Here is a 70,401-nt window from a genome sequence, read left to right on the forward strand (position 1 = left end):
ATAATACAGTAATACAGTAGTACAATAATACTATAATAATAATACAATAATACAGTAGTAATAATAATAATAATTGGCATTTGTTAAGCGCTTACTATGAGCAGAGCACTGTTCTAAGCGCTGCGGGGGGATACCAGGTGATCAAGTTGTCCCACATGGGGCTCACAGTCTTAATCCCCATTTTACAGACGAGGGAACTGCGGCTCAGAGAAGTTAAGTGACTTACCCAAGGTCACGCAGCAGACATGTGGCGGAGCCGGGATTCGAACCCATGACCCCCAACTCCAAAGCCCGTGCTCTTCTCCACTGAGCCACGCTGCTCCTCTAATAATACAGTAATACAGTAGTACAATAATACAATAATAATAATAATAATACAATACTACAGTAGTAATAATAATAATAATTGGCATTTGTTAAGCACTTACTATCAAGTTGTCCCACATGGGGCTCACAGTCTTAATCCCCATTTTACAGACGAGGGAACTGAGGCCCAGAGAAGTTAAGTGACTTGCCCAAGGTCACGCAGCAGACATGTGGCGGAGCCGGGATTCGAACCCATGACCTCTGACTCCAAAGCCCATGCTCTTCTCCACTGAGCCACGCTGCTCCTCCAATAATATAGTAATACAGTAGTACAATAATACAGTAGTAATAATAATAATAATTGGCATTTGTTAAGCACTTACTATCAAGTTGTCCCACATGGGGCTCACAGTCTTAATCCCCATTTTACAGACGAGGGAACTGAGGCCCAGAGAAGTTAAGTGACTTGCCCAAGGTCACGCAGCAGACATGTGGCGGAGCTGGGATAAATACGATTGATTGATTGGTAGAGCGTACTCTCCCAAGCGCTTACTAGTGCTCTGCACACAGTAAGCTCTCAATAAACATATGTTGCCAATTTGTACTTCCCAAGCGCTCAGTACAGTGCTCTGCACATAGTAAGCGCTCAATAAATACGATTGATGATGGTGATGATGAATAAATACGGTTGACTGATGGCTACTTTTGACCACGCAGGTCCTTCCCTAACCGCCATGTTAACTTCAACTCTTCCTCTTGTTTTCTCCAACGACCGTTCCCTCCCTCTGACGGCAGCTGTCACTTAGTTTTGGTTTCCATGGAGACGGAGAGAGAGTGTGAAAAAAAAAAGTAGTCGCTCTATTGCCTTTTCCTGATTGGTGGGTTGGCCGCTTTCTCCCCCCCCCTCCCCCGCCCCGCCCTCCTAATGGGGGCGCGCGGCTTTTCCTCGCGCTTATTGGCGGGCCTCGTGGCGCGAGGCGTGCCGGGGATGTCTGATTGGTCAGCGGAGCGCGCACTCGGGGAGGGGGGGAGGGGCGCGTGGGGTGGTGTCTCGCGCTCTATTGCCTTTTCCTGATTGGTGGGTTGGCCGCTTTCTCCCCCCCCCTCCCCCGCCCCGCCCCCCTACTGGGCGCGCGCGGCTCTTCCTCGCGCTTATTGGCGGGCCTCGTGGCGCGAGGCGTGCCGGGGATGTCTGATTGGTCAGCGGAGCGCGCGCTCGGGGAGGGGGGGAGGGGCGCGTGGGGTGGTGTCTCGCGCGGGCGCGAGCTGCGGAGACGTTCGGCGGCGGTGTCGCGCGCTGGAGGAAGACGGAGAAGAAGAAGAAGACCGGGTGGGCAGCGGCTGGTGTGTGAGGAGCCATGAAGCACTACGAGGTAAGGAGGCGGGATCCTGTATATATGTATATATGTTTGTACATATTTGTTACTCTATTTATTTATTTATTTTACTTGTACATATCTATTCTATTTTATTTTCAATCGTATTTATTGAGCGCTTACTATGTGCAGAGCACTGTACTAAGCGCTTGGGAAGTACAAATTGGCAACATATAGAGACAGTCCCTACCCAACAGTGGGCTCACAGTCTAAAAGGGGGAGACAGAGAACAAAACCAAACATACTAACAAAATAAAATAGAATAGATATGTAGAAATAAATTAAATAAATAAATAGAGTAAAAAAATATGTACAAACATTTACACATATATACAGGTGCTGTGGGGAAGGGAGGGAGGTAAGATGGGATGGAGAGGGGGACGAGGGGGAGAGGAAGGAAGGGGCTCAGTCTGGGAAGGCCTCTTGGAGGAGGTGAGCTCTCAGCAGGGCCTTGAAGGGAGGAAGAGAGCTAGCTTGGCGGAGGGGCAGAGGGAGGGCATTCCAGGCCCGGGGGAGGACGTGGGCCGGGGGTCGATGGCGGGACAGGCGAGAGCGAGGTACGGTGAGGAGATCAGCGGTGGAGGAGCGGAGGGTGCGGACTGGGCTGGAGAAGGAGAGAAGGGAGGTGAGGTTAGTATGTTTGGTTTTGTCTCCCCCTTTTAGACTGTTGGGTAGGGACTGTCTCTCTATGTTGCCAATTTGTACTTCCCAAGCGCTTAGTCCAGTGCTCTGCACACAGTAAGCGCTCAGTAAATACGATTGATGATGATGATGATCCGGTCGCACGGATCAGGGGAAGAAGATGGGGACTCCGTCCCGAACCACCTGGACTTGCTCTGGGAGAAGGCGACACCCGTCCGAGTCCCATGCCCTGAGGGGAGAAGTGTGCATGCGCTTTGAGCCGCCCCCTCCTCCTCCCCCCCCTTCTTTTTTTCCATTCGGGGCGTTTAGTACGCATGTCCTGGAAAGGAGCAGATGCACGTTTTGGGGAGAGAGAATGTTTCGGGGGTGGGTGCGCATTCATTCATTCAGTCGTATTTATTGAGCGCTTACTGGGTGCAGAGCACTGGACTAAGCGCTTGACTGGGGATTGTACTGTACTTCCCAATCTGTACTTCCCAAGCGCTTAGTCCAGTGCTCTGCACATAGTAAGCGCTCAATAAATACGATTGATGATGATGATTGCATCGGGCCAGGCGAGGCGGTTTGCATGCACCTTGCAATCCCCTCCGGCGACCGAGCTGGATTTCCTCACCTTTGGGTTTCGGGGTTGCAGGCACCTCGTGCCCCTCTCCTGATCGGGGGGCGATTTGTATAAATCTTGCAATTTGCAGCCCTTTCCAATGAACAGTTTGGCGTCGACCTTTCACCTGCACGGCGCATAAATCTTGCAATTTGCAGCCCTTTCCAATGAACAATTTGGCGTCGACCTTTCACCTGCACGGCCTTTGCATATCTTTTCCTGCCGTCGCTCCCCGGGCCAGGGAATATGTTTACACGATTAATTGTGATTTGCTGTCATCACCCTGCAACTCCCAGGTTAGGGTGGGTGGCATCAGGGGGTCAATCAGTCAACCGTATTTATTGAGCGCTTACTGTGTGTAGAGCACTGTAGTAAGTGCTTGGGAGAGTACACCCTGACAATACAACAGACACATTTCCTTTCCACAAAGAACTTGGAGCCCCAAAGCAGCGTGGCCTAGTGGATAGAGCACGGGCCTGGGAATCAGAAGGACCTTGGTCCTAACCTATGCTCCACCACTTATCTGCTTTGTGACCTTGGGCAAGTCACTTCACTTCTTTGTTTCAGTTACCTCATCTTGAAAATGGGGATTAAGACTGTGAGCCCCATGTGGGACAGGGACTATATCCAACCCAATTAGCTTGTATCTATCCCGGTGCTTAGAACAGTGCTTGACACATACAAAGCACTTAACAAATACCATCATTTATTCATTCAATCGTATTTATTGAGCACTTGCTGTGTGCAGAGCACTGTACTAAGCGCTTGGGAAGTACAAGTTGGCAACATGTAGAGACGGTCCCTGCCCAACAGCGGGCTCACAGTCTAGAAGACTTCATCTAGACTCATCGTCATCTTACTTCGACTGTGAGCCCCATGTTGGACCTGATTATCTTGTCTCTCCCAGTGCTTGGCACACAGTAACCTCTTGACAGATACTATTATTATTATTATTATTATTATTATTATTACAGCCTTCCTGAAAGAGGTTTTACGGTAGCTGTATAAACTGCAGAATTTTAAAGTCACCCATGATTTGCTATTTTCACCTTCAGGATCCTCAACTACTCTCAACTATTGAGAGTCCATTCGGAGCGGGATACTGTTTTAGATGTTAAAGTTCAGAAAAGATCCTTCAGTGTTTAGAGATATCAGAATGAGAGGTGGTTGAGAGGCCTTTCTCTTCCCCAATCACAGTGGCAGATGCAACGAGACTGGTGGATTTCCTTCCATCTCTTGTGTTAGATAGGGACAAATAAAACATGGCTGGGTCAGATGTACTTGAATCCTTGGGACTTAATCTGTCAGTCAATCGGTAGTATATATTGACCACCCACTGAGTGCAGAGCACTACATTAAGTGCTCAGGAGAGGACACCGAAAGCAAAGCTCCTTAAAGGAATTTACAGTGTTGAGGGGAAACAGGTAGCTAAAATCTCACTGACGGCTGGAGTAGGGGTGAGGGGAATCTTTGATCACCTTCCCTTGTCACAACTTTCAAATGAGCCTGCAATTATTATTACTACTATAAATAATAATAAAATAGAATAACTTTCTTTGATTTTTATTGATCTCAGCTTATTCCCATAAGGATAAAGATAATCAGCAGTAAAAACAGCTTGCTGTGTCTTGTTCAAAAAAAAAAAAAAAAGAAAGCCTGTAATCTTCTCCCATACTCCTGCACTCCAAATTTCTGGTCTCAGACAAGATCAATCCCTATTCTGTTCTCCAAATTACAGGTTACATTGCCCCATTAGGCAGCAGCATGAAGTTCTTATCCTATCTTAAGTAGTAGTTTAGAGTGTTTATTAAGCACCTACTGTGTGCAGAACACTGTACTAAGGGCTGGGAAAAGAATACACAGAAAAGAATTAGACTTGATTCCTGCAACTCAAGGGGCTCAGCAGTCTGTGAGAGATGAGTTCAAATTCAAATTTTCTGACACTGAGTAAAAATCAACTCTGTTGCCCTAGAGTTAGGAATGGAGCCTGCAGCACCTTAAGAAACCAACCCCCATGATAGCTTCCTCCTGTTCCCACCAGGTAGCCTCCTGTGTCTCCTACTCATTTTTTTATGATATTAAAGCGCTTACTATGGGCCAGGCACTCAGCTAAGCACTGGGGTAGATACAGGGTAATCAGGTTGGACACAGTCCCTGTCCCACATAGGGCTCACAGACTTAATCCCCATTTTATAAATGGGGCAACTGAGGCACAGTGAAGTGAAGAGACTTTGCCTAGGGTGTCACAGCAGACAAGTGGCAGGGCAGGGATCAAAACCCAGGTTCTTCTGACACCCAGGCCTGTGCACAGTATTCTGCACACAGTAAGCGCTCAATAAATATGATTGAATGAATAGGCCATGCTGCTTCTCGATGCTTACTAATGCACCATCTAGCCACTCACCTAGCGAAAGAAATAGACTCCAGTAGACTTCTCCAAAGGACTTGGGAAGAGTTCTTCTGAGGTAAACACTTCTTAGTACAGGGCTCAAGCGCTTAGTACAGTGCTCTGCACATAGTAAGCACTCAATAAATACGATTGATAATGGTAAAGATGCAGCATATTTTTTAAGGGAGGTTTTTTTGAAAAGCTTCCCTTTGAGGTGGAATGCAGCAGGTGCTGGTGGAAACAGCACAGGACTGGGAGCTTGGAAACATGGGTTCTAGTCCTCACTCTGGAACTTGCATGCTATGTGACTTTGGGTAAGTCATTTCACTCCTCTCTGTGCCCCAGTTTCCTCATCCGTAAAATGGCTCTCCCTATAGCCTGAGAGCCCTAGGTGGGACAGGGACTGTGTCCTACTTAATTATCTTGTATCCACCCCAGCGCCTAGCACAATGCTTGGACATAGTAAGCACTTAACAAGTACCACAATTATTAATGGTTTTGATGTGTTTGGACATACACTATAAACTAAATTCCAGTCCTGAAAGCAAATTTAGTAGAATCGACTGGAGCCTTTGATAATATAATGATAGTAATTATGGTACTTGTTAAGTGCTGGAGTTGATACAAGATAGATTGGACACAGTCCCTGTCCCACATGAGGCTCACAGTCTAAGTAGGAGGGAGAAGAGGTATCGAATCCCCATTTTACAAATGAGGAAACTGAGGCATAGAGACGTGAAACGATCTGCCCAGGGTCACAGAGCAGACAAGTGGCAGAGCCTGTGCTCTTTCCACTAGGTCCCCCAACTGCTTTTGCCCTGAAGCCCCTCGTTGAGCTCTTCCTCTTGATTTTATTCTGGGCCTTAGTGTGAGAATCCAGTCAGGGAATGCTAAACCAGATCCAGTAAGCCTGAGGTGGAAACTTTGATGTGATTTTGCTGAAGATGCTATAGTTATACTATCTTTTGTCTCCCAACTGAGGCACTTGGCAGTGGTGTCAAACTTTTCATCCTCTTTTCCTCACCTTCCCCTCCACTGCCATTGCACTTTCACACTGGGGCCAAATTGCCTTACCTGCCAACCCCTCACTTTCCTCCTTTATTCAAAATGCACGGGATGGGACAAGTAGGTAGAAATTTTCTCTGTGTTTTTAGGTCTTTAAACCCTACTGAAGGTAGGTTTGGAAGCTTTGCCACTTGATATTACCCCAAACTGCTTTACTAAATCCAGTGAGATCTAAATGTGGTAGGTTCAGATAATAATAATAATAATAATAATGATGGTATTTGTGAAGCGCTTCCTATGTACCAAGCACTGTTCTAAGTGCTGGGTTAGATACAAGGTAATCAGGAAGATGGGAGAGTAAAACCAGGCAGCTTGGTCCATTAGTTGGGACGTTGGGCTTTTTCAGGTCAGTCGTTCCTAGTGAGGGGATTTTGTTGACCTTGGTTACTTTAACTAGATTGCAAGCTCCTTGTGGGTGGGGAACCTGCCACTTGGTTATTCTATACTTCCCAAACATCTACTACAGTGCAGTGTACCAGTAGCACCTGGCACATGGTAAGCACTTAATGAAGACCATAAAAAAAAGCGGGCACTCAATAAATACCTACTGACAACCCTACTGTCTGTGCAAGCCTTTAGTCTAGCAGCTTTGTTGACTGCAAGTCTTCATCCACAACAGCCAGGCGCAGTCTTAATTCCCCTAGGGTTGTCCTGTTCTGATCCCGACATGCTTGGGTCTTTCCTAAAGATGAGAGGTGGCGAAATCCGTCTTTGTCAGTGGTGCCAGTGGGGTTATGTAATATTTCCCACCGGCATTGGATTCAGACAGAATAATGCAATTTGGTTCCAGTGTGAAAGTGCAAAGCTGGCAGAGACTGGATGAAAACCCATTTCCCTGAGACATAGGCAGGCCAAATAAGACCATTTTTCAGTTTCTCCAGGTCCGAGCTGGATCGGAGTCCGAAACCACAGAATTTGGATCTACTTCCATCCCCGAGGCCAGCCATCTCCATGTTTAAAAATCTTTATTCACATTGTGGCTGTGTGCCTGACGGGAATGTAGGGACGAGGGGGTGGGCTGGAGATTTCTGAAACGACACAGTTCTATCTGCACGGACAACTGCGTGACTCTCCCGGCCTCGATTGAGCTGGAAGATTCTCCCCGAGGGGTCCCTCCATTGGGCAATTCACTTAACTTCTCTGGGCCTCAGTTACCTCGTCTGTAAAGTGGGGATTAACACTGTGAGCCCCACGTGGGACAACTTGATTACCTTGTATCTACCCCAGCGCTTAGAACGGTGCTTGGCACATAGTAAGCGCTGAACAAACACCATCATTATTATCATTATTATTATTCCTTTTGGATCCTTTAGGAGTTATCAGCCCGCAGATAAGTTTCTGATCTGTGGTTTCTCCTTTGTTGACTTGACAGGTAGGTGATGGTGTTTCCCAACATACCCTTTCTTAACTTGGGGCTGAGGCCAAGGAAAGGGTGCTGGTGGCATTAAGGAGGGGACAGAAGAATGGTGGAGGCTGAAGGAGAACTTGTAGCTCATGAAACAAGGATTCCCATGTTGTCGGAAGGCCCCGAGTACAAAGATCAGAGCCGACATCAAGAGGCCCTTGCACCTGTCACTTAACCTGTAAACAGATCTTTGCAGGGATATTAATATTGGTTCTCCCTACTGCTGCCCCAGGGAGCTCAGGAGCATTTCCCAGTGTATAGAATCTTTAACTCTTACTAGGGCATCAGAGGGAGTCGAAAGGGTATTCGATAGTCAGAATAATAATAATGATGGCATTTTTTAAGTGCTTACTATGTGCAAAACACTGTTCTAAGCACTGGGGAGGTTACAAGGTGATCAGGTTGTCCCACGGGGGGTTCACAGTTTTAATCCCCATTTTACAGATAAGGTAACTGAGGCACAGAGAAGTTAAGTGACTTGCCCAAAGTCACACAGCTGACAGTTGGCGGAGGTGGGATTTGAATCCCCCGACCTCTGACTCCAAAGCCCATGCGCTTTCTACTGAGCCACGCTGCTTCTCATAAGCATGTTCTATATGCGTCTGAGATTTTTCAACTTGGGGAGCCCCCCACCCGCGACCGGTCTCTGGCCCACCCTATACTTCCCATACCAGCGGGGAGAGCAGGGCTGGTTACATCAGGAAAGGCTGTGAGCCTTTGGCGGGTTAGTTAAGTTCAGGCCTGGGCTTAGCACCCTCTCTTTCCGATATTGACAATGGCAGCTGAAGACTCGGGATCAGGCTATTTAACCTCGGAGCCTGCTTTCCTAGAGCAGGAGAGGCATATGGATACTCAAGGTGGATTATCTAACTGCATGGGGTTAGTTGTTAGGGTAAAAATAAAAAGACTTGCTAAGAAGTGTAGTCTTTCTCTGTTTATCGCTCTTTTGGCTGCTGTCTGGCAGCGTCGGAACGGGAAAGGCTGTATCTCTCCAGAGCCGATATGCAGGTCTAGATCTGGGAAACAGCATGGCGTAGTGGATAGAGCACGGTCTGGGGAGTCAGAAAGTCTTGGGTTCTAATCCCAGCTCTGCCACCTGTCTGCTGTGTGGCCTTGGGCAAGTACCTTCACTTCTCTGGGCCTCAGTTACTGCATCTGTAAAACGGGGATTAAGACTGGGAGCCCTATGTGGGACAGGGACTGTGTCCACTCCAATTTGCTTGTCTCCACCCCAGTGCTTAGTACAGTGCCTGGCACATAGTAGTCACTTAACAAATACTATAGTTATTATTATTATATGCGGAGGACTCAGCTCCCTTTTTATTGATTTGAATTGATTAAAAACATAGTGCAATCAGTTCTCCGATAATGCAGGTTTTCACTACACCTTTTGGGTAGAATGCTGTTGGAGAATTAATGAGGTTATTTAAATGCTTACTATGGGTCAAGCACTGTGCTAAGTGTGGGGGAAGATAATAGCTCAGACCCAGGCCCTGTTCCACAATCTAAATGAGAGGGAGAACAGGTTTCTTCTCCCCATTGTACAGATGAGAAAACTGAGGCACAGAGGAAGTGAAGTGACTTGCCCAAGTTCACATAGCGGGCAAGAGGCCGATCTGGGACAAGTACACGAAGCTCTTTTCACTAGGCCTTTCAACAATGCAGTGGGATAGGATGGGATTCAGTGCTAGAAGAAATGGTTCGTGTGTGCCATCAGTTCATTCTGTACTAGAGCGTGAGGTTCTTCGTGATCGTACCTCCTGGGTTAAGGAGAACGGACTGTAATTTTTCCGTTCACCTTTGAAAAGCCGCAGCTACATGGAGATAGTGATTTAACGGCTCACCAAAAACGAGTGGCAGAGTTGCTAATAGGATCCAGGGGCATTGCTCATGTCTCCACTTGAATCATACTGAAATCTTGCTGGCTGTTCAGGTATCACAGGAGGAGGAGGATTTTTCTTAGGTCTGAAGCTACTGATTTGTCTTCATCAATCAATGGAATTTATTGAGGGCTTACTGTGTGCAGAGCACTGTACTTAAGTGCTAGACTGTAAGCTCGTTGTGGGCAGGGAGTGTATCTGCTAACTCTGTTGTACTCTCCCAAGCCCTTAGTACAGTGCTCTACACACAGTAAGCACTCAATAAATACCATGGATTGATTGGGGGTGTACAGTACAACAGAGTTCAGCCAGTCAATTGTATTTATTGAGCGCTTACTGTGTGCAGAGCACTGTACTAAGCGCTTGGGAGAGTACAATACAACATTGTAACATTGTCTCTCCCCCTCTCCCCCTCGTCCCCCTCTGCATCCCCCCCATCTTACCTCCTTCCCTTCCCCACAGCACCTGTATATATGTATATATGTTTGTACAGATTTATTACTCTATTTATTTTACTTGTACATATCTATTCTATTTATTTTATTTTGTTAGTATTTTTGGTTTTGTTCTCTGTCTCCCCCTTTTAGACTGTGAGCCCACTGTTGGGTAGGGACTGTCTCTGTATGTTGCCAATTTGTACTTCCCAAGCGCTTAGTCCAGTGCTCTGCACATAGTAAGCGCTCAATAAATACGATTGATGATGATGATTGTAACAAATACGTTCCCTGTCCACAACGGGCTTACAGTCTAGAGGGCGAGCTTGGCCGCCCTACTGGGTTTTTTTTTCCACCCTTCTGCAGAGCTAAGCAGAAATAAATGACTTTTGTTCAGGCAAGAGTTCTTGGCCCAGGAAGTCTGGCCACCCTACGATCCTGTTGGCATTCAGGAGCAGGAACCTTCTGTACCAGGCTCTCTATTTGTTGCCCAGTCACCAGCCCACACATCCTGACCAGGCCATTTGATTCAGGCTTTTTGATCAGCTAACACTCGTATTTCTGGATGGAAACAATATGGTGGAACATTACAGTACCACAAAACACGTCCCACTTGGAGAGTCATCTAGGCAGATAGAAGGTCGAGGTAATTATTATGGCCATTCTGGCAAAAACTCCCTGAATTTTTTTTTTTTTACCTGAATTTTTGGGGTAATTGCTTCAGTCCTCTGTATTGCTAGACTTGGAGGGCTACAGCCCATCTCATGTGATAACAGCGTGGCTCAGTGGAATCAATCAATCGTATTTATTGAGCGCTTACTGTGTGCAGAGCACTGTACTAAGCGCTTGGGAAGTACAAGTTGGCAACATATAGAGACAGTCCCTACCCAACAGTGGGCTCACAGTCTAAAAGGAAAGAGCCTGGGCTTTGGAGTCAGAGGTCATGGGTTCAAGTGCCAACTGCGCCATTTGTCAGCTGTGTGACTTTGGGCAAGTGAGCCCACTGTTGGGTAGGGACTGTCTCTATATGTTGCCAACTTGTACTTCCCAAGCGCTTAGTACAGTGCTCTGCACACAGTAAGCGCTCAATAAATACGATTGGTTGATTGATTCTCTGTGCCTGTTACCTCATCTGAAAAATGGGGATGAAGACTGTGAGCCCCCCGTGGGACAACCTGATCACCTTGTAACCTCCCCAGCGTTTAGAATAGTGCTTTGCACATAGTGCTTAATAAATGCTATTATTATTATTATTATTATTATTATAAGCATTTCTGATTGGGACTTTTGAGTGTGGTTTAGTAGATTGGCTGAACATTTGGTATTTAAGTACTTACTGTATTTGATAGTCTACCGTAAAACTTGTACCTTTAATTCCATCAGAATATTTTTAAGAGTCTAGTTAGCTAAATCTGGGCCAATTGCTCTTTGCTCTGTTTTCAGATAACAGAGTGGTTTTAAAGTTAGCATTCCTCCCCCTCCACCACCTCCAATCCCCTGCACTAAAGTAAACTGAGCACTGGTTTCTAGTCTCAAGATATGACACACGGTAAACAGAGATCAAAAGAAACCAATAATACTTCACTCTTTAGGTCTTATAATTCGGAACACTTTGTAAAGTGTCTCCCTAACAATTGCATTGTACTTGTGTTATATTTGATGCCCGTAGTTGAATGTATACTTATATTTAAGATAAATATGCTCTATGCTCAAATACCCTTGAATGATAAATCCATTTGAGGCCTTCTGTTTGCTCTTGGCTTTCACAGCAGGACAAATAGAGGAGGCAGAATGGCCTAGTGGAAAGAGCAGAGGGCAGGAGCCCTGGGTTTTAATCCTGCTGTGTGACCTTGGACAAGCCCCTTAAATCTTTATGAGCCTCAGTTTCTGCATTTGTTAAATGGGGACAAGCTCCCACCTCTTCTCACCTCTTAGATTGGGAGCCCTATGCTGATCTGTACCCTAGCTCAGCACAGTGCAGTGGCTGGAGTGTAGGAAGCTGTTAACAAATGCCATAAGGATTGTTATTACACAGCTAATTTTTTGTCTCTTTCCTCCTTCCCTTTCTACTACCTGGGAAGAAAGTGTGGGAGAGGAGGTTGAGAAGTTTTGATTTCTAGTCTTCCTCTGCCACTTTGATTTGGAAGTTATTTTTTCCTTCCTCCTGTAATTTCCTCTTCAGTAAAATGTGCATGGAATGTTGATCTCTGTTTCCCACAAATGTGTGAGGTTAATAGTTTGCAGGAATTGGATGTATATTTTAGCAACAGATTGTGTGTGTGTGTGTGTGTGTGTGATGAACAACCATTTTTTAGTCTCCTGATCTCCAAATGCCGCTGCCGTTGTGCCACCTGACTCAGGTGAGAATTTTCTTTCTCTTCCTCCGTTTCACCGAAGAGAAGGTCATTGCTCAATAAATAACCCGGCCCTTTACAAAACCCTTGAGGGGTGGGGGGTGAGGTTATCAGTTGAGCCAAGCCCCTTGGTAAAAATTTTCAGGTCTCACTGAGACAGGCAGCTGGGAATTCCACATCTTGCTTTGAAAATAATTATGCACAAGTACAGGATTTACCTGTAATGAAATGTTCTTCTAAATTAAGGTGTACCCTTGCAGACCAACTGCTAGCAACCTGCAAAGCCCCGATTTGGGGATGTTTTTACAAGGTACCAATTTTTTTTTAATTGGTTTTGCTAAATGCTTACTATGTGCCAGGTACTGTACTAAGCACTGAGGTAGATACAAGCGAATCAGGTAGGACACAGTTCATGACCCATATGGGGCTCACAGTCTTAATCCCCATATTATAGATTAGGTCATTGAGGCACAGAGATGTTAAGTGATCTGCCAAAAATCACACAGCACACGTGGCAGAGTTGGGATTATAACCCAGGTCTTTCTGATTCCCAGGCCAGTGCTCTATTTACTAGGCCATGCTGCTTCTCTTATTTGTTCATTCGTCATTTGCTTCTCTTATTTGTTCATTCGTCGTTTGCTTCTCGTATTTTTTTGTTTATGGTATTTAAGTGTTTACTGTGTGCCAAGCACTGTAGTAAATGCTGGGGAGATACAAATTAATCAGGTTGTACAAATCCGTGTCCCTCATGGGGCTCATAATCTTAATCCTCATTTTACAGATGAGGTAATTGAGGCACAGAGAAGTTAAGTGGCTTGCCCAAGGTCACACAGCACACAAGTGGCAGAGCCAGGCTTAGAATTCAAGTCCTTCTGACTTCAAGGCCCGTGCTCTCTCCACTAGACCAATCTTCTTCCCATATTTGTTCATTGGGTTTGTCATTTATAAAGGTAAATGGAGTTTGCAGAAGAGAAAATAAATGTGCAAACTCTGATCCAATCATTTGCTACTTGTTCTCATGAGACATTCCCTTAAAGTTCAGGGAATGTTTGGGGGCAACAGTGAAGCAATGTTGCAAGGGAAGCAATGGGCTGGTGGAGGGACCCCGGGTTTGGGAATCAGAAGGACCTGGGTTCTAATCCTTGCTCCGCCACTTGTCTGCTGTGTGACCTCGAGCAAGTCACTTCTGTGCCTCAGTGACCTCATCTGTAAAATGGGGATTAAGACTGTGAGCCCCATGTGGGACAGGGACTGTGTCCAACCTGATTAACTTGGATCTGCCCCGGTGCTTAGTACAGTACCTGGCACATAGTAAGCGCTTAAATGAATACCACAAAAAAAAAAAATTAGCTTTATCTTGGCTCCACCACTCAGTATGCCTGGCATTCCCAGGAAACCCTCCATGTCCCATCCTTCATAGAGCTCAAACCCTGATCATTTAATGAGCACCCTAACTTGAACTGGGTTACTTGTGGACTTTTAAATATACTTGGAACAAGAGGGTTTTTATTCTTCTTCTTCTCCTTCTTCCTTCTTCTTCTTCATTGTGGCATTTGTTAAATGCTTTCTCTGTGCCAGGCACTGTACTAAGTGCTGGGGTGGATACAGGAGAATTGGGTTGGACACAGTTACCGTCCCACACGGGGCTAACCGTCTCAATTCTGGGGATTAACCTTGTGCCTACCCCAGTGCTTAGAACAGTGCTTGACAAATACCATTATTATTATTATTTTACAGATGAAGTAACCCTGGCATAGAGAAGTTAAGTGACTTGCTGAAGGTCACATAGACAAGTGGCGGAGCCCGGATTAGAACCCAGAACTTACTACTAGGCCTGTGTTCTATCCACTAGGCCATGCTGCTTCTCTGAGTTTCTCTAAGTGACTACTGAGCCAGCCAGTCACTTGGACCTAAATAGGAGCCCACTAACTCAGTTGGATTGTAGTCTCCCTAGTGATTAGTCAGTCAGTCAGTTGTACTTATTGAGTGCTTACTGTATGCAGAGCACTGTACTAAGTGCTTGGGAGGGTACAATATAACAGACACACTCCCTGCCCACAATGAGCTTACTGTCCAATGCTCTGCCCACAGTAAGTGCTTACTGTGTTACAAGTGTTGCCAACTTGTACTTCCCAAGCGCTTAGTACAGTGCTCTGCACACAGTAAGCACTCAATAAATACGATTGTTGTTGTTAATGGTTATCATTGACTGATTGATCTAAGGTTGGATCTCTAGACTGTAAACTTGTTGTGGGCAGGGAATGGGTCTACCAACTCTTTTATATTGTACACTCCCAGGCTGTTTGTACTGTGCTTGGCACACAGTAAGCACTCAGTAAATATGATTGATTCATTGATTGAGCATCTGGCAGGGTGGAAGTGAACTTGAGTGTGTCAGGGGCAAATGTGTATGTCGGGGATGGGGTTGACTGTGAGCCCACTGTTGGGTAGGGACTGTCTCTATATGTTGCCAACTTGTACTTCCCAAGTGCTTAGTACAGTGCTCTGCACACAGTAAGCACGCAATAAATACGATTGATTGATTGATTGACTTTTCTCCAATCAAGCGGTTGGGAAATGACAGTATAACAGAGTTGGTAGATACATTCCTTGCCCAGAACAAGCCCCTTTTTCTTTACAGCAATAATAATGATGGTATTTGTTAAGCATTTACTATATGCTGAGTCCTGTACTACGCGCTGGAGAGAATACAAGCAAATCGGGTTGGACACGGTCCCTGTCCCATGTGGGGCTCGCAGTCTCAATCCCCATTTTCCAGATGAGGTAACAGGCACAGAGAAGTGAAGTGCCTTGCCCAAGGTCACACAGCAGACATGTGGCAGAGCCAGGATTAGAACAAATGACCTTTGGATTTCCGGGCCCAGGCTCTATCCACTACGCCATGCTGCATAACCCTGGCACAGAGAAGTTAAGTGACTTCCCCGAGGTCACATAATAATAATAATAATGATGGCATTTGTTAAGCGCTTACTCTGTGCAAAGCACTGTTCTAAGTGCTGGGGGGACACAAGGTGATCAGGTTGTCCCACGCGGGGCTCACAGTTTTAATTCCCATTTTACAGATGAGGGAACTGAGGCCCAGAGAAGTGACGTGACTTGCCCAAAGTCACACAGCTGACAAGTGGCGGAGCCGGGATTAGAACCCACAACCTCTTGACTCCCAAGCCTGGGCTCTTTCCACTGAGCCACGCTGCCAGGATCAGAACCCAAGTCCTTCTGACTCCTCAGCCTGTGTTCTATCTCCTAGGCCTAATTATCTTGTATTTCTAATACTCCTGATTTGATTTATAAATATATATATATATATGGAAAGGAGAAACTACTGAGAAATTTCCTTTAAGTGTATTTTCTCTCTATTCACTAGACTGTATGCTCATCTCTAGACTGTAAGCTCGCTGTGGGTGGGGAATGTGTGTTACATTGTTATACTGGACTCTCCCAAGTGCTTAGTACAGTGCTCTGTGCACAGTGAGTGCTCAATAAACACTATTGATTGATCTATTCTGGGTGATTATTTTAAAAGAATTCTCAGAAGAGTTTTGGATATAACCACCACATTGCAGTGAAGTCATTGATGCTAAATCATTTGACCAGCAAAGTTCATCAATCAGGACTATGTTTCAGGCAGCTATTGTAGGTCATTCTGATAGTAAGTAATGATCATTCATTCATTCATTCAATCGTATTTATTGAGCGCTTACTGTGTACAGAGCACTGTACTAAGCGCTTGGGAAGTCCAAGTTGGCAACATATAGAGACGGTCCCTACCCAACAGCGGGCTCACAGTCTAGAAGGGGGAGACAGACAACAAAACAAAACATTAACAAAATTAAATAGAATAAATATGTACAAATGAAATAGAGTAATAAATATGTACAAATAAACTAGAGTAATAAATATGTACAAACATATATACACATATAACAGAAGTGGTTATATGTGTCTGCTGGCTACCTGTATTCCCCCCCACCTCAAAATCCCTTAAATAACACCCCCAGGGGTAATTTGACACCTCCCTTCAGGGATGGCTATGGTTTCCTTTACCCTAGAGTGGGGAAAGAAAAACAAATTAGCAATTCAAATACTAAAACTACTGGAGGCAATTGAAACAGAAACAGCAGTTGCCTCATGGCTAGAGCCTGGGTGTCCAAAGGACCTGAGTTCTAATCCCAGCTCTGCCACTTGTCTGCTGTGTGACCTTTGGCAAGTCACTTCTGTGCCTCAGTTCCCTCAACTATAAAATGGGGATCAGGACTGTGAGCCCCATGTGGGACATGGACTGCATCCATCCTGATTAGCTTGTATGTACCCCAGACAGTGCCTGGCACATAGTAAATGCTTAGCAGATACCATTAAAAAAAAAGTTAAAGAAGGAGCATGGAATAGTTTTGCCTCAATGGCATCTCTTTGATTGTAAATAAGCACAGTAGCTTCACCTCTTGGGAAAATTCCTCTTTGGGTGGAATTAAGTGGGTAGAATTTAACAACAAAAAACAATCCTCCCAAGTTAGGTACTGAGTGATACTCTTGTTCATGTCCTGCTTCTAGCCTGGAACTCCTTCCCCTTCATATCTGACAAATGATCACTCTCCCCACCTTCACAGCCATATTAAAATCATATCTTTTACAGTGAGGCAACTGAGGCACAGACAAGTTAAGTGGCTTACCCGGGGCTATGCAGCAAAGTGGTGGAGGTGGAATTAAAGCCCAGTAGGCTATGCTGCTTCTCCTGAGACCAAGATTAAGTCTGTGACCCCCATGTGGGGCAGAAACTGTATCCAACCCTAAAGGCTTGTATCTACCCTAGTGCTTAGAACAGTTCCTGGCACATAGTGAGCACTTAACAAATACCACAGTTGTGTGGTATGTGGTAATAAGCCCTCATCTCCCCTACTCCCTCTCCCTTCTGTGTCGCCTTGGCATTTGGATTTGTACCCTGTATTCACCCCACCCCCAGCCCCGCAGTATTTATGTGCTGTCACCAATCCTGTCAGTTCAGTCTTCACAACATTGCTAAAATCTACCTTTTCCTCTTCATCCAAACTGCTGCCACATTAATCCAAGCATTTATCCTATCCTTTCCTGGATTACTTCATCAGCCTCCTTGCTGACTTCCCTGCATCCTGTCTCTCCCCACTTCAGTCCATACTTCACTCTGCTGCCTGGATCATTTTTTTCTGCAAAACCATTCTGTCCATGTTTCCCCACTCCTCAAGAACCTCCAGTGGTTGCCCATCCACGTCCACATCAAACAGAAACTCCTTACCATCGTCGTTAAACCTTACCCCTTCCTACCATACTTCCCTGATTTCCTACTACAACTCAGCTGGCACATGTCACTCCTCTAATGCCAACCTACTCACTGTACCTCAGTCTCCTCTATCTCACCTGCTGACCCCTCTCCCACATCCTGCCTCTGGTCTGGAGCTTCCTCCCTCTTTATATCCCACAGATGATCACTCTCCCCACCTTCAAAGCCTTGTTAAAAGCACATCTCCCCCAAGAAGCCTTCCCCAACTAAGCCCTCATTTCCTCTTCTCCCACTCCCTTCTGCATCACTCTTGCTACTTGGATTTGTGCCCTTTATTCACCCCTCCCTCAGCCCCATAGCACTGAGGTACATACACATAATTTATTGATTAATGTCGGTCTCCCCCTCTAGACTGTAAGCTCAGTGGAGGAAGGGAACGTGTCTCCCAGCTCTGTTATATTGTACTTTCCCAAGCACTTAGTACAGTGCTCTGCACACAGTGAGTGCTCAATAACTGTGATTGATCAGGTATCATAGCTACTGTATATGGAGGGTAAAGATTGAAGGGCTTTAAATATGTGTACGAATGGAACAGTAACTCAGTTTTTAAAATTCAGGTAAAGTACAGTTTAAATTTCAAAACTGTTTTATTTTTACAAATCATGCCAAACACAATCTGCAAAGTGTTTTTTGGTAATATTATTCTTTTCCATTTTTTGCCATTGGCTAAGCAAAAACTCAGCATTGCTAGGTATACTCAAGGCAGCCCGTTCTCATGGCTTAATTTAGGTTATTGGACTCTAGCACCAATCCAAAACTCAATAATATTCAAATTTTGGTTTGGAGAGAAGGACTTAATATCAGAATGAAAAGAACAGTGGCAATCACTAGATAAGCAAAAAATAGACACAGGTACCAGTTACCCAAGAAAACTAAACTTCCCTAGGGGGGAAACTATTTGTGACATTTATAAAGTTCAAAACTCTACCAGTATCACATGACAAAATAACATGCTTATTCTGTTGATACAGTTGGAGACGTGGACAATTGTTACACAAATCTATTAAATGGATTTTGTCGACGGTGGCAGAATTAGGATGATTCATTAATTGAATTCATTTTTAAGACATTTATACCCAAATGAATTTAAGATTTTAAAAATGGAATCCAATTAAATTTAAAAACTAGTCTACAGGGGGAGACAGACATCCAAGTAGAGATGTTCTGAAGACTGGAGGAAATATGAGACTGCAGAGAAAGAGAGAGGTAGATTTGGGAATCATCCGCTTTGAAGTAGTTGAAGCCCTGGGAGCGGATGAGTTCTCCAAGGGAGTGGGTGTAAATGGAAAATAGAAGGGGATCCAGAACTGAGCTTTGACGGACTCCCACAGTTAGGGGGTGGGAGGCAGAGGAGGAGCCGGCAAAAGAGACTGAGATGGAGTGGCCAGATGGTTTCTCCTGAAAGTTATTTAAAGTCAGATGTGTTAAAACTTGTATTGAGACTTGATTTTATCCTACAACTGGTTCCCAAAGCACCATGGCTCAAAGATGCATTTCTGCAACTTTGGAAAGTAGTGTTGCCTAACCAATAAAGCCTGGGCGTGGGAGCCAGAGGACCTGGGTTCTAGTCCTTGCTCCGCCGCTTATCTGCTGTGTGATCTTGGGCAAGTCACCTAACTTCTCTAGGCCTCAGTTCCTCCAGCTGCAAAATGGGGAGTCAGTACTCATTCTCCCTCCCACTTGACTTGAGAAGCAGCGTGGCTCAGTGGAAAGAGCACGGGCTTTGGAGTCAGGTCGTGGGTTCGAATCCCGGCTCCACCACAAGTCTGCTGTGTGACCTTGGGCAAGTCACTTAACTACTCTGAACCTCAGTTCCCTCATCTGTAAAAATGGGGATTAAGACTGTGAGCCCCACGTGGGACAACTTGATCACATCGTATCCCCCCCAGCGCTTAGAACAGTGCTTTGCACATAGTAAGCGCTTAACAAATGCCATTATTATTATCATTATTATTATTATTATTGACTGTGAGCCCTGTCTGGAACAGGGACTGAATCCTGCCAGATTAACTTGTATCTACCCCAGGGCTCGAACAGTGCTTGACACATAGTAACAAATACTACCAAAAAAGGCAAAAAGAGGAATAGAATCATCCTAAAGGTTAATGACTTTTCATCTCCTGCAGCTGAAAGCCACAACAGATTCAGCAAACTAAACTCGAATTATGAAATAAATACCATTCATTGATACGCTGGGTTTGGGAGTATAGGTTAAAGACAAGAGTGGACATGTTCAAGGCCTGAGAATATGAGCGTCAGGTGTGGGAGTCTCTGCTCAACACCATGGTAACCCTCTTTTCCCAAGCACTGTAGATTTGCACATCTGTAATTCTGTGGCAACTGCATCTCTGGGCTGCGAGGAGAAATGAGGTTTTTCTGGGCGAGCAGGTGCTACTACTTATTAGCAAAGACCTTGATTTTATTGCTGGGAAAAACACTCTGGGCTGACACAAACTTTCTGGCAAATTCTTTCAGCTACAACCTTGATTTTAACTCGGGCTTGAAGTATGGAAGTGCTGGGTTGTTGTTTTTTTTCTTAAATGGGGATTTGGGGTTACCATTCTGGGAACTCCAGAACCTGGCCCCCAGTAGAGAAAATGGGCAAATGTTGTAGGTGCTGTGATAATCAAGTTTTAAGGTCGAATTATGGGGCCTCTGTTACTAAAACCCTCCACTCTGACAGCTTTCCCCCTGGCCTTTGGATTTCTGGAGGGAGTTGCAGGTAGGGGAAAGGGCGTGAGCTATCCTCCTGGATTCAGGAGAACTGAGAGCAAGGCCCAGTGAAAGGTGAGCTTGCTCGGGATGAACAGACAGTAGTGGACGACTTTGTAGGAAGGGGAGAGTCTCCAAGCTACTGGTCAGAAGGTTCTGCTCGGTGTGGAGGGAGACTGATAACCATCTGCTGTGCAACCTTGAGCAAGTCACTTCTCAGGGCTTCAGTTACCTCATCTATAAAATGGGAGTTAAGACTGTGAACCCCATGTGGGACATGGACTGTCTCCAACTTGATTATCTTGTATTTTGGCAGTGCCCGGCACATATTAAGCACTTGACAAATGCCTTTAAAAAAAAAAAAAAGTCGATTTTTTTATTTTGAGGAATGGATAGGTATGCTTTGGCAAGAAAATGGGAAGCCGTATGGCCTGGTGGAAAGAGCCTGGGCTGGGGAATCAGAGGACCTGGGTTCTAATTCCGACTCTGTAGCCTGCTGTGTGACCTTGGGTAAGTCACCTAACTTCTGTACCTGCTTCCTCAAGTGTCAAATGGGGATTCAGTTCCTGTTTTTTTTAATGGCATTTATTAAGCGCTTACTATGTGCAAAGCACTGTTCTAAGCGCTGGGGAGGTTACAAGGCGATCAGGCTGTCCCACAGGGGGCTCACAGTCTTCATCCCCATTTTACAGATGAGGTAACTGAGGCCCAGAGAAGTGTAGTGACTTGCCTAAAGTCACACAGCTGACAACTGGCAGAGCTGGGATTTGAACCCACGACCCCTGACTCCAAAGCCCGGGCTCTTTCCACTGAGCCATGTTATTGTGAGCCCCAGGTGGGACAAGGGACTCTGTCCAACTTGATTGATTTGTATCTATCCTAGTGCTTAGAACAGCGCTTGACAGATAGTAAGTGCTCCTGGACCCTTACAAATGGTGTTGGTATTTAAGTGCTTATTATGTGTCCAACACTGTGCTCAGCATTGGGATAGATACAAGATAATCAGGTTGGGCACAGTCCCTGCCCTCGCCTGTCCCGCCATCGACCCCCGGCCCACATCATCCCCCGGGCCTGGAATGCCCTCCCTCTGCCCATCCGCCAAGCTAGCTCTCTTCCTTCAAGGCCCTGCTGAGAGCTCACCTCCTCCAGGAGGCCTTCCCAGACTGAGCCCCTTCCTTCCTTTCCCCCTCGTCCCCCTCTCCATCCCCCCCATCTTACCTCCTTCCCTTCCCCACAGCACCTGTATATATGTACATATGTTTGTACATATTTATTACTCTATTTATTTTATTTGTACATATCTATTCTATTTTATTTTGTTAGTATGTTTGGTTTTGTTCTCTGTCTCCCCCTTTTAGACTGTGAGCCCACTGTCGGGTAGGGACTGTCTCTATATGTTGCCAATTTGTACTTCCCAAGTGCTTAGTACAGTGCTCTGCACATAGTAAGCGCTCAATAAATACGATTGATGACGATGATGACCTATGGTGTACAAAATGGTCGAGGGCTCAGTGGTGTGTGCCACCGATAAGGGCTCAGAAAGATTCTCTTCTCTCCCCTCTAGTCTGTAAGCTCATTGTGGGCTGGGAATGTGCCTACCGTCTCTGTCATATTACTATATTCTCTCCCAAGCACTTAATACAGTGCTCTGCGCACAGTAAGCGCCCGATAAATCCGATCGACTGACCGGCTGTCTTGCGAAGTGAGCCGCTGGGCACAGTGAGACCGGGTGAGAGAGTGTGAATGGCTCATTGCGAGCCATCTCCACTTCGACAAAACCAACTCAAGTGCCTTCTCCTGCTGGTGGTGAGACCTTCCTTTCCTCTCTTCACCCTTAGTGTCTGAGCAATGCTCACTGCAAATAGCGAGGGGACAGAAAAGGTGCGCTGCTGAATAATAATGATGGTATTTAAGTGCTTACTATGTGCCAAGCACTGTTCTAAGCACTGGGGTAGATACACGGTAATCAGGTTGTCCCACTTGGGGCTCACAGTCTTAATCCCCATTTTACCGATGAGGTAACTGAGGCATAGAGAAGTTAAGTGACTGGCCCAAAGTCACACAGCTAAGTGGCGGACCTGGAATTAGAACCCATGACCTCTGACTCCCAAGCCTGAGTGTGCAAGACCCTTACTAGCACTCATGGATGCAGTCTTGCTCTCAGTCCATCCATTGGTCAGTGGTATTTTTTGAGCAATTATTGTGTGCAGAGCATTGTACTGAATGTTTGGGCGAGGACAATGGAGTTGGTAGACCCAGTCCCTGCCCTCTTGGAGCATACAATCTTACATTAAAATGAATAGGGGAAGCATAAAAGTATAAAGAGAGGTACATAAATGTTGCAGGGGGGTTGCCATCCTACACCCAAAAGACAACTCATCTACTTCTACTCTTTAAAAAAAAAAAAAAGGAACCTCGACCCATCCTAATGATGTTGGTATTTGTTAGGCATTTATTTATTCTAGACTGTGAGCCCACTGTTGTGTAGGGACCGTCTCTCTATGTTGCCAACTTGTACTTCCCAAGCGCTTAGTACAGTGCTCTGCACACAGTAAGCGCTCAATAAATACGATTGAATGAATGAAATGAATGTGTTAGACATGGTTCTTGGCACTGGGATAGATACAAGTAAACAACGTGGCTTAGTGGCAGGAGGATGGGCTTGAGAGTCAGAGGTCCTGGGTTCTAATCGTGGCTCTGCCACTGATCAACTTTGTGACTTTGGGCAGGTCAGTTCACTTCTCTGTGCCTCAGTTACCTCATCTGTAAAATGGGGATTAAAACTGTGAGCCATAGTAAGTGTTTAATGAATGCTGTCAGGGTATTAATGATACCCAGTGCTTAAAACAGTGCTTGGCACATAGTAAGTGCTTAACAAATACCATCACCATTATCATTAAATCAAGTGTTTTTATTTTATCTTTGAATATATGTCTTCTAGACTGTGAGCCCACTGTTGGGTAGGGACCGTCTCTGTATGTTGCCAACTTGTACTTCCCAGGTGCTTAGTACAGTGCTCTGCACACAATAAGCGCTCAATAAATACGATCGATTGATAAGTGTAGTAGGAACGGTGGAAGTTGGGGTAGCAGGTTGAGAAAGGTGATGTGTGACAACTTGTATTCAGCTCCTCCTTCTTAACCCCAGGCATCCCTTACTGGTCACTGGCCTGTTAACCCTTGTGTCAGCGGCCTGGGTTATGTTGTGTTTTGATGGCATTCTCCCCCAGATTCAGGTGAGGATGTTGCAATTCCCCCTAAACCTCTGTAATTGGAGCCAGGTGCTCTACATTGGGTGCCAGAAGGTTCAATTAGACTGATTTGCTATACTGTGTTTAGTAACGAAGGTTTTCAGCCAATTTGGGTGTGCATTATGCATTGTTAAAAATGGTCTTTTTCCAATTAAAAAAAAGCTGCTTAGACTTAAAAGGCCAATTGGCTTTGGAGATTGTATGTGAGAAATTACTAGAGTTTTGTTTGGCGGGGGGCGTGTGTGTTGCGAAGCGGGGTGTGTAAGTATTTCAACTTGGTATTTCTGCTTTGAGCTATTGGCCTAGCATCACTTCACATTAGTTTGTATAAGGTAAATAGCCCATCAGGGAATGCAACTACCTTTTTTATTTTTTAGTCTGTTAATAATAATAATGGCATTTATTAAGCACTAACTGTGTGCAAAGCACTGTTCTAAGCGCAGGGGAAGTTACAAGGTGATCAGGTTGTCCCATGTGGGGCTCACACAGCTGACAAGTGGTGGAGATGGGATTTGAACCCAGGACCTCTGACTCCAAAGCCCTGAGCCATGCTGCTTCTCGTTCATTTATTGTGTCCACTGTGTGCATAGCACAGAACTAGATACTAAGGGGGTTAGTGAAGAACGGGTATTGGTGAAGAGCTTTAAAGGCACAAACTGTTCAGAATCTGAAATTGCATATAATAATCCCCTAGCAGATGCTTCTGGGGAAGGGAAATAATCAGATGTGTAAGTAAATTTAAAGCTTCAATAATAATCAAATACACCTAGGGAATTTTTCCATATCGAGGAGGCGAGGCAGACCTTTTTCTCATCATCCTTATAAGATAGAGTACTGTACGTTTGGGCTATGGGAGTTTACAGTCTCTAGACTGTCAGCTCCTTATGGGCAGGGAACGGATCCGCTAATTCTGTCGTACTCTCTCCCAAGTGCTCAGCACAGTGTTCTGCACATAGTAGGCGCTCAATAAATTCCACTGATTGGCTGATTATAATCGCCTTCAAATCCTGTTCTTAATTGTGTTGCTAGGGAAAACACCGGTAGTATTTAATGCCTCTAGGGACCCTACTAAAGCCCACCAAAAGGCGAGCCTGCCCAGCGGCTCTGCTTCCTGTCAGCCTGGGAACTGCTTTCCAAATGTGACTAGAGCCCGGGCCTGGGAATCAGAAGGCTGTGGATTCTAATCCCGGGTTCGCCACTTATCTGCTGTGTGACCTTTGGCAAGTCCCTTCACTTCGCCTCAGTTACCTCATCTGGAAAATGGGGATTGAGATTGGTTTATATTGCTTATACCAACCCAATTTGCTTATATCCACCCTAGTGCTTAGTACAGTGCCTGGCACACGGGAAGCGCTTAACAAATATTCTTATTATTCTTATTGTTATTGTCTGCTCCGTACGAGAAGCAGCGTGGTTCAGTGGAAAGAGCACGGGCTTTGGAGTCAGAGGTCGTGGGTTCGAATCCCGGCTCCACCACATGCCTGCTGTGTGACCTTTGGCAAGTCCCTTCATTTCGCCTCAGTTACCTCATCTGGAAAATGGGGATTGAGATTTGCTTATATTGCCTATACCAACCCAATTTGCTTATATCCACCCTAGTGCTTAGTACAGTGCCTGGCACACGGGAAGCGCTTAACAAATATAATTCTTATTATTCTTATTGTTATTGTCTGCTCCGTATGAGAAGCAGCGTGGCTCAGTGGAAAGAGCACGGGCTTTGGAGTCAGAGGTCGTGGGTTCGAATCCCGGCTCCACCACATGCCTGCTGTGTGACCTTTGGCAAGTCCCTTCACTTCGCCTCAGTTACCTCATCTGGAAAATGGGGATTGAGATTTGCTTATATTGCTTATACCCACCCAATTTGCTTATATCCACCCTAGTGCTTAGTACAGTGCCTGGCACACGGTAAGCGCTTAACAAATATCATAATTCTTATTATTCTTATTGTTATTGTCTGCTCCGTACGAGAAGCAGCGTGGCTCAGTGGAAAGAGCACGGGCTTTGGAGTCAGAGGTCGTGGGTTCGAATCCCGGCTCCACCACATGCCTGCTGTGTGACCTTCGGCAAGTCACTTCATTTCTCTGAGCTTGTTACCTCATCTGTAAAATGGGGATTAAGACTGTGAGCCCTGCGTGGGACAAGCTGATCACCTTGTATCCCCCAGCGCTTAGAACAGTGCTTTGCACATAGTAAGCGCTTAACAAATGCCATTATTATTATTATTATTATTATTATTATTATTATTATTAGAGAAGGGTTAAAAAAAATCCATCTTAATCTTAGAGAGGCCTGGGCAGTATACCAATCTGAACTGAGCTCAGAGGGAGAAGGGATGGACCCTACACTAAGTGACAACAGTTGAAGATAAGCTGATTTAGATCTGGGAGCCTAGATGCCAATTCTTCCTTTTTGTTTCAGTTTACTTTCATTGGATTTTATTTTCATTTCCCTCTAAACTGTAAGCTCATTGTGGGCAGGGAATGTGTGTTCTATTGTCGTGGTGTACTCTCCCGAGTGCTTAGTACAGTGCTCTGCACATAGTAAGCACTCAATAAATCTGGTTGATTTTTTTTTTTTGTGAGAATGTGGGGGGAAAATGGGGCCAGGTGTTCCCCACCCCGCTCTTTGAGTTCTGGGGAAGAAAGTTAACGGATCAGAAAGCCCCCATTTTGGGTCTTTTCAGTCCTAACTGGAAGCTCTCCAGCCTGGTCAGAGACCTGAAATGAGTGAGGGCTTGCAGCCCAAATGGCTCTGGGAGCCACGCTTCCCCCTCATCGTAGCAGAGTTGGCATCGCTGTCTGGGACGGATGTCGTTTTATACCACTTTATGGTATAGCGTGGCTCAGTGGAAAGAGCCCGGGCTTTGGAGTCAGAGGTCATGGGTTCAAATCCCCGCTCTGCCAATTGTCAGCTGGGTGACTTTGGGCAAGTCACTTAACTTCTCTGGGCCTCAGGTACCTCATCTGGAAAATGGGGATTAAGACTGTGAGCCTGATTACCTTGGAACCTCCCCAGCGCTTAGAACAGTGCTTTGCACATAGTAAGCGCTTAATAAATGCCATAATTATTATTATTATTATTATGGTATGGAGCAGGTTGGCTCCACGAATGCTTCTACGGGGTATGTCTGCGCTTCATCCTCCTCTTTTTTTGCCGTAAAGTTCTATCTCCGGGGCGACCTTCGGACCTGGCCACACGCCGTTTCTTTTTCAAGCCATCCAGAGAGAAAAGAGAAGGCAGAAGAGGGCAACCTACCCTTCCTTCCGGGCCTTCAAATTCCCTGCACCACTCTCCTGAAGAAAGGGGACCGCTTCAGCTGCGTCCTTTCTGTTTCCAAATTGTGATACAAAATGCAGAGCCCTGATGCTTTTATTTGAGTGTGTTTGTTTATTCGTCTTTGTCTATCCAAAGGGGAGATTGGACCAGTTGAAATTGAGAAGCAGCGTGGCCCAGTAGAAAGAGCCCCGGCTTGTGGGGTCAGAGGACCAGGGTTCTAATCCTGACTCTGCTATGTACCTGCTGTATGACCTTGGGCAAGTCACTTCTCTGTGCCTCATTTCTTTCATCTGTAAAATGCAAATTCAATACCTGTTCTCCCTCCTGCTTAGACTGTGAGCCCCATGTGGCATCTGATTGTCTTGTATCTACCCTACCACTTAGTACAGTGCTTGGCACACGGTACGCACTTTATTATTATTATTTATTATTACCACATCCAAAGTGGGAAGCTGTCTAGGTGCTGCAAAAAGGATTTTAGCACAGTCCTAAAGGAAACAAATGTCCTGGAACCCACAGTTTGCTGTCTTCATGACTGTAAATTGTGCTCAAGGGGTCTGCACTGTTCCCCCCCTAAACTCCAGTCCCCTACCCTGTGAATTAATAAAAATCTCAAACTAGTCTGATATAAACCCCATAAGAGACAGGGACTGTCTGATCTGATTTTATTGTATCTACCCAGCACTTAGTTCCATGCTTGGCTTAGAGTCAGAGATTAACAAAAATGATGATGATGATTATTCCCACCTCTCTTTGAAGTGGTGTTTTCTTTGGTCCTCATTCTAACCTGCCCCATTTTCATTGTAAATATCCAGCTGCCACACAGTTGGCCATCATAGGTGATATTTTAATTAATCATAATTATTGAGCACTTCGGGCAGAGCACTGTACTATATACATGGGACTGTGCAATAGAGTTAATGATAATGAAAATAGTGTTATTTGTTAAGCACTGACTATGGGCCAAGCACTGTAATAAGCACTGGGGAAGATACAAGATAATCAGGTCGGATACGGTTCCTGTCCCCCATGGTGCTCACGATTCAAGGGGGAGAGAGAAAAGATATTTTATCTCTGTCTTTTAGATGAGGGAACTGAGGCACAGAGAAGTCAAATGACTTGCCTAAGGCCACAGAGCAAGCAGGTGGTGGTGGCCGGGATTAGAATCCAGGTCCTCTGGCTCCCGGGCCCAGGCTCTTTCCACCAAGTTGTGTTGCTTCATCAGTAGAGTTGGTAGACATGATTCCTCTTCTCAAGGAGCTATAGTCTAGTGGGGGAACCAGACACTAAAGTACCTTATAAAATAGGGGAAAGCGGCAGAATTTAAAGATACGTGCATGAATGCGGCGGGGAGGAGTCCTTAGGGTCACTTAGAAGATGAGGACTCAAGCATATAGGTGATGCAGAAATGTTGAAGTGGTAGTAGGGGGGAATTAGGGTGGGGAGATAAAAGAGGAATTGGGGAAGGCCCCCAGGAGGAGGTGTAGTGGGTTTTTGTTTGTTTTTAAGAAGGGCAAGACTGTTGGTCTGTGGGATATGGCGAGAGAGTGAGTTCCAGCCAGGAGGGAGGGTGTGAGCAAGAGGTCAGTGGGAGAGACAAGAGTGAGGCACAGTGAACGGGTTGGCCACTGGAGGGGCAAAGCATGTGGGCTGGGTTGTAATGAGAGAGGAGCAACGATAAATAGTGGGGAGAGAGCTGATGGAGTCATTTTAAAGCTGAAAATTAGGAGTTGCTGCTTGATGCGGAGGGGATTGGGCAACCAGTACAGGATTTTGCTTTAGGTTCTACCGCTGAAGCTGAAGCATTTGAGCTGAAGGCACTGGAAATTGAAGAAAAAGAAACTACAGACTACTGTCAAATAGCCACGAAAATCTATGACTTTAGACCACAGTGCCGCACAATAGATATGAACTTTGCTACACAACATATACAGGAGAAGGCTATGTGGGGGTTTAGACTTCACAGCATTATTTGGTAGCAGAAGTTGACCTTGGCTTTGGTAACTACTAAGTAAATATGGCCATCCTGAGAAGATTTTAAGACAAGGAAGTGACATTGCCTAAAATCCGTAAAGTGGCCGGTCATTGTTCCCCAAAACTGAAGTAAACTTGTGAAAACCTCAATCATTGAAAAACCAACTGAGGGCCAGGACTCAAATATTATTAATCAATAATAATAATGATGGTGGTATTTGTTAAGCACTTACTATGTACAAAGCACTGTTCTAAGCGCTGGGGAGGTTACAAGGTGATCAGGTTGGCCCACGGGGGGCTCACAGTTTCAATCCCCATTTTACAGATGAGGTAACTGAGGCACAGAGAAGTTAAGTGACTTGCCCAGAGTCACACAGCTGACAGTTGGTGGAGCTGGGATTTGAACCCATGACCTCTGACTCCAAAGCCCGTGTTCTTTCCATTGAGCCACGCAAAACATAAAATGAGTGTAGGATTGACGCTGGGACAGGTATGGACATCAGTGGTTAGTTACGTTAAGGATTAGAGAAGCAGTGTGGTTTAGTGGCAAGAGCATGGGTTTGGGAGTCAGAGAACGTGGATTCTAATCCCGGCTCTGCCACTTATCAGCTATGTGACTTTGGGCAAGTCACATAACTTCTCTGTGCCTCAGTTCCCTCATCTGTAAAATGGGGATTAAGACTGTGAGCCCCACATGGGACAACCTGATTTCCTTGTATCTACCCCAGCGCGTAGAACAGTGTTTGGCACGTAATAAGCACTTAACAAATACCATAATTATAATAATAATAATTATTATTAGATTATTGACTGCTGAACATTAACTGATGGATTTCTCAACAACTGACCTATAGATATCTGTTTTTGATATTGTTATATTATCACTTTAAAGCTGTTCTTTATCAGTGTGACCATCCCAATTGGTACGGTAATAGTATTTTTTGTTTGTTTTTAGCACTTACTATGTGCCAAGGCACTGTACTATGCGCTAGCGTAGATACAAGCTAATCAGATTGTACACAGCCCACGTCCCACAGTTGCTGAATTGTACTTCCCAAGCGCTTAATACAGATCTCTGCTCACAGTAAGTGCTCAATAAATACGATTGAATGAATGAATGGGGCTCAGTCTTAATCCCCATTTTCCAGATAGCTATCTTAGGTCCAGAGAAATGAAGTGACTTGTCCAAGGTCACACAGCAGACAAGTGGCAGGAGCTGGGATTAGAAGAACCCAGTTCCTTCTGATTCCCAGATCCATGCTCTAACCACAAGGCCATGCTGCTTCTATTTACTGAACGTTTAATATGTGTAGAACGTTGTACCAAGTGCTGCGAAAGACTACACAGTGGATGGCACATGGTTGAATGTGCCTTCTCTGGCCCTTTTCCCACCACCAACTTAGTCAAAAGGGTTGTGTGGTCCAGTTGTTCGATTTATCCCATGTTGCCAAACTTGAGAGTACAACAGGGTACCTCAGAGGTAGTGGTAGATTTCTTCTCCTGGTCTTCAGGAAACTGCTCTAATTCAACAGTCTATGAGCATCATTAAAAAGGTCTGTGAGTTAGTCATCCAGGAACAGCTACAGAACAGTTTGCTGTGCTCTTTCAAAACACACACACACACACACACACACACACACACACACACACACACACACACACACGATTATGCACTGCTTTATAGAGCTAGCACAGCGATTAGGATTTTTTGAAAAGCTAAAAGATTGAGGTTATGCCCCAGTGGGGAATCCTATTCATATCTGAAGATATTCAGGGGCGATAAAGAACTGAAGGCTGTCACTGATTTCTGCTATCTAGGCAGGATCCAGTCCAAAGACAAAGAAGTAGGAAATCAAATGCAAGGGTGTGAGATTTGGGGGGAATGAGAACTGGGAGGGGAGGGGAGGGGATCAAGTGCTTAGTACAGTGCTCTGCTCACAGTAAGTGCTCAATAAATATGATTGAATGAATGAATGGGGCACAGTCTTAATCCCCATTTTCCAGATAGCTATTTTAGGTCCAGAGAAATGAAGTGACAGTACAGTGCTGTGCACAAAGTAAGCGCTCAATAAATACGATTGATTGATAGATGTCAAAGAGCTAACAGGCCAGAAAATCACCAGTTTGGGTCTTTTCAGCCCTTTTGGGAACTCTTAGGTCTGGCTGGAGGTCTGAGATGAGCAAGTCTGAGGGTCTAGCTCCAAAAGTAGAGTAGGCACCCATGCCCACATTTCTTTGGGAGAGTGACAGAATGTGGGTGGTGCCAATATGACCTCAAACTTCAGAACACACCGGAGGTTCACTGAGTGCTAGTGCTGCCCAACCTTTTATTTATGGCTGGAGACCTGGACCTATCACAAGTGTCACATGCAGCGACTCAAACAATTTCATCCGTGTCACCCACGAGCCATATTTTCCATCAGATGGCAAGATGGGATCACAAACCATGAGCCCGCTGTTGGGTAGGGACCGTCTCTATATTGTGCCAACTTGTACTTCCCAAGCGCTTAGTACAGTGCTCTGCACACAGTAAGCGCTCAATAAATACGATTGAATGAATGAATGAGGTCCTGGAATGCAGGTCCACCTGCAATGAAGCAGTGCTCATTCCAGCACAGCTTTGCTGGGTGGGGCGTGTGAGGAGCCTGTGTGACAGCAGGAGACCCAAGCAGCTGCTGGGTGGTGAGCTGAAACGGACTGATTGTAAACGAGAAGGGCAGAAAAGAAGACGTAGGGATGCGCAACTTCAGGCGCTGAAGCGTGTCAGCGGGCTGGAGGGATTTGCAGCAGCAGATCAAACCAAACTGTGCGGTGGCAAGCGATAGAAAAGCAGTTGCCCTCCGAGGATTCCAGTGCTTAGAACAGTGCTTTGCACATAGTAAGCACTTAATAAATATTATTATTATTATTATTATTTGAGAGGATTGTGGTACTAAAAAGACCTGAAAAGTGCCAGGGCTGCCGCCAAGATCCCTTTAGCAGCAATCAGTCAATCAATCAATTGTATTTATTGAGTGCTTACTTGTGCAGAGCCCTGTACTAAGCGCTTGGGAGAGTACAGTAGAGCAGAGTTGGTCGATATATTCCATGCCCACAAGGAGCTCCCAGTCTAGAGAGAGAGACTGACATTAATATAAATATATAAGTTATGGATATGTACTTAAGTGGGGCTGAGTGAGGGAACAAGCCAGGGTGACGGAGAAGGGAGTCAGAAAAGAGGAAATGAGGGCTTAGGGAAGGCCTCTTGGAGGAGATGTGCCTTCATTAAGGCTTTGAAGGTGGACAGTCTTGGTGGGTGGTCAAGTTGTCAATCCGTGGTATTTTTTGAGCACTTACTGGGTGCCGAGCACTGTACTAAGCACTTGGGAGAGGACAATACACGTGGCCCTCTATGCCTATAGAGCTCTGGCCTTGGCACATGAAGCTGCCAATGAAATTTGGTGGTTTTCAGGGGTGGGGAGTGGTCGCCACAGCGGGATCAGAGACGGAGAGTTTTCGTGTCTATTTTACTTTGTGTTGTGTCACTCAGGATTCCATAAGAGAAGCCCCCCAGGGGATTCTGAATACAGAGCCAATGCCCCCGGGGTAATTGTAGCTAGGTGCTCTTTGCCAGGGGCTTCTTGGAGTGCCTCAGCTGTTCATAAACTGCCTCATAAACCCTCCGCTCAGGGGGAGACGCAGCCCCTGGATTTTGCAACATGGCCGGGGCCACCTTGTGCAAGCTGGCGCTCTCTGCCTCGCCCAACTCCTTCCTGGCCGAGAAAGACTCTAGGGAAAAGTCCCTTTGTTCAAATTGACTGCGCTTTAATTAGTAGCTCGGGTGGTAATAAAACCCTCCGTTGAATTGTAAGCACTTGACTCATTCCGACAACCCCTTCTGGGAGAAGAAAAATCTGTAGCTGAAGTAGATTTTCTGCCCTCCGAGGGTGCCTGTGCTGTGAATTGACTGCCTCCCGCCCATTGAACTCTCTAGTTTAAAGTCTCCAAGCCGTGGGGGGCAGATCAGTGTATTGAATTCGTGGTACCACGAGTAAATCTTGGCCATCGACTGGCATTTCAGGCCTTTCGGGTGAGAATTCCTCCTGGGCTACAAGAACTGTCATCACGTAAAACTCACCTCTCACCAGCCAGACTTCCTCAAATGTCCTTGTCTTCTAGTCTGTTTTTTCCATCTCACCGTCTACAAAAGGGACCTGGAAATCTGGTACACGTTGCTCTGACCCTCCTGGAGGGAAGAGGAAAATAAAATGAATATGTGCCTTTTTCTTTCCAACTCTCACCAGCCCACAGACCCCTCTGCTCTCGGCCCCCTTCCTTTCCTGCTAGAAGAGCATGAGAGATGGTTCTTTACACCGCAGTTTTACCATGCTCGGTGATGACTGCAGGTTTCTTCCTCCTTGGGGACGGTGGGCGATTGTAGCCCGCTGCATTTAGGAAGTATTGTCTTCTCTCACCCACCCTCTTCGGCACACCCTCTGATGGGGTGGCTGACTCGCTTTTCTTTGGACTAGTCATCAGCTCTCTTACCCATCTCTAAGTCTCGGTGATGGCCTCTGCCGAGTGTTCCTTGAAGCCTAACAATGATTAAAATCGGCAGTCCGGTCATTCGGTAACCTGAGGGCTCTTCTAAAGCTATCTTCCCCCTCCTTTCTCTCCCCCCACCTCCCTCCCTCTCGCCTTTTCGTGATGAGTTGGGGAGAGAGTGATACTTTCACTCGCAGAAAAAGCCAGAGGGGCAAAATGACTTACGTGGCATCATGCAGGAAGTCAGTGGCCGACAGGACCCCGGAATATCTGTCCACCGTTTCATTCTGACCCACGCTCTGCTCAGAGTAGGTGTACAAAGACAGCTGAAGATGAAATACTGAAGGGATGACATTTCCCACAGAATATTCTCCCTCCTCCCCTTTTCTCCTGGGACACTATTTCAAATGCTTTAATAGTGTGTGCCAGCACCATTTTTTTTTTAATCCCTTTTTTGGGTATCATTCCATTAGTCTTATCTTGCCTGAGCAGTGACTGGGGTGACTCTAGGGCAGAGGAGGAGTCAGAATGGGGGAGGGGTGGGGGCAGCTTGAATATTGAGCTAATCTCTCAACTCTTTCCTTCCCTTTCTGCCCACCTTCCTCCCCCTGTGGTGGTAAACTCTCTCCCAGCCTTATCGCTTGTCTGTTTTCACTCCGATGATTTAATCTGAGTGCAAGGCAAATCTCAACTGGGTTTATCCTTCCTGAGAAATAAAGGGGACAGCCTCTAAGCTCAGGAACTGGAGTGCAGCTCAATTTGCGTGCCTTTACTTCAGTTTGTTTTCAGAAAACAGAGCTGGGTCTCGGGTTTCTCTGTCTACATTTTTTGGTGTCAACGGGGCATTCCTTACCTTTCAGGGACCACCTCCTTCGTGGGTCTTGGCTCCCCTTTTCCTGTCCAGGTTGTGGTATCGTGGAGCGATTCACCTGAATGCTTCAAGCGTCTTTTCTGACAGACCGTTCTCTCTTGCCCTAATCGTCCGATCTTCTCCTCGCCATGTGCCAGAGACCCCGAGCGCTTCGTGCTACCGGGCTCTTCCTTCCAGCCCATCCGTTGCCCGTTCCCCGGTCTGCCCTCCGGCGCCATGGCACCGCGGCCCTGGTCTGCATTTCGCCTTTGCGGTTGGCCGGGTGAGAGTGCGTCCAATTGTATTTTAAGATGTTGAGTGGCTCAGCAGGAACTCCAGACCCTCCTTTCCCGGGTGGTCATTTTTGGTGTGGTCCTGTTGTGTTTCTAAGGCTCCGGAGGCATGTGGGCAGCAGACGCAGCCTCCTAGAGCAGAGTGACTATTAATACACCTGCTGGCCACCGCCTCTGCTATCTGCTGAGAGGGCTGAACCCATTCCCAACGGAGGCTCTGCCCTGTGTCAAGGAGCCCGGGGCTATTCTGTTTCCAGACAAATAGCCCTCTTGGAGAATGTCAGCTTGTAAATTTGAATGAAGGGAACAGCAGATTCTGCTCCTCATGGCTTTTGAACAGGGACAGAACCAAGCGGTCCAAGTGGGTCTCAAAATATCTTCCAAGAAGTTGAGCCCAAATATCTCCCTCTTTGGGACTTAACCAGGACCAAGTGAAAAGTTTGAGGCCTTCTCTCGGCCACTAGGAAGGTGCTCTGGCCAAGCGGTCTGAGACCTGGGAATGCGGCCTCCTGAACCCTAATTCAGGGAGGTGTCCTTGGGTCTGATTGTTGGGGGACCCCATTGGACCCCTTCAGGCCCCACTGTCTTGATCTGTACTTGTCACTCGGTGTGTTAGGCAGGGTAGTTGGAACGTACTTCACTGGGACACTCTTGCTTGTTGTATGTGGGCCTTGCCAGTGAAAGGGGAATCTGTGTAAAGTGAACTCAGTGTTAGATAGTAAAAGAGGGGTTTGGGCTCCAGACCAAAAGTAAGCAGTGTGATTTTCATTAAAATTTAATTTTATTAATTTTTTTTAAAGTTCAGAAGCTAAAAAGATGGCTCCTAAGGGGTTGCACAAGCAGTCTACATAAAGGGACAGGACAAAAAGCTGAGACTGGGGCATCAAATGCCTTTACTTTTTCTTGAAATAGGGATTAAGACTGTGAGCCCCCCGTGGGACAACCTGATCGCCTTGTAACCTCCCCAGCGCTTAGAACAGTGCTTTGCACATAGTAAGCGCTTAATAAATGCCATTATTATTATTGAGGAGATACTGAGGACAGTGTTTGAAAAGCACTATTGAGCTCATGGATAAAAGACCAACAGGTGTCTACTCTGCTTCTGAGACAAGGTGGAGTCTGTGTTCATGGAACCCAGTTGGACACAATAAACAGAGAGTTTGGTACCAGGCCTCTCCCCCCTCCCCCCCCCCCCCCCCCCATTCAAGTATGAACCCATGTAAAATGAGAGATTGTGCTGTGATAAGTGCTGAACCACAGGGGTTTTATGCTGGGGCCAGAGTCTCTTAAGGTTTCGTTGTAGTTTCCTGTTGCCTCCTCTCCCCGCTGAGCTCGATTGGAGAGGGCCAGGGTAGCCTGAGTGTCCTTCTCTCAGGATCCGGGGTGCCCATCCCGCCATCGCAGCTGGGTGGATTTTTACAAGGCAGTCATTGGGACATTGAGAGGGGGCTAGAATGACATTCTGGAGAAGTGGCAATAACACTCATATTTGATTTTACGTTTTGACCCTTTCCATAATAACTCGGGACTGTTGTGATCTGGTTTGCTGCCTTCCTGCCATTTTCCTCCTCCCTCTACCCGGCTATGTCGGAGTTTCTTAGTTTAAGAAGAAATATATAGGAGATGTGTGTGTGGGTGAGAGGAGAGAGAGAGAGAGCGAGAGAAAGAAAAATCAATCAATCAATCAATCGTATTTATTGAGCGCTTACTATGTGCAGAGCACTGTACTAAGCGCTTGGGAAGTACAAATTGGCAACACATAGAGACCGTCCCTACCCAACAGTGGGCTCACTGAAAAAGAAAAAGAGACTGCAGATTGAATCATCCAGTTTTCCTGTTTAGCAGACTCTCTCAGGACGAGTAACTACAGGAATTTGTCACCTCCCGAATACCATACGCTAGGAGGGAAAATAATCCAAAGTGTCTCTTGACGCTCAGAAGGGGAAATGGGTTAAACCACCTTGCAGATTTTCAAATAGCTGGGATTCCTCACAGCCCGGGAGGGCCCCGACAAATCCTCCCCGCTCTTTGGCGTCCCTCGAAGGGTGCGGCTTTGGGTCGCAAGCCTGGCCATGGCATGAATCAAGCTGTGGAGGGATGCGAGGGGGAATGGAAGTCTCAGAGAGGACTGAAACCAGGGCCTGGTTCTGGGCTTGCTCCAGTCCTGCTTCTCTCCTCGGGGATCCGGGGCCCTGATGTCATTTCCCCCATCCTTCTCCGGCTCTCTTGGGCTTTATTAACTGCCACCGGAAGCACTAACAGAGGGGCTGTGCCTTTTGAGGGTCTGGTCTTGCTGTTTGTCTGGATTTGGTTTCCGGGTCACTCTCCCTTCCCACTCTGTCTTGCCCCGTTTTCCAAGGAGGCAGATGCCCTGTGGCCTGCCCCAGCGCGTAGCACAGTGCTTTGGCACAGAAGAGCCGAGTAAATTCCACGATGCTTCTTTTTATTGAGCCATTGGTGCACCCTCTTCTTTTCCCTGGCTAAATTTCCCTGCTTATTGCAGCTGTAAATCCAAAAAGTAGATCATCCTCAACCCCGCTCTTCATATTGGGCAGGAACTGAACTAAGAACCCTGCTACTGCTGGGCAAAGGATAGGATTGCCATGCCCAAGATTCCCAGCTGGAGGGACAAGAGACAGGCCCCCCACATCAACTCTGCCTTTCTGGGTGGCGAGAGCTTCCCTTTCAAAGGCAAGGTTTAGCCCCCTTCCCCCTTCAGCTCTAGGCAGAGACCATCTCATCAGAGTTGCTGCAAAACTGTGGCCCACTGGGGAGATTCCCTGGCCTCTTGAAGTGCCTTATTCCTGTCTGTGGGGAGACCTGGGGTGACAGCACCTCCCCCCCAGAGAGCACCCCTTGAAAGAATCAGGGCGCTGGAGCTGCCCCCAGAGAAGTGTCGGGCCAGACTCGGTTTTATATTTAGCCGAAAACGGTAATGGGTCAAGTTGGTGGGCTATCGGGTTACACCTGGGAATGAGAGGCTGGCAGAGCAAGGAGCAGGGACCGGCTCCCTTCCTGACACAGCGGCAGAATTCGATCGGGTTGCAGGGGCCGTCTCCAAAGTCGTTTTCAAGCGGAGAGATCTGTTTTGGGCACCTAGGGAGCGCGGCGCCGTGACTGGGAACGGTAGCTGGGGCCGGCCCCCACGCCGGAGTGTGGGAGGCTGCAGAACCCCTTTGGCTGGGGCACTGCCGTGCTGCGGACGGACGGGGTGGTGGGCCTCCCGGCCCCAGACACGCCGGGATCATGGATATGAACGTGGTGGCGCAGGAGGCCAGCCTGGCGCCGGCCCCAGGCCTGAACAGCATCCCCCGGGCCATTGCCCCCAAGGCTGCCAAGAAACCTAAAAAGGCTGTTCTTTTTTTTGAGGTGGAGATTCTGGATGCCAAGACCCGGGAGAAACTGTGTTTCTTGGATAAGGTAAAGCTTCACATCTTCCTCACTGGCTGGCTGGCTGGCTTCATTCCTTCAGCCTCCCTCCCCTAAAAACCCGAGACTCCTTACTGTCCCGTTGGGCGTGGAGTGGGCCTCCTCTTCTGGCCCTTTCATTCATTCATTCATTCATTCAATCGTATTTATTGAGCGCTTACTGTGTGCAGAGCACTGTACTAAGCTCTTGGGAAGTACCTCGGAGGGGCGAGTGTGGGTCTGCATTGGAACTCCAAAGCATCCCCTTCCTCAACGGGTGCCTGCTCCCTCTTCCCCCAGCCCGTCTCCCTTCCCCTTCTAAGTCGACTCTGCCCTCGGTATACCTCAGCACAACTCTTCCCCGGATTTTCTCCGATGCCAGTCTGTTCCACTTCGGCTTTATGCGGAACCAGGAACCAACCCGAGAGGTGGTGGGCCCCAGATGAGAGCAGAGTTTTTGTTGTCTGCAGACCTGGCTACTTCTCTCCCCCCCGCCCCCCTTTTGCTTCAGTTTTTCCCATCTGTCAAATGAGATGCCCTTTCACCTCCTTATCGATGACAGGGGGTATTTGGAAAGTCTCTTGAGTTTCTTGGAAGAAAAGGGAGAAGACACCCCTAAAAGTGCAGTGTTTTCTGCCAAGGGAGGCTCAGTATAGCTGGGTCCACATTGTGAGCTCTGGGTAGAGGGAAGGATTTTGCTTGTCTTAGACTGTGCCCTTGGGGAGGACACTTGGCTAGAGTCCAGGGAGTGAATTGGAAATATCCCTGAAGGCCAGTTATTGCCTCTGGAGCCCCAGAGACTGTCATCCTCAAGCCCTTTCCCCAGTAACCCCTCCACAGAGAAACGGAGAATGCCCCATTTCCCGCAGCGCACACTCTGTCACCTTCTCCCCCCTCCCCTGCCCCCTCTCTCTGCCCTCCCTCCCCGGGTCCGCTCAGGAACATTCACACCTATAAATCCTCTCTGACAGCTGTGACTTGGCGGCAGGTTTTCTCCCAGAGCTGAGAACGTCCCAGCACAGCCCCTTGAGAACAGCACTTCTTTACCCATCCAAAGACTGGATCCGTCACCAGCAGGGAGGGTTAACTGGCAGCCCGCCTGACTCCGGTGGGCCTTCCCATTTCTCCCCAACCCTTTGCCTAAATGGCTCTGGCCCTGACTCTGTGGCTTCAGAGTGGAGGTTTTGTTATTTTCTTACCTCCTGGCAGCAAGAATCACTTTTAATAAATGAATGCAGTGAAAGAAAGCAGGAGAGCGTTGGCGGATAAACAGTATTAGGTGGGGGTGGAAGTTGTCGCCATCCGCCCAGAAAAAAGCAGCAGCAGTGAGGGTAGCCAGCAAAAGACAAGGGAAATCTGCCCAGCTAGGACTGCCATACAAAGCCCCCAGGCCTTTCTGGAGGTGAGATCTTTGGCTTTTTAATAGTCAAAAAGCCAAATTGGGGGGAGGTGGCAAGTGTCACTGCTTAATTCAAAGGCCTCCCACCTCCACCCGGCCAAGGGGGACAACCTACAGCCCCTCCAGAGAAGCAAAGGACATTCAGTTCACTCTGCGTTGCTGAGTGTCCCTTGGCTGCGCTCACGTAGGGAGATTCTGACCCTTCCTCTTATGGTGCCAGTTGTACCTGCAACCTGCAACTGATGGGTTGTTAATAATAATTGTGGTATTTGGCGGAACAGTTACTATGTGCCAAGCACTAAAGGAGAAACATTACGATCAGGACAGACAGTCCCTGTCCCACAGGGGGCTCCTGGCGAAAATAGGAGGGAGAGTAGGTAGTTAATCCCCCTTTTACCACTGAGGAAACTGAGGCACAGAGCAGTTAAATGAATTGCCCAGGGTCTCCCAGCAGGGAAGCGGCCAAGCTGGGATTTGAACCCGGATCCTCTGAATCCCAGGTCTGTTTTCTTGCTACTGGGCCACGCTGTTTCCTGTTAGGAACTTACTGCTCCAAGTGTGGCTCCAGGTCATTTGGGGCACAAGCGGGCAGGGTCTGAGACGATTGCAGGGCTAAGCCCTTAGTCGTGCGTTGCTGGCCTCTAAGCCTAGAAGCAAGGCGGTGGCATGTTTGTACATATTTATTACTCTATTTTACTTGTACATATCTATTCTATTTTATTTTGTTAGTATGTTTGGTTTTGTTCTCTGTCTCCCCCTTTTAGACTGTGAGCCCACTGTTGGGTAGGGACTGTCTCTCTATGTTGCCAATTTGTACTTCCCAAGCGCTTAGTCCAGTGCTCTGCACATAGTAAGCGCTCAATAAATACGATTGATGATGATGATCTCGGGGCAGGAGCCTCCCCTGGCAGATCTGCCGAGGGAGCGGAGCCCAATCCTTCCCAGATCCTGGGATGGGCATTGCCCTGCTAGTTATTTCCCTTGGTCTCCTGGGCCTGCCGAATCCATGGCTTGCTTGCTTGCTTGACTTCCTGACTGACCCTCCGGTTTGGCTCTTCCGCAATGGCTGGGTGTCATTAATTTCTATCTGGATGACATTCCGCTCAGTGTAATTAGTCACTTTGCTGCCTTGTAAATTTCATTACCTACTGGGCTTTGGAGATGATAATCCCAGTCAAGCCGCTGCCACTGGGCCAAGACCAGGCGCCTTTACACGCTGCGCCGCCTCCCCTGCCGTGACCAGGCCTCCGCCCCGCCTGGCGTCTGCTTCTGTCTCCCCTTCCCGATAGGGAGCCGGACAAGACTTGGAAAACCCGAGGGAGTCAGTTGGACCGGCTTAGGGTAGAATCGTTCCCTTGGAGAGCCGCCCTTCCTGGTAATTTTTTGAGCCAGTCCCACTGTTAGCTCGAGGGACTGGTGGTGGTGCAAAGCAGAAGCAGCAGAGGGGAGAACCCACCCCCACCCCCTGGTCTTCACCCTTCTCCTGGAACTAACACTGTTGGGTTTGCTACTTCCCAGGTGGAGCCCAATGCCACCATTGCTGAGATCAAGAACCTGTTTACCCGATCACGTATGTATCTTAGCCCCCTTGCATGTGAGAGTGGTTGGTGGGGAATAAGCCCCTGAGATACCTCTTCCCAGCCAGGGGCAGAGGGCCAGGAAAGTTAGGTGTGGGGCACTGTTCTTGGAGCATGGGCCTTGTGACTTTTCTCCCCTCACCCAATAGAGGAGAAAACGGAGGAGGAGGAGTATTACGTGCCTACTGTGTGCAAAGCACTGTACTAAGCGCTGGGAAAGAAAGGGCTCAAGACCTAAGGAAAAACGTTGGCGGCGGGGGGACTGCAAACAGGCCCATAAGGGAAGATGACGCAAGCACACATCCCAGTGGGGCGATTTATGCGGCTTTCTCAATCAGTCGACGGTACTGAGCGCTCGCTCACTGTGTGCAGAGCACTGCGGTGAACATCTGGGAGGGATATATGTTACCAACTTGTACTTCCCAAGTGCTTAGTACGGTGCTCTGCACACAGTAAGCGCTCAATAAATACGATTGATGATGATGATGATAACCCGATTGAGTTGGTAGATGCGATCTCTGCCCCCCAGGAGCTCACAGTCTGCTCTTCCCTCCTCAGATCCCCAGTGGTATCCTGCTCGCCAGTCCCTCCGCTTGGACCCTAGTAAGTTGACGTTCCTTTTCCGGTTGGGTGGTACCGAGCCTTCGGGGGCCAGGTTGGGCCAACGCAAAGCCGAACCTGACTCAGCCTGACTGGAGGGTGGCTGGGGATCCTCTCAGCCCCAAGCCGCCACCCCCCTCGTTATGAGAGTTTGTAGATTGAGGAAACTGCATTGCTTCAGCTGGGGCCTAGCCAGAGATGTGCACCGTAGACCTGCACGTAACATGGCGGTCCTTTTGGCTGCTGGGACTGCTGGTTTCCAGCAGCCTTTGGAGCAACTGTACCGGTGGGGTAAGGCCACAGCTAATTCAGCCAGGATGCCCTCGCTGTTGGGCGCCCTGCGAGCCAGCGGGGCCAGGGGCCACACGTCTGCATCTTTCTGGCCTTGGCAGGGTCCCACCCCTCCTTCTCTTTGCAGAGGGCAAGTCCCTGAAGGACGAGGATGTCCTGCAGAATCTGCCAGTGGGGACCACAGCTACCCTGTACTTCCGGGACCTGGGGGCACAGATCAGCTGGGTGACGGTGGGTACCGGAACCCCTTCCCCCAGTCCCGAGCCTTCCCCGCCCGTCGACCCGCCCCCTCACTCGCTCTTCCCTGACTTGCAGGTCTTCCTCACGGAGTACGCCGGCCCCCTCCTTATCTACCTTCTCTTCTACTTCCGAGTGCCCTTCATCTACGGCCACAAGTATGACTTCACTTCCAGCAGGCACACCGTGGTGCAGTGAGTATCCTCCGTGAAGGGGCGGCCGGGGGCACGCGCGAGGAAGCGGCCGTAGCCCCACGGTCCGTGCTTGGCTTCCTGCTGGCTGACTCGGGGCCTCAGCGTTGGGCCCGGGCAGAGTGAGCCCTGCCTCATCTTCCCCCTCTTATTTTTACTTTCAGCCTCGCGTGCATCTGCCACTCATTCCACTACATCAAACGCCTGCTGGAGACCCTGTTCGTACACAGATTCTCCCATGGGACGATGCCCTTACGTAACATCTTCAAGGTGAGACTCCTGGCGCTGGAGAAGAGGGGGCCGTCGCTGCCGCTTGGGCCAGGAGGCAGATTGCTTCCCTGGGTTTGGGACCATCTGTCATCCCTGCAGCTCACTGAGGCCTCAGGGTTCTTGGCGTCTCGCCGGGGTGGCCGAGCGCGGTCTGGGAAAAGGTAGTCCGGGGAGCCGGCCGTCGTCTCCCGTGAGGTCAGACGGTGACAGGCGCAAGCTGGTTTCCCCGAGCTGCCAGTCCCGGCCAGCTCATTGTGGCCCTGCCGGGTTAAGGGTCTCCGAACGCTGCATTTTGTCCTTTCCCGTTTCAGCGCTCCCGTTCAACCTGTCTTTTTAGCTGAGGGCTGGCGGGGATGGGGAAGGTGGGGCTTCTGTCTTTGACTCCCTCCATCCTTGTCTGGCCCCAGTGCGGGCCAGCCCAGCTCTCAGAGCTGAGCTGATGTGTCCTTCCCAAGGAGTTCTGGGCCAAGCATCATTTTGAGTTCTGTCTGTGGTGAGGCTTGGGTTTTTTTTTCCGCTTCTCTGTCACGGAGACTGTGCATCCCCCACTTCCCCAGGCCACAAAAGCAAGCCTGTTCCGGAGCCCGTTTTTCTCAGCAGTGATCCCAGGAGAGGAGCGGCATGGCATAATGGATAGAGCACAGGCCTGGGAGTTGGAAGGTCACGGGTTCTAATGCCGGCCCTGCCATTTGTCTGCTGTGACCTTGGGCAAGTCACTTCACTTCCCTTGCCTGTTACCTCATCTGTAAATGGGGAGTGAGACTGTGAGCCCTATGCGGGACAGGGACTGTTCCAACCCAATTTGCTTGTAAGCACCCCAGCACTTAGTACAATGCCTGGCACATAGCAACCCTTCACAAATGCCATAATTATTATTACCCCATCCCAGGATTCATTCTAGGTGCAGAAGTGCTGGAGGCTTGGGCTCTCGCTAAATAATAATAATAATTATAGTATTTAAGTGCTTACTATGTGCCAAGCCCTGGGGTAGATACAAGGTAATGAGGTTGTTCCACATGGGGCTCACAGTCTTCATCCCCATTATACACGTGAGGGAACCGAGGCCCAGAGAAGTGGAGTGACTTGCCCAAGGTCACACAGTAGACTAGTGACAGAGCCGGGAGTAGAACCGATGACTTTCCGACTCCCAGGACCGGGCTGTAGCCACCACACCCTGCTGCTGTCCAAGGAGCCCCTCTGGCTATCTCTTTCGGGGGGAGCCCGCAGTTCTTTGACTTTGCCCCTGACCGGGTTGCGTGATGTTTTTTGATGTTTCAGAACTGCACTTATTACTGGGGTTTTGCTGCCTGGATGGCCTATTACATCAACCACCCCCTCTACACCCCACCGAGTAAGTGATCTGCCCCTCCCCTTCCCTCGGGGGCTCCTGCAGGCTGGCCTCCTGCTCCAGAGCACCTGTGCATCTCAGTCTCCACCTGAGAAAACCGACCCCAGCACTTGGCGGTCCCCCTGGGTGACGGACGCCTCTCTCCGTTCTGCTTCCTCCCCCCCGCCCCCTCTCCCCCACCAGCGTATGGCAGTGAGCAGGTGAAGCTAGCACTCATCATCTTCCTGGTAAATAGGGGTGGCGTCGGTGGTGGGGGGCGGGAGGGAAGGGGGGGAATGTGCTGCTGAGCAGCCCAGGCCAGAGTGGGAGGGAAGCACTTGCTGTGAAGCTGTCAGGGAGGTGGGGGCTGGAGTGTATTGGGAGAGCAAGGAGCTTGGGGGTGGGGGGTGCCCAAGAGCCGTTGGACCCCCCCCAGGACTCACTCTTATGCTCACAGCTTTGCCAGCTGGGCAACTTCTCCATTCACATCGCCCTGCGGAATCTGCGCCCGGCTGGTGAGTAAGGGCCGGAGGGGGAAGGGAACTGCCCAAGGCAGGCAGGGCACTGGAGAGTCCCAGGCAGGAAGGAGGACCAAAGGGGACAAACCCTCCGCTATCTCTGGCCTCCCTCTAATCCTGCTCCAAGAGAGGGAGGTGGGGAGCTGAGCACCCGGCTGGGAGGGCTGGCGACTGATCGCTGCCTCCCTTTTCTCCGCCCAGGCTCCAAAGCCAGGAAGATCCCGTATCCAACCAAGAACCCTTTCACATGGCTATTCCTGCTGGTATCATGTCCGAATTATACCTATGAGGTGAGAGCCTGCCGGCTTGCTCGTGTGCCCACTGTCGCCTCCCCCCAGCGGGAGCCGGGGCCTCTGGCTGCCGGGCTCTCGGGCCAGTCACGGTGGCCGTCCCTCCGGCTGGGGGGCTGGTGTCCCCACTCCTTCGCCGAACCCCGGGGTCATTGCAAATCACAGTCGCCTTCTGGCAGCTCTAGTAATGTAATCAACTCTCTAATGAACGGAAGTCTCCCTATCTGGGCCCCAGGAAAAGTGGTGAGCACAAGGCGGCCCGAGAGGGGAGCCCAGGTTGGAAGGGTGGGGAGCAGCTGTTGCTGCCGTGGCACCTGCAGTGCTCAGTCCCTGCACCTGTCATTGAGCAACAAGCCCCCCCATGGCTCCTCTTTCCCCTGAACCCACGGAAGAGCTAAGATTTCCTGTCCTGCAGGCTGAGCCCACCCCAGCCTATTTTAGCTCCTCCACCAGGGAGTCAGGTTACGGTGGCAGCACAGGGCCCGGGAAGGGCAGCATACCCAGCCACAGGAGCTGCCGACAAACTGGTGGTCGGCGGGACCACTTGGGCCGGTTCCCAGGCCGTCTCCTCTCCCCAGCTGGGCCCAGGCGGGCGTGACCGGTTAGTTTCTTCCCTGAAACTGGCCTCGCTGCCTCAGGAGAGCAAGGAAAAGGGGACTGTTGTCTCCAGAACCCAATTTCCCGCTTCCCCCTGTCTTTTTGTCTCTGAGCCTCTGGCCTCAGAAGCCAGCTCTGGGGCCCTGACTTTGGGCTCTGAACAGGCCCACCGAAGCTCACGCAATTCTTGGCAAGGCTTATCCCAGAAATGGGGGCGAGAGGAGGGGGTGCTGAAGGCCACGATGGGACCCTTGCTTCAGAGCCTAGAGGTGCTGCCTCCTGTCGAGGCAGCTGTCCTCCTCTCCCAGGCTCCAGCTGCTTGTTCTCGGCCCACAGCAGCAAGGGTTCAGTGGGTAACAAACTGGCTTAGTGTCTGACTGGTTGCCTGCCTCAATGCCTTGCAGGTGGGCTCCTGGATCGGGTTTGCCATCATGACCCAGTGCCTCCCAGGTGAGCCTTCTGCCTTCCCCAGCCCCTTTTCTCCTTCCTCCCCCAGCCCTCTGGTGAGGTGGGCTGTGGAGGGGGAGCTCTAAGCGGGCAGGGGCCTACAAGGCCCCCCCGGGCCGATACTTCATTCAGGCCATAGCCTGGAGGGCCGCTCCCTCTTTCCCAACTGCTGCTTAGCCCAGGCGTGAAATAACAGTGACCCCGGGCGAGGAAGTGGAAGGCGTCTTGCGCCTCTTCCCTCCTTGCTTCTGTTCAGAAATAAGGCAGAGGAAAGCAAGGGAGTCCCAGAGAACCAAGAGAGCCCGTGGCCTGCCTCCAGGCCACCAGAGCTCCCCCCACCCCCCACTTCTCTCTGCAGTGGCCCTCTTCTCTCTCGTCGGCTTCATCCAGATGACCATCTGGGCCAAGGGGAAGCACCGTAGCTACTTGAAGGAGTTCCGTGACTACCCCCCTCTGCGCTCCCCCATTATACCCTTCCTGCTGTGAGTGGCCCTGCTCAGGGCAGGGAGGGGGACTGGAGGCAAAACAGCTTCTGCCCCAACCACATTTTTACTTTTTTGCGGGGCAGGGATTTTGTTTTCTAACATTGTGAGCGGCTGCCAGAACCGGCCGGAGCAGGGATAGCCAGGTCCCCACCCTGCTGGACACAACACATGGCCTTCAGGGGCTCAGGCCCCTCCTTTACTTCTTTCCCAGAAAGCTGTGCCACTCTAAGGGCTCTCCTATTCTCCTGTCCCAAAGGCAATTTCCCTTCCTTCTGCTGAGACTTCCCTCTTGAGTCACGGGCAGCCAGGGCTGTACCTGCTCCCTTGGCTCCTGCCACCGTTAAAGCGCGGGGACGGGCAGCGGAGCACTCGGAGTTAACTTTGGATGGGAGAGGTGGGGGTTGATGCTGAGCCTAAGCCGCGGTCTTGCCTCTTTCCCGTCTTAACCCAGACCCTCGTCCAAACCGTGTTAGGTGCAGCCATCTCCTCAGAAACGAGGGCCTTGTGGCCCAAGTCCTGGCTGAGAGAGTAGGGCGGATGCTGGCCCAGGGAAGGGTTAGGGTTCTGGGCTGCTTTTCTGGACATAGGAATAAACACAAACCTGGCACCAGACCCTCCTGACTCAGTGGTTCTTCAGCATGGGCTGCAGGCGGGGAGGGGAGTCGGAGACACAGGGGAGGGCTGGAACAAACTACAGGGTGGGCCGTATGCCCCCTGACCTTACCCCAACAACTTGTAAAGTGGGCTCAAAGTGGTCCAGGAATCTGGGAGGGGAGAAGAGACTGAGCCCAAGCTGGTGACGAGGGACCGTCTCCAAAGAGACAGACACAAATCTGACAGCGGGGGCTGTGAAGGGTTCACGTTGAAGGCCGTTGGGTTTATTTTTCCAACTATCTTACACGCACGTGGGCCGAGCCTCTGGCCAGACAGAGCCCGGGCCACGTGGCCCAGGGGACCCCGCTCCCCCATCTACGCTGAAAGCTGCGCTGCTTCCTTCAGCTCCCGGCGTTTCTTCCTGGCCAACAGGCGCCTCTCCCGTTCAAACTCCTTCATGCGACTCACGTAACTGGGGAGGAAGGGGGTGGGTTAGAGCGGTAAGGGGGGGGGGGGCTATCATTTGGCGGTCCCCGTTTTAGGGCTCTCCGAGAAATGGGTGGCGGCGTGGGCCGACCGAGGATGCACAGTTGTCCCCTGGGGGGGCTGTTGGGATGCTTCTCTTTGGGGGGGGGGGGGGGGGGGGGGACAGGGCCGAAACCTAGGAACTGGGGGGGAAATCCAGCTACTGGCTGGTTCTGTGGGCCAGTACCGCCCCCTACTGGCCAGAAGCTGGACTGACGAAGACCCCAAAAGCTGCCCCTTTTTGTACAAGCGCTTAGTACAGTGCTCTGCACATAGTAAGCGCTCAATAAATACGATTGATTGCCTCCCGAGCCCCCCCCGACCCTAGAGAACTTGAGGGGCCCACGGCGTCCCACAATTCTGGGAAAGGCTCCCATCCACTAGTGCTGGTTTCCAAATCCCCACCCTGGCAGCCATGGGGCCCGTCTTCCCCGAACACTGCGATAATTAGCAGCCCTACCTCTTGTACTGGTTGCCTCCCCCATCTGCAAAAACCCGGGAGGCTGAAAGCCCTCTTTCTGAAGGTTGGATTAAATGGGGGATGATAATTATGGTATTTGCTGAACGCGTACTATGGGCTGGGCACTGTGCGAAGTGCTGGGATGGGGGTTGGTGGGTGGAAGAAGATGACGGAGGTAAACCCTCACAACACTGACTCCTTAGAGTGGAACTAGGATCAAGCCCAGCGCCGAAACCAAGCAGCTCCTTTACCCTGTGCCTCTCCTCTGGGGCAGAAGAAACAGAACTGGCTCATTCACCTGAGGTCATGGAAAAGGAAAGAGACTTTGGACTTCCCAAGCGCTTAGTACAGTGCTCTGCACATAGTAAGCACTCAATAAATACGATTGATGATGATGATGATGATGAGACACACACAAAGTCAGCACCACAATTAGAAATTGGGAAGCCACATGATCAGACGCATACAGTAAAAGCCTGGGAGGAGAGGACCCGAGGACTAATCCCAGATCTGCCACTTGTCTGCTGCATGACCTTAGGGAAGAAACAACTTCTCTGGGCCTCAGTTCCCTCATCTGTCAAATGGGGATTAAAACCGTGAGCCCCACGTGGGATGTGGACTGTGTCCAACCCCATCAGCTTGTATCTACCCCAGCGCTTAGTACAGTGCCTGGCACCAGTAAGCACTCAAAATACCATTTTTAAAAAAGACCTGGACACACTGCACCTCCGTGGCTCAGTGGAAAGAACACGGGCTTGGGAGTCAGAGGTCATGGGTTCAAATCCCAGCTCCGCCACTTAGCTGTGTGACTTTGGGCAAGTCACTTTAACTTCTCTGTGCCTCAGTTCCCTCATCTGTAAAGTGGGGATTGACTGTGAGCCCCACATAGGACAACCTGATCACCTTGTATCCCCCCAGAGTGCTGTGCACATAGTAAGCGCTTAACAAATACCATCATTATTATTATTACTCCTTCACCTCCCCCGGAGTTGGGCTTCTCTCAGAGTAGATGCAGACCTGGCCTTGAGGGCTCCAATCAAACAGGGTGGCCTGTTTCAACAGGTTATTTGGGTTTAGGTTCAAGACTCACGAGCAGACCCAGCTGGGCCTGGTCCTTAGGGACAGGGGCACAAGGCACTCCACATCCATGGAAATTAACACGCGTGGGAACACACCATGCAGAGAGGGCGGTTTCCCCACAAAACTGTGACCTGAGTCGCCACCTTGCCCTCATCAGATCGGGGCCCAGGCCAGGGTTCTGATCAAGTCGGAATGGTGGCGGTCCCACCTTTGCAACACAGTTAAAATCCACCCTTTCCTCTCCATCCAAACTGCTACCAAGTTAACACAATCACTCATCCTATCCTGCCTGGATTACTGCATCAGCCTCCTTGCTGACCTCCCAGCCTCTTGTCTCTCCCTGCTCCAGTCCGTACTTCACTTTGCTGCCCGGATCATTTTTCTATAAAGATGCTCAGGACATGTCACCCCACGCCTCAAAAAACTCCAATGGTTGCCCATCTGCCTCCGCATCAAGCAAAAACTCCTCACCACTGGTTTTAAAGCACTCCACCACCTTGACCTCTCCTACCTCAAAAACTCCTATTGGCTTCAAAGCTCTCCATCACCTTGCCCCTCCTTACCTCACCTCCCTTCTCTCCTATATCCCAGTCCACACATTCCGCTCCTCTGGTACTAACTTTCTCACTGTGCCTTGTTCTTGCCTGTCCCACGTCCTCCTGGCCTGGAATACCCTTCCTCCTCAAACGCACCAAACTAGCGCACTTCCCCGCTTCAAGGCCCTACTGGAAGCTCACCTCCTCCAGGAGGCCTTCCCAGACTAAGCCCCCCTTTTCCTCTGCTCCCCCTCATTGCCCCAACCTGCTCCCTTTGCTCTACCTCCTTCCCCGCCCCACGGCACTTGTGTATCTATGTACATATTAATAATTATAATTCTATTTTTATTAGTGACTTGTATATATAATTCTATTTATAATGATGCTACTGATACCTATATTTACTTGTTTTGATGTCTGTCCCCCCCCCCCCTTCTATACTGTGAGCCCACTGTGGGCAGGGATTGTCTCTACTGCTGAATTGTACTTCCCAAGCGCTTGGTACAATGCTCTGCACACAGTAAGTGCTCAATAAATACGAATGAATAAACACTTTGCTCCGCGAATGCTAAGCTCCTCGCTGTGCCTCGATCTTGCCTGTCTCAATGCCGAACCCTGGCCCAATCCTGCCTCTGGCCTGAAACACCCTCCCTCCTCAAATCCGACGGACAATTACTCTCCCCATCTTCAAAGCCTTATTGAAGGCCCATCTCCTCCAGAGGCCTTCCCTGACTAAACCCCCCTTTCCTCTTCTCCCACTCCTTTCTGCACTGCCTTGCCTTGCTCCCTTTGTTCTCCCTTGCTTCCAGCCCCACAGCACTTACGTACATACCTGCAACTTATTTGTATTAATATCTGCCTTCTCCCCTGCCCGCCCAGACTCGTTATGGGCAGGGAGTGTGTCTGTTTATTGTTCTCTCCCAAACACTTAGTACAGTGCTCTGCACACAGTAAGTGCTCGATAAATACGACTGAAGGAATCAATGACGAACGGGGATTTTCCAGGTCAGAGGCCTGATCGCCGGAGCCTGGATCTTCTGGAACCCACCCTCCCAGGGCCCCTGAGGCAGTCCCACCTGTCCAGCTTATCCTAAGGAAAACAGGTCTGGAAGTAAGCAGTGGAAAGGGCCTGGATCCAAGCAAGCCTGCACCCCGCCGGTGCTGCTTAGGGTGGAGAGAGGGACGCTAGGTCCCAGCTGACCTTTAGGGTCAGTGCAAACGGGAGATGAGCTCTGGTCACCCCTGAGGAGCAGTCAGGTTCATTTCTGGTGAAGGCGGGAGGCATTGGGAGATGCGATCCTAACAGCCCAAGGGACAACTGCGCACGGAACCCACAAGGCAGGGAAGGGACGGGGGCACCCTCGGCCCCATGCCGTACTCCTCCGCGTCCGAACCCAGCTGTAGCCGCCACACCTTGGTACCGTGCCCCTTTGGGGGCACAAGCCAACGGGGCTGGCGGGGCGAGGGGTCAGGCTGGGGTCCCCAAGCCCTTACTCCAGGTGCTCGCAGTAGTCCCAGTCGTGCCGCTCGTGCTTGCAGGCCAGGAAGTTGGGGAAGTTGTCCCGTTTGCACTTGAGCAGCTTGATGAGGTGATGTGCGCAGTAATCCCGCTGCTTCAGCAACAGCTGTGCGTCGTTCATCTCTTTCTGCGTGGCCACCATCACTGCGGACGGGGAAGATTGGGGGGGGGGGGGGCAAAGGGGGGGTCTCCTTTCTCTTTTCCCTCCCTTTTCCCCTACGAGGCTCCCGGTGAGATTTCCTCGGTCTTGGAAATTCCTATTAAGGACCTAGCCAACTCTTTAAAAGAAACACAATTTTCAACTATACGATTTTAGTTCCAATATGAGATCAATCAGTCATATTTATTGAGCACTTACTGCATGCAGAGCACTGTACTGCGCGCTTGGGAGAGTGCATTCTAACAGAGGTGAATGGTCCCTGCCCACAAGGAACTTAGATTCTAGATGGGAAGACAGACATTAAATTACAGATGCGTACATAAGTGCCTTGGGGCTGAGCGGGAGGGATGAGTACAGCGTGCAAATCCTAGCGCCAAGGCGACACAGAAGGGAGTGGGAGAAGAGGAAAGAGGAGAGTCTGTCGGATGTGAAGAGGGACGGCGTCAACGGCCGGATGAGATCGGGGTACAGTGAGTAGGTTGGCATGAGAGTCGCCCCCCGGCCCACGTCCTCCCCCGGGCCTGGAATGCCCTCCCTCTGCCCCTCCGCCAAGCTAGCTCTATTCCTCCCTTCAAGGCCCTGCTGAGAGCTCACCTCCTCCAGGAGGCCTTCCCAGACTGAGCCTCTTCCTTCCTCTCCCCCTCCTCCCCCTCTCCATCTCCCACGCCTTACCTCCTTCCCTTCCCCACAGCACCTGTATATATGTATGTATATTTGTACATATTTATTACTCTATTTTTATTTATTTTACTTGTCCATATCTATCCTATTTATTTTGTTAGTCTGTTTGGTTTTGTTCTCTGTCTCCCCCTTTTAGACTGTGAGCCCACTGTTGGATAGGGACTGTCTCTATATGTTGCCAACATGTACTTCCCAAGCGCTTAGTACAGTGCTCTGCACATAGTAAGCGCTCAATAAATACGATTGATATGTTTGTACATATTTATTACTCTATTTTACTTGTACATATCTACTCTACTAATTTTATTTTGTTAGTATGATTGGTTTTGTTCTCTGTCTCCCCCTTTTAGCCTGTGAGCCCACTGTTGGGTAGGGACTGTCTCTATATGTTGCCAATTTGTACTTCCCAGGCGCTTAGTACAGTGCTCTGCACACAGTAAGTGCTCAATAAATACAATTGATGATATGTTTGTACATATTTATTACTCTATTTTACTTGTACATATCTATTCTATTTATTTTGTTAGTATGATTGGTTTTATTCTCTGTCTCCCCCTTTTAGACTTGAGCCCCCTGTTGGGTAGGGACCGTCTCTATATGTTGCCAACTTGTACTTCCCAAGCGCTTAGCACAATGCTCTGCACATAGTAAGCGCTCAATAAATACGATTGATGATGATATGTTTGTACATATTCATTACTCTATTTTACTTGTACATATCTATTCTATTTTATTAGTATGATTGGTTTTATTCTCTGTCTCCCCCTTTTAGACTGTGAGCCCACTGTTGGGTAGGGACTGTCTCTGTATGTTGCCAACTTGCACTTCCCAAGCGCTTAGTCCAGTGCTCTGCACACAGTAAGCGCTCAATAAATACGATTGATGATGATGATGGCCCCAGTGGGGGTTAGGGTTAGCTCTCTTCCTCCCTTCAAGGCCCTGCTGAGGGCTCCCCTCCTCCAGGAGGCCTTCCCACACTGAGCCCCTTCCTTCCTCTCCTCCTCGTCCCCCTCTCCATCCCCCCCATCTTACCTCCTTCCCTTCCCCACAGCACCTGCATATATGTATATATGTTTGTACATATTTATTACTCTATTTATTTTACTCGTACATATCTATTCTATTTATTTTATTTTGGTAGAATGTTCGGTTTTGTTCACTGTCTCCCCCTTTTAGACTGTGAGCCCACTGTTGGGTAGGGACTGTCTCTATATGTTGCCAATTTGTACTTCCCAAGCGCTTAGTCCAGTGCTCTGCACAGAGTAAGTGCTCAATAAATACGATTGATTGATTGATTGATTGAAGGCCCCGGCCCCTCGACGCTAATCCCAGCCGGCCCCCGACACTCACCCCGCTCCTTGCGCTCCGGAAAGCCGTAGTCAGGGGGAAAGGTGGGCATCTTCAAGGGGTCCGGCTCCACCTCCGCATCGCCCCAAATATAACGTCGCCCCAAGTGAGCCCCCATTTCCACTCGCCCGCCGCCGCCGCCACCGCAGGTCACCTCCCCCTGACCCGGAAGTACTATTCCGCCGCCGCCCCCGTCCACTTCCGGGTCGCCCCCTGGATCATAGAGCGGCAGAGCCCGGCGGGCTGTCTCTTTTGGCGCCCCCTGGCGGCGGGAGGTAAGGGCTTCAATTCAATCAATTGCATTTATTGAGCGCTTACTGTAGGCAGAGCATTCATTCATTCATTCATTCAATCGTATTCATTCATTCATTCAATCGTATTTATTGAGCGCTTACTGTGTGCAGAGCACTGGGCTAAGCGCTTGGGAAGTCCAAGTTGGCAACATTCATTCATTCAATCGTATTTATTGAGCGCTTACTGTGTGCAGAGCATTCATTCAATCGTATTCATTCATTCATTCAATCGTATTTATTGAGCGCTTACCGTGTGCAGAGCACTGTGCTAAGCGCTTGGGAAGTACAAGTTGGCAACATTCATTCATTCAATCGTATTTATTGAGCGCTTACTGCGTGCAGAGCACTGTGCTAAGCGCTTGGGAAGTACAAGTTGGCAACATTCATTCATTCAATCGTATTTATTGAGCGCTTACTGTGTGCAGAGCACTGTGCTAAGCGCTTGGGAAGTACAAGTTGGCAACATTCATTCATTCAATCGTATTTATTGAGCGCTTACTGCGTGCAGAGCACTGGGCTAAGCGCTTGGGAAGTACAAGTTGGCAACATTCATTCATTCAATCGTATTTATTGAGCGCTTACTGCATGCAGAGCACTGGGCTAAGCGCTTGGGAAGTACAAGTTGGCAACATTCATTCATTCAATCGTATTTATTGAGCGCTTACTGTGTGCAGAGCATTCATTCATTCATTCAATCGTATTTATTCATTCATTCATTCATTCAATCGTATTTATTGAGCGCTTACTGCGTGCAGAGCACTGGGCTAAGCGCTTGGGAAGTACAAGTTGGCAACATTCATTCATTCAATCGTATTTATTGAGCGCTTACTGCGTGCAGAGCACTGGGCTAAGCGCTTGGGAAGTACAAGTTGGCAACATTCATTCATTCAATCGTATTTATTGAGCGCTTACTGTGTGCAGAGCATTCATTCATTCATTCATTCATTCATTCATTCATTCAATCGTATTTATTGAGCACTTACTGCGTGCAGAGCGCTGGACTAAGCGCTTGGGAAGTACAAGTTGGCACAAGGTGGCAACATTCATTCATTCAATCAATCAATCGTATTTATTGAGCGCTTACTGTGTGCAGAGCATTCATTCATTCATTCATTCGTATTCATTCATTCATTCATTCGTATTCATTCATTCATTCATTCAATCGTATTTATTGAGCGCTTACTGCGTGCAGAGCACTGGACTAAGCGCTTGGGAAGTACAAGTCGGCACAAGTTGGCAACATTCATTCATTCAATCAATCGTATTTATTGAGCGCTTACTGTGTGCACAGCACTGGACTAAGCGCTTGGGAAGTCATCATCATCATCATCAATCTATTTATTGAGCGCCTACTATGTGCAAAGCACTGTACTAAGCGCTTGGGAAGTACAAATTGGCAACATATAGAGACAGTCCCTACCCAACAGTGTGCTCACAGTCTAAAAGGGGGAGACAGAGAACAAAACCAAACATACTAACAAAATAAAATAAATAGAATAGATAGGTACAAGTAAAATAAATAAATAAATAAATAGAGTAATAAATCTGTACAAACATATATACATATATACAGGTGCTGTGGGGAAGGGAAGGAGGTAAGATGGAGGGGATGGAGAGGGGGACGAGGAGGAGAGGAAGGAAGGGGCTCAGCCTGGGAAGGCCTCCTGGAGGAGGTGAGCTCTCAGTAGGGCCTTGAAGGGAGGAAGAGAGCGAGCTTGGCGGATGGGCGGAGGGAGGGCACAATCGTATTTATTCATTCATTCATTCATTCAATCGTATTTATTGAGCGCTTACTGTGTGCAGAGCACTGGACTAAGCGCTTGGGAAATACAAGTTGGCAACATTCATTCATTCAATCGTATTTATTGAGCACTTACTGTATGCAGAGCACTGTGCTAAGCGCTTGGGAAGTCCAAGTTGGCAACATCTAGAGCCGGTCCCTACCCAACAGCGGGCTCACAGTCTAGAACGGAGAGACAGATGACCAAACATATTAACAAAACAGAATAAACAGAATAAATATGTACAAGTCAAATACAGGAGAAGCAGCATGGCTCAGTGGAAAGAGCCCGGGCCTTGGAGTCGGAGGTCATGGGTTCAAATCCCAGCTCCGCCAATTGTCAGCTGTGGGACCTTGGGCAAGTCACTTCACTTCTCTGGGCCTCGGTTCCCTCACCGGCCTTGAAGACGGGCCTCCTGGCGCAGTATCCCATGAAGGCGATGTAGTACAGTGCCCAAGCGCTTAGTACAGTGCTCAAGCGCTTAGTACAGTGCTCTGCACACAGTAAGCGCTCAATAAATACGATTGATGATGATGATGATGTAGAGGAGGCGCGGGTCGGTGATGTGGGGCGGGGGCCGGCTCCGGGCCTGCTCGGGCAGGAACTGCAGCGGCACCGACCCCGGACGCACGCTCAGAGCACTGTACTAAGCGCTTGGAAAGTACAATTCGGCAACGATAGAGACAGTTCCTACCCAACAGCGGGCTCACAGTCTTCAAGAACGTCAAACCCTCCTTGGGGATGCTGGTCTTTTAGACTGTGAGCCCACTGTTGGGTAGGGACTGTCTCTATATGTTGCCAACTTGTACTTCCCAGGCGCTTAGTACAGTGCTCTGCACACAGTAAGCGCTCAATAAATACGATTGATTGATTGATTGACTGGCCAGAAGGAAAGACAGACAGAGACACAGACACACTTGGGAAGCTAATGATAATAATACTAATACTGGCATTTATTAAGCGCTTACTATGTGCAAAGCGCCGCTGGGGAGGTTACAAGGTGATCAGGTTGTCCCCCGGGTGGGGGGGCTCACAGCCTTCACCCCCATTTTACAGATGAGGAAACTAAGGCACAGAGAAATTAAGTGACTTGCCCAAAGTCACACAGCTGGGAATTGGCGGAGGCTGGATTTGAACCCATGACCTCGGACTCCAAAGCCCGGGCTCTTTCCACTGAGCCACGCTGCTTCTCGTAGTTGAAAGGGGGTGTTTAATTCCAGGCCATCGTTTTATTCCCCCCCTCCCTCTCCCGGTACTAAGCACTTGAGAGAGTGCAATACAACAATAGACAGACACATTCCCTCCCCACAGTGAGTTTACAGTCTAGAGCAGGGAAGACAGACATTAATATAAATATAATACCTGTATATACGTTTGTACATATTTATTACTCTATTTATTTTATTTGTACATATCTATTCTATTTATTTTATTTTGTGAGTATGTTTGGTTTTGTTCTCTGTCTCCCCCTTTTAGCCTGTGAGCCCACTGTTGGGTAGGGACTGTATGTGTTGCCGATTTGTGCTTCCCAAGCGCTTAGTCCAGTGCTCTGCACACAGTAAGCGCTCAATAAATACGACTGATGATGATGATGATAAATAAAGAAATTACAGGTACGTACATTGAGTGCTGTAGGGCTGGGAGGGAGCAAGTCAGGGTGACGCAGAAGGGAGTGGGAAAAGAGGAAAGCGGGGGCTTAGTCAGGGAAGGCCTTTCCTTCTAAATCCTCAGCTCCTCGTAGACGTTTAACTAATAATTTTGCTGCCATGGCAAATTTCACTAACCCGAGGTGTTTGCCTTTGCCTCCTCTCCCTCCCAAACTGTCTTCCATAATAATAATATCTGTTGAGGATGATGGTATTTGTTCAGCGCTTAATAATAATAATAATGTTGGTATTTGTTAAGCGCTTACTATGTGCAAGGCACTGTTCTAAGCGCTGGGGTAGATACAAGGTCATCAGGTTGTCCCACGGGGGGCTCACAGTCTTCATCCCCATTTTACAGATGAGGGAACTGAGGCCCAGAGAAGTGAAGCGACTTGCCCAAAGCCACACAGCTGACAAGGGGCAGAGCCGGGATTTGAATCAATCAATCAATCAATCGTATTTATTGAGCGCTTACTATGTGCAGAGCACTGTACTAAGCGCTTGGGAAGTACAAATTGGCATCACATAGAGACAGTCCCTACCCAACAGTGGGCTCACAGTCTAAAAGGGGGAGACAGAGAACAGAACCAAACATACCAACAAAATAAAATAAGTAGGATAGAAATGTACAAGTAAAATAAATAAATAAATAAATAAATAGAGTAATAAATATGTACAACCATATATACATATATACAGGTGCTGTGGGGAAGGGAAGGAGGTAAGACGGGGGGATGGAGAGGGGGACGAGGGGGAGAGGAAAGAAGGGGCTCAGTCTGGGAAGGCCTCCTGGAGGAGGTGAGCTCTCAGCAGGGCCTCGACACTGAGCCACGCTGCTTCTCCAATGCTCCAGTGCTTACTACGTGCCAAGCACTGCTCTAAGCACTGGGGTAGATACAAGGTGATCAGGTTGTCCCACGGGGGGCTCACAGTCTTAATCCCCATTTTCCAGCTGTGGTCATTGAGGCACAGTGAAGTGACTTGCCCAAAGTCACCCAAGTGGCGGAGGCAGGATTGGAACCCACAACCTCTCACTCCCAAGCCCAGGCTCTTTCCACTAAGCCACGCCGCTTAAGCGCTACTTCTGCACCAAGCACTGTACTGAGCCTAGGAGGAAACAGAGAAGCAGCGTGGCTCAGAGGAAAGAGCCCGGGCTTTGGAGTCAGAGGTCACGGGTTCGAATCCCGGCTCCGCCACTTGTCTGCTGTGTGACTTTGGGCAAGTCCCTTCACTTCTCTGGGCCTCAGTTCCCTCATCTGTAAAATGGGGATAAAGACTGTGAGCCCCCAGTGGGACGACCTGATCACCTTGTAAGCTCCCCAGCGCTTAGAACAGTGCTTTGCATGTAGTAAGTGCTTAATAAATGCCATTATTATTACATGAGACTGTTAGGTGGAACAGTCTCCAGCCTACATGGGACTCACTGTCGTAGCAGGAGGGAGAACGGGGATTGGATCCCCATTTTACAGATGAGGAAACTGAGGCACAGAGCAGTTAAGTGACTTGCCCAAGGTCACATAGCAGAAGACATGTGAGAAGCAGTGTGTTCTAGCAGGAAGAGGACGTAGACTGTGAGTCCCATGAGAGCCAGGGACCGTGTTTAGTATCCATTTGTGTACTTTCTCCAAGCACTTAGTACAGTGCTTTGCACTCAGTAAGCACTTAATAAATACCATTACTAGGACCTGGGTTCGAATCCCAGCTCCGCCACTTGTTTGCCATGTGACCTGGGCAAGGCATTTAATTTCGACGTGCCTCAGTTACCTCGTCTGTCAAATGGGGATTAAGACCGTGAGCCCCACATGGGACACGGACTGTGTCCAACCTGATTATCTCATATCTACCCCAGGGCTTAGTACAGTGCTTGGCACATAGCGAATGCTTAATAAATACCACTAGAAGAAGTGGCAGGGCCATATTTAGAACTCAGGTCCTCTGATTCGAAAGCCCGTGCTCTTTCCACTAGGCCATGCTGCTTCTCAGGTGTAACTAGACTGTAATCTCATTGTGGTCAGGTAACATGTCTATCAACTCGTACTGTACTTCCCAAGCATTTCGTACAGTGCTCTGCACACCGTAAGCGCTCAATAAATACGACTGATTGATTGGAATTCATTCATTCATTCAATCGTATTTATTGAGCACGTACTGTGCGCAGAGCACCGTACGAAGCGCTTGGAAAGTACAATTCAGCAACAGAGACAATCCCTGCCCACCGTGGGCTCACTGTCTAGGAGGAGGGAGGCAGACATCAAAACCGGTAAACAGGCAACAATAGCATCAATAGAAATAAATAGAATTAGAGATGTATAAGACACGTCGGAACAAGTAAAACAGGCGTTAATATAAATAGATGGAATTAGAGATATGCACATATATATATATACACAAGTGCTGGGGGGCGGGGAGGGGGAGTAGAGGAAAGGGAGTGAGTCCGGGCGAGGTGGGAGGGGAGGGGAAGCTGAGGAAAAGGGGGAATACGATTGATTGATTGACTGATAATTCCATTTCTTTATCCTGCACCATTCCTTGGAGTCACTGCGACGACTGCCTTTTAGACTGTGAGCCCACTGTTGGGTAGGGACTGTCTCTATGTGTTGCCAACTTGTACTTCCCAAGCGCTTAGTACAGTGCTCTGCCCACAGTAAGCGCTCAATAAATACGATTGATTGATTGATTGATCTTCTGAGCGAGTTGGTGGGAGATTGGCAGGGCCAGAGGCATGGCATGAGCAGTGCCTGTTGCTGGGTAGGGACCGTCTCTATCTGTTGCCGAGCTGTACTCTCCCAAGCGCTTAGTACAGTGCTCTGCACACAGTAAGCGCTCAATAAATACGAGTGAATGAATGAATGAATACTAGGGCGCTCAATAAATACGGATGAATGAATGAATGAATACTAGGGCTTTCTCCAATTTGGTTCGGCACTGCTGCCCTCTAGCGGTCTCCTTCTCTCATTACATTGTAAGACATTCATTCATTCATTCATTCATTCAATCGTATTTATTGAGCGCTTCCTGTGTGCAGAGCACTGTACTAAGCGCTTGGGAAGCCCAAGTCGGCAATATATAGAGACGGCCCCTACCCAACAACGGGCTCACAGTCTAGAAGGGGGGGACAGACAACGAAACAAAGCAAGTAGACAGGTGACAAAACCATCAGAATAAATAGAATGAGAGCTATATGTACATCATTCATAAAATAGAGTAGCAAATATGTACAAGTAAAATAGACAGAGTAAAAAAATGCACCCTTCCTAGAATGAATGATCTAGAGATCTGGCCAGGCCCGCCGTTCAGTCAATTCTATTTATTCAGCGCTTACGGTGTGCAGAGCACTGTACTAAACTCTTGGGAGAGTACAATATAACAATATAACAGACACATTCCCTGCCCACAGTGAGCGTACAGTCTAGAGGGGGTGACAGACATTACTATAAATAAATGTATATAAATAAAATTATGGATAGGTATGTAAATGCTGTGGGGAGAGGGGTTTAGCTTCTTGAGTTTAGCTCTTTTTCTTCCCCGCTCCCATCTCTCCGGTCCCACGCCTTATCCTGCCTAAGGTAATCAGGTTTTTGGTCACCGCAATAATAATAATAATTATTATTATTATTATGGTACTTGTGTGACCTTGGGCAAGTCACTTAACTTCTCTGGGCCTCAGTGACCTCATCTGTAAAATGGGGATTAAGACTGGGAGCCCCCCGTGGGACAACCTGATGACGTTGTAACCTCCCCAGCGGTTAGAACAGTGCTTTGCACATAGTAAGCACTTAATAAATGCCATTATTATTGTTATTATTACTACACGCCAAGCACTGTTCTAAGTGCTGGGGTAGATAGAAGTTAATCAGGTTGTATGTTTATTTTGTTAGTATGGTTTTGTTCTCTGTCTCCCCCTTTTAGACTGTGAGCCCACTGTTGGGTAGGGACTGTCTCTAGATGTTGCCAACTTGTACTTCCCAAGCGCTTAGTACAGTGCTCTGCACACAGTAAGCTCTCTCTCCCCCTCATCCCCCTCTCCATCCCCCCGTCTTACCTCTTTCCCTTCCCCACAGCACCTGTATATATGTATATATGTTTGTACATATTTATTACTCTATTCATTTTACTTGTACATATCTATTCTATTCTATTTATTTTATTTTATTTCGTTTTGTTAATATGTTTGGTTTTGTTCTCTGTCTCCCCCTTCTAGACTGTGAGCCCACTGTTGGGTAGGGACTGTCTCTATATGTTGCCAACTTGTACTTCCCAAGCGCTTAGTACAGTGCTCTGCACACAGTAAGCTCTCTCTCCCCCTCATCCCCCTCTCCATCCCCCGTCTTACCTCTTTCCCTTCCCCACAGCACCTGTATATATGTATATGTTTGTACATATTTATTACTCTATTTATTTTACTTGTACATATCTATTCTATTTATTTTATTTTATTTTATTTTGTTAATATGTTTGGTTTTGTTCTCTGTCTCCCCCTTCTAGACTGTGAGCCCACTGTTGGGTAGGGACTGTCTCTATATGTTGCCAACTTGGACTTCCCAAGCGCTTAGTACAGTGCTCTGCACACAGTAAGCGCTCAATAAATACAATTGATTGATTGATTGAATAAATACGATTGAATGAATAAGCTCCTTGAGGGCAGAAATTCTGTCTACCAACTCTACAGTTCTCTAGTTTATGGTTTATGAGAAGCAGCGTGGTTAGTAGATAGAGCACAGGCTTGGGAGTCAGAAGGACCTGGGTTCTAATCCCAGCTCTGCCACATGTCTGCTGTGTGACCTTGGGCAAGTCACTTCACTTCTCTGAGCCTCAGTGACCTCATCTGTAAAATGGGGATTAAGACTGTGAGCCCCACATGGGACAACCTGCTCACCTTGTATCCCCCCCCGGCGCTTAGAACAGTGCTCTGCACATAGTAAGCGCTTAACAAATGCCATTATTATTATTATTATTATTATTATTATTATTATTATTCTCTGGGCCTCAGAGATGGGGCTTAAGAGTGTGAGTGGGGATTAAAAGTACGAGCCCTACGTGGGACAGGGACTGTGTCCAACCTGATTACCTCGTATCTACTCCAGTGTTTAGAACAGTGCTTGGCACCTAGTAAGCGCTTAACAAGTACCATTATTATCATTATTATTGTTATTGTTATTATTATTATTATTATTATTGTTACTCTCCTAAACCCTTAGTCCAGTGCCTGCCCACAGTAAGCATTCAATAAATAACTAGGAAGCTCTTCCCTTGGAGACTGCCTGAGACCTATCAATCAATGGTATTCAATAAAGCTTGCTTTTTAATTAATTAATTAATTAGAGAAGCAGCGTGGCTCAGTGGAAATAGCCCGGGCTTTGGAGTCAGAGGTCATGGGTTCAAATCCTGGCTCCGCCGATTGTCAGCTGTGTGACTTTGGGCAAGTCACTTCACTTCTCTGAGCCTCGGTTCCCTCATCTGTAAAATGGGGATTAAGTCTGTGAACCCCCTGTGGGACAACCTGATCACCTTGTAACCTCTCCAGCGCTTAGAACGGTGCTTTGCACATAGTAAGCGCTTAATAAATGCCATTATTATTATTATTATTATTAATTAATACACTAGATTAGGTAGGCGCCTTCTCTGCCCACAGGGAGTTTACAGTCTGGAGAGGGAAACACATGAAAATAAATCTGGGATATGGATATAAGGGTGGTGAGGCTGAGGGTGGGGTAAATATCAAGTTGCTTCAAGGGGACAGATCCGCCTTGGATTCATCAATCAATCAATCAATCGTATTTATTGAGCGCTTCCTGTGTGCAGAGCACTGTACTAAGCGCTTGGGAAGTATAAGTTGGCAACGCATAGAGACAGTCCCTACCCAACAGTGGGCTCACAGTCTAGAAGGACAGACTTAAAGTCTAGAGGACAGACTTCCCTCCTCCTTAGCCTGTGGAGCCCCACGTGAGACAGGGACTGGGTCCAATCTGATCATCCTGTATTGATCCTAGTGCTTACTACAGTGCTTGGCACATAGTAAGCCCTTAACAAGTACGACAATTATGACTGCTATTATCATCATCATCATCATCATCAATCGTATTTATTGAGCGCTTACTGTGTGCAGAGCACTGTACTAAGTGCTTAGTAGATTCATCCAGGACAGATTCTGGAAATCTGGAAACCCTCCGGTCCAGCTGGGTCCCACTAAGCCCCATCGGCAGATGGGGAAGGCAGCCAGTCCCCTCCTCCTCCTCCTCCTCCTCATCAATCGTATTTATTGAGCACTTACTATGTGCAGAGCACTGTACTAAGCGCTTGGGAAGTACAAATTGGCAACATATAGAGACAGACCGGGCCAAGGCTCCGAGGTTCAGCCCCTGGAGCCCATGTTGGGTTCAGGATATTTGTCAGGGGAAAATTCGGTGTGTTTTTCTTCCTTCTTGATGGTTTGATGAGCATGAAAAGAGAGGCTGTGGGCGTGGCAGCACGTGGGTAGTCCCACAAGTGGGCAGAAAAAAAAAAAAACCCAAGAAAAACAGTTACTTGGTCTCTTTTGTCACTTTTGCACATCTGGTCCCCAAGGACTGGGGCAGGCCTCAGGCTCCTCCTTGAAGAAGCGAGGAGACAAGCCCAGTTAAAAGACTGAGGGCTTGGAGGCTGCGGGGGGCCGGGGGGCCGCGTCAGGCTGGGGAGATGGATGGGAGGGAGCCCTGGGGGCGGGGGGCAGGAGATCGGCAGGGACTAGGAAAAGCCACATGGCAACAGGGAACAACGGGACGGCTGAAGGAGACGCAGCGAGGCTGCCCCAGGATGGGGGAACGATTGCCGTCCATTCACGGCAGCATGGCGTAGTGGATAGAGCACAGGCCTGAGAGCCTGAAGGACTTAGGTTCTAATCCCAGCTCCGCCACTTGTCTGCTGTCACCTTGGGCAAGTCAATTCACCTCTCTGGGCCTGAGTTACCTCATCTGTAAAATAATAATAATAATAATATGCACATGTATATATGTTTGTACATATTTATTACTCTATTTATTTATTTTACTTGTACATATCTATTCTATTTATTCTGGGGAGATGGATGGGAGGAAGCCCTGGGGGTGGGGGGCAGGAGATCTGCAGGGACTAGGAAAAGCCACATGGCAACAGGGAACATCGAGATGGCTGAAGGAGACGCAGCGAGGCTGCCCCAGGATGAGGGAACGATTGCCGTCCATTCACAGCAGCATGGCGTAGTGGATAGAGCACAGGCCTGAGAGCCTGAAGGACCTGGGTTCTAATCCCAGCTCCGCCACTTGTCTGCTGTCACCTTGGGCAAGTCAATTCACCTCTCTGGGCCTCAGTTACCTCATCTGTAAAATAATAATAATAATAATATGCACCTGTATATATGTTTGTACATATTTATTACTCTATTTATTTATTTTACTTGTACATATCTATTCCATTTATTCTGGGGAGATGGATGGGAGGAAGCCCTGGGGGTGGGGGGCAGGTGATCTGCAGGGACCAGGAAAAGCCACATGGCAACAGGGAACATCGAGACGGCTGAAGGAGACGCAGCGAGGCTGCCCCAGGATGAGGGAACGATTGCCGTCCATTCACAGCAGCATGGCGTAGTGGATAGAGCACGGGCCTGAGAGCCTGAAGGACCTGGGTTCTAATCCCAGCTCCGCCACTTGTCTGCTGTCACCTTGGGCAAGTCAATTCACCTCTCTGGGCCTGAGTTACCTCATCTGTAAAATAATAATAATAATAATATGCACATGTATATATGTTTGTACATATTTATTACTCTATTTATTTATTTATTTTACTTGTACCTATCTATTCTATTTATTCTGGGGAGATGGATGGGAGGAAGCCCTGGGGGTGGGTGGCAGGAGATCGGCAGGGACTAGGAAAAGCCACATGGCAACAGGGAACATCGAGACGGCTGAAGGAGACGCAGCGAGGCTGCCCCAGGATGGGGGCAAACGATTGCCGTCCACTCACAACAGCATGGCTTAGTGGATAGAGCACGGGCCTGAGAGCCTGAAGGACCTGGGTTCTAATCCCAGCTCCGCCACTTGTCTGCTGTCACCTTGGGCAAGTCAATTCACCTCTCTGGGCCTCAGTTACCTCATCTGTAAAATAATAATAATAATAATATGCACCTGTATATATGTTTGTACATATTTATTACTCTATTTATTTATTTTACTTGTACCTATCTATTCTATTTATTCTGGGGAGATGGATGGGAGGAAGCCCTGGGGGTGGGGGGCAGGAGATCTGCAGGGACTAGGAAAAGCCACATGGCAACAGGGAACATCGAGACGGTTGAAGGAGACGCAGCGAGGCTGCCCCAGGATGGGGGAACGATTGCCGTCCATTCACGGCAGCATGGCATAGTGGATACAGCACGGGCCTGAGAGCCTGAAGGACCTGGGTTCTAATCCCAGCTCCGCCACTTGTCTGCTGTGTGACCTTGGGCAAGTCACTTCACCTCTCTGGGCCTCAGTTACCTCATCTGTAAAATAATAATAATAATAATATGCACCTGTATATATGTGTTTGTACATATTTATTACTCTATTTATTTATTTATTTTACTTGTACATATCTATTCTACTTCTATTTTGTTAGTATGTTTGGTTTTGTTCCCTGTCTTCCCCTTTTAGACTGTGAGCCCACTGTTGGGTAGGAACTGTCTCTATATGTTGCCAATTTGTACTTCCCAAGCGCTTAGTACAGTGCTCTGCACATAGTAAGCGCTCAATAAATACGATTGATGATGATGATGATAATGGCATTTATTAAGCGCTTACTATGTGCAAAGCACTGTTCTAAGCGCTGGGGAGGTTACAAGGGGATCAGGTTGTCCCACGGGGGGCTCACAGTCTTCATCCCCATTTTCCAGATGAGGTAACCGAGGCCCAGAGAAGTCAAGTGACTTGCCCAAAGTCACACAGCTGACAATCGGCGGAGCCGGCATTTGAACCCATGACCTCTGACTCCAAAGCCCGTGCTCTTTCCACCGAGCCACGCTGCTTCTCTCTTAAAATGGGGATTGAGACTGTGAGCCCCACATTGGATAGGGACTGTGTCCAACCAGATTTGCTTGAATCCACTCTGCTGCTTAGTACAGTGCCTGGCCCATGGTAAGCACTTAACAAATACAATAATCACAATAATAATAATAATAATAATAGACTGTCAGGTCATTGAGGGCAAGGATCGGCTCAGTGGAAAGAGCAAGGGCTTGGGAATCAGAGGTCATGGGTTACAGATGAGGGAACCTAGGCCCAGGGAAGTGAAGTGACTTGCTCAAGGTCACGTAGCAGACAAGTGGCGGAGCTGGGATTAGAACCCAAGACCTTCAGGCGCCCAGGCCTGTGCTCTATCCACTGGGCCACGCCGCTTCACTGGTGGATCTAGGATTACTCTGGGCAATTCAGGAATGGCCCGCTCGCAGCAATTCAAGCGAATGGAAGGACCGTGTGGTCCATCTCCGGGCGAAACGGGGGAAAAAATACGCAGATCCCCTGTGTTTTCTCTATTTCTGTCCAGGAATTTTCAGGTGCAGAGTTAGCCATGCTAGGAGGGGCACCGAGGAAGCCGGATTTACATACTGCCGCCCTCCGAGAGCAAAGAGGAACTGAAATGGGGCAGGCGCCAGAAAGGGAGCAACCTGAGTGGGGTAGGAGAAGACCTGGCTGACTCCGTGTTCGGCTATGACCCCGTCCAGCCAGTACGGAAACTGGTTTTCATTTCGCCGGGGCCGAAGAGGTACGACTCTGCGCTGGGCCTAGGCGGTGGCGGGGGCAGCTCACTTGGTAACCTTCAGTGTTTCTTGGCCTCGGTTGCTTCCTACTTCGGAGACATCTGCTCTGTACTACTCAGATGTTGCTCCGGGACAGTTGCTGCTGGGTTCCTCCCTAGAAGTAGCTAGGAAATTTGTTGGTGGGCGGCAGGGGAGGGGTACGGATCGTCCCGGCCACTGCGGACCCTGGATGGGAAAGGCTGGGGAACCGGGCAAGATGATTTGGGGGAAAGCAGGCTTTGGAGTGGTGGGTAAAGGGCTGGGTATTGGGATGAAGGTCTTGGTGGGTATCGGGGAGTGTGTTTGCGTGTGTGTGTGCGAGAGTGAGAGAGAAAGAAAGAAAAAGAGGGTGAGGAGTTTGGCTGCTCTTCTGACACCCCAGCAGCTTTTCCCGGTTCTCCTGGGCAGCCTTGATGAGCGTTCCTCAACCTCCCCACCCTACCGCTCAGGGATCTGGCCTGATTCTGGGACTGGGAAGGTGAAGATGGGGCAAAACTGACTCTTCTCTAGGAGCGGTAGAGGACATGGGGGATGACGATGACTACGAGAATGTGAGCCCGACCAACGAGGCTCCCCCGGTCAAACCTGGGAAGAGGAAGGCCCAGCGTCCAGGTGGGCCCATTCTCTGGGATACGGGACCGGGGTGGGCTGGGGCTGTTTTTTTAAATTTTTCTTGATGTTTTTTGTTAATTTTTAAAAAATGTTTGTTAAGCGCTTACTATGTGCGAGATACTGTACTAAGCGCTGGTGAAAGCTCGTTGTGGACAGGGAATGTGTCTGTTTATTGTTATACTGTACTCTCCCAAGCGCTCAGTGCAGTGCTCTACACACAGTAAGTGCTCAGTAAATCCGATTGACTGAATAAAAGCTAATCAGGCTGGACACAGTCCATGTCCCTCATGGGGTTCACAGTCTTAATCCCTGCTTTACAGATGAGGTAACTGAGGCACCGAGAAGTGAAGTGACTCTGGGATACGGGACCGGGGTGGGATGGGGCTGTTTTTTAAAATTTTTCTTAATGTTCTTTGTTAATTTTTAAAAATGTTTGTTAAGCGCTTACTATGTGCGAGATACTGTACTAAGCGCTGGTGAAAGCTCGTTGTGGACAGGGAATGTGTCTGTTTATTGTTATATTGTACTCTCCCAAGCGCTCAGTGCAGTGCTCTACACACAGTAAGTGCTCAGTAAATCCGATTGAATAAAAGCTAATCAGGCTGGACACAATCCATGTCCCTCATGGGGTTCACAGTCTTAATCCCCGCTTTACAGATGAGGTAACTGAGGCACCGAGAAGTGAAGTGACTTGCCCGAGGTCACACAGCGGACAGTGACGGAGCTGGGATTAGAACCCAGGTCCTTCTGATTCCCAGGCCCGTGCTGTAGCCACTAGGCCACCCGACTGACTGCCTGCTCGCATATTGTTTCCCCCCAACCTAATTCCCGAAGCAGAGGCCAAGGCAATCCTGTCCAGTCAAGGCTCCACTTAATGATGATGATAATAATAATAATAATAATTTTGGTATTTGGCAAGCGCTCACTATGTGCCAAGCCCCACGCTAAACCCAGGAGCAGAGCAGATGGAACACAGTCCCTGTTTCACCTGGGGTTCACAGTCTAAGGAGGGGAGGAAGAATGAGAAACTGAGGCCCAGAGAAGTGAAGTGCCTGGGTGGTGGCGGGGGGCGTTCAAGAAGGAATCGGAGAACAACAGAAACTAACCAGTTCACGTAGTAACCCCTCAGGGTTCCTTGGCCTTGTATCTACCCGGAATAGTCTACAGGGCAAACTAGAGGGGTGTTTCCACCTAAGGCTGGAATCTTCCACTTAAGACTGGAATCTGGGGGAGGGCATCCTGGAGGTGCCCAGAGGCCTTTGAAGTAGGATGTGAAATGCAATAAATAGGAAGCGAAACCGGCCATCTGAGTTTCACTGTCTCCAGAGAGCAGACCAAGGGAAAGTGGAAGTAAACTGTCGACGTCATGGGTCACTCCTGCTTCCCCTCTCTCCTCTAGGGTCCATAGCTCCCCCGAGACCTCCCCGAGCTGGTGAGTTGGGTTTTGGATGGTTTGGATGGGGTCGGGAGGACGCCTCCCCTTCCAGTCCCTGGGCGGATGATGGGCCGACGGTAGGTGGATGGCTGGGAAGGGCCAGGGGACCCAAATCCTCTCCTGGCCCAGGTTCGAGGTCCCTATTCCTCTCCCTTACAGGGCGGGGCTTGGCGAAGCCATCTCTCCCCGACAAATCCCCCAAAGAAGGTAAGAGCTGGACTTCTCCCTCCCCTGAACCCAGTAAATACTGCCCTGGGTAAAAATCCTCTCCCTCTCCCCTCTCTCCTTCCAGACCTGAGTCTCACCACTGTGTCCTGCCCACCCCCACGTTTGGGTGAGTAGTGGGCAAACCAGGCAAAGGATTCCTGGGAGAAGGCATCAGGATTAGCCAGAATTCCAGCCCTCTACCTGACCTCCCTGATAGGATTCCATCCTTCTTGGATACTGGGGGGTCTTTTTCCTAGCCCGACCCTGTGTCCCTAGCGTTCCTGGTTCCTCAGGTGAGCAACTGAAACAGGAAAAAGGGGAAGAAGAGGCTGGGGCCTTGCCCTGCCCGTTTGGAGTCGAGCCTGCCCCAACTCTGGAGCGGGAGGGACCGGTACCCAATCTGAGGAAAATGGGTGCGGAGGAAGGGGAGAGAAGGGGAGAGGGTCACTCAAGCATATCGACTAGCACATGCACATCTTTTCATGGGGGCTCCAGACTGTGAGCCCGTTGTTGGGTAGCGACCGTCTCTGTATGTTGCCAACTTGTACTTCCCAAGCGCTTAGAACACTGCTGTGCACACAGTAAGCGCTCAATAAATACGATTGAATGAATGAATGGTGGGATTTGTTGTTCCAGTGGGTAGGTACAGTCCTTCACACACGCCCAACGGTGCCGTAACCGGGGTCCAACACGAGAAAGGGAATGTGGAGGGCCTGGACCTCCCTGGGTCTAGGCAGGACTAAGGGGGTACGTTTAATATTTGGGAGGAAACGGGCTCCCACCCCATCCTTTTTTTTTTTGCCTGAAGGAACCTCTTCTCCCCCAGGGCTAGATCTGAACTCCACCGCGGTTGCAATGGCTTTCGAGCCTCCCCAGGATGGTGAGTCGACGTTCCCAAGTCCAACCCCTGACCCCGCCTAGATCATCATCATCATCAATCGTATTTATTGAGCGCTTACTATGTGCAGAGCACTGTACTAAGCGCTTGGGAAGTACAAATTGGCAACATATAGAGACAGTCCCTACCCAACAGTGGGCTCACAGTCTAAAAGACTGTAGGATCTAAAAGGATCTAAAAGGATCTAAAAGATCCTACTGGAGCTTGACGTCCCAGCCTCCCGCTGAGTGCGTCACAGGGTGGGGCGTCTCGACCCACAGTTGGGGCCGTCAGTCGTGAAGGCGCTCATCTCTGAGGCTGGGTCGACCCCACCACTGGGCCCAAGGGGCCTAAAGAAACCGACCACACGCGGCGTTAAGGAACCGAGGACTTGGTCCGTAGTTCCTGTCCTCTCCTGCCCTCTTCTCTTCAGTCGTTACCTCCTGTTCAGACGAGAAGCACATGGATTTGGGTCCTTTTTTTTAAATGGAAGCAGGTTAAGCAGGCAACGCATGTGTCAGTGTAAAAAGACCCACAGAGTTCCCGCTGCAAATCCCAACT

At 48.6% G+C, this 70,401-nt stretch overlaps 3 protein-coding genes across 3 annotated transcripts in view; 2 read left to right on the plus strand and 1 right to left on the minus strand.

Annotated features, from left to right (window-relative positions):
* The first annotated feature begins 1,594 nt into the window (after positions 1 to 1,594).
* Positions 1,595 to 46,912, plus strand: TECR (trans-2,3-enoyl-CoA reductase). The gene is made up of 13 exons (XM_038772251.1): positions 1,595 to 1,679; positions 38,033 to 38,083; positions 40,989 to 41,040; positions 41,606 to 41,650; positions 42,066 to 42,169; positions 42,254 to 42,369; positions 42,531 to 42,636; positions 43,915 to 43,987; positions 44,168 to 44,211; positions 44,421 to 44,478; positions 44,683 to 44,771; positions 45,773 to 45,818; positions 46,174 to 46,912. Exons 1-13 carry the CDS (start codon positions 1,665 to 1,667, stop codon positions 46,299 to 46,301), a joined length of 927 nt encoding a protein of 308 aa, XP_038628179.1. The 5' UTR covers positions 1,595 to 1,664; the 3' UTR covers positions 46,302 to 46,912.
* A 244-nt stretch (positions 46,913 to 47,156) lies between these two features.
* Positions 47,157 to 53,365, minus strand: NDUFB7 (NADH:ubiquinone oxidoreductase subunit B7). Its single transcript, XM_038772252.1, has 3 exons — positions 53,206 to 53,365; positions 50,990 to 51,158; positions 47,157 to 47,366 (listed from the first exon to the last, which is right to left on the minus strand). Exons 1-3 carry the CDS (start codon positions 53,318 to 53,320, stop codon positions 47,270 to 47,272), a joined length of 381 nt encoding a protein of 126 aa, XP_038628180.1. The 5' UTR covers positions 53,321 to 53,365; the 3' UTR covers positions 47,157 to 47,269.
* A 13,253-nt stretch (positions 53,366 to 66,618) lies between these two features.
* Positions 66,619 to 70,401, plus strand: part of CLEC17A (C-type lectin domain containing 17A) — a 12,598-nt gene continuing 8,815 nt past the window's right edge. The window contains exons 1-6 of the mRNA XM_038740334.1: positions 66,619 to 66,675; positions 67,220 to 67,321; positions 68,721 to 68,753; positions 68,916 to 68,963; positions 69,049 to 69,090; positions 69,790 to 69,843. Of these exons, the coding sequence (XP_038596262.1) occupies positions 66,621 to 66,675; positions 67,220 to 67,321; positions 68,721 to 68,753; positions 68,916 to 68,963; positions 69,049 to 69,090; positions 69,790 to 69,843 (334 nt within the window). The 5' untranslated portion in view covers positions 66,619 to 66,620. The remainder of the gene's footprint in view (positions 66,676 to 67,219; positions 67,322 to 68,720; positions 68,754 to 68,915; positions 68,964 to 69,048; positions 69,091 to 69,789; positions 69,844 to 70,401) is intronic.

Source organism: Tachyglossus aculeatus, chromosome X1 (assembly GCF_015852505.1).
Source record: "Tachyglossus aculeatus isolate mTacAcu1 chromosome X1, mTacAcu1.pri, whole genome shotgun sequence".
Taxonomy (NCBI): Eukaryota; Metazoa; Chordata; class Mammalia; order Monotremata; family Tachyglossidae; genus Tachyglossus; species Tachyglossus aculeatus.

Excerpts from the sequence above, each read along its gene's own strand:
- TECR (XM_038772251.1), top strand. Across the intron at positions 38,084-40,988 it reads AACTGTGTTTCTTGGATAAG|GTGGAGCCCAATGCCACCAT; the intron begins GTAAAGCTTCAC and ends GCTACTTCCCAG. Across the intron at positions 42,637-43,914 it reads CCTTACGTAACATCTTCAAG|AACTGCACTTATTACTGGGG; the intron begins GTGAGACTCCTG and ends TTGATGTTTCAG.
- NDUFB7 (XM_038772252.1), bottom strand. The coding sequence starts at position 53,320 with ATGGGGGCTCACTTGGGGCGACGTTATATTTGGGGCGATGCGGAGGTG. Across the intron at positions 51,159-53,205 it reads TCCGGAGCGCAAGGAGCGGG|TGATGGTGGCCACGCAGAAA; the intron begins GTGAGTGTCGGG and ends CCCCGTCCGCAG. Across the intron at positions 47,367-50,989 it reads GACTACTGCGAGCACCTGGA|TTACGTGAGTCGCATGAAGG; the intron begins GTAAGGGCTTGG and ends CTTCCTCCCCAG.